The sequence below is a fragment of the Trichosurus vulpecula genome, chromosome 4 (genome assembly GCF_011100635.1).
Source record: "Trichosurus vulpecula isolate mTriVul1 chromosome 4, mTriVul1.pri, whole genome shotgun sequence".
Lineage (NCBI taxonomy): Eukaryota > Metazoa > Chordata > Mammalia > Diprotodontia > Phalangeridae > Trichosurus > Trichosurus vulpecula.
This window is the reverse complement of record NC_050576.1, coordinates 64,033,402-64,105,490: the sequence shown is the minus strand read 5'-3', so window position 1 is coordinate 64,105,490 and position 72,089 is coordinate 64,033,402. Positions and strand designations below refer to the sequence as shown.

The following is a 72,089-nucleotide window of genomic DNA, read 5'->3' as shown; positions in this document are numbered from 1 at the left end:
GGTGATGCCACAACATGCAAGTGAATTGGATTTAAGTGAGGCGGTGCTGTGCAAAGTCACCAGCCTTGCTTGCTTGCTCCTCCAGAGTCATCTGGGTCCAGTAGAGAGATATAGATCAGGACCATTGGAAATAACCCATATATGTAGATAAGTTATCATAATATCATAGATGTAGAGCTGACAGGGGCTTCAGGGTTCATCTCCTTCATTACTTAGATAAAGGAAACTGAAGCCTATTGAGGCTAAGTGACTTGCCCAAGGTCACAGAGGTAGCCAACCTGGGATTCGAATTTTGGTCCTCTGACTCCAAATATAGTATTATCTCCATTGCTCCATGCTCACCACTCTGAATCTTATCCAAGAGACCAAGAAATGATTTCTACTCCTTGGCTCAAGTCATCCTCCAGTGCCTCCCCATTGTATAAAGGGGGTACTACAAGGATGTACTAACAGGTCAAATCCTATGCCAGGTTCTCATTAAGGGGATGGGAGATGAGGTGCTTTGAGTGAAGATCCGGCAATGATCTGGTCTACCATCTAAGAACCACTCTAGTAAAGTCCTAAAACGTTCATCAAAAAAGGGTTGACCTTCAGGAGATAACATTTTTCTGCATGGAATTTCCCAAGGACCATCTACAAGGAATTGGGGAGCTGGGGATAGGAATGAAGGGTGTTGCTACCTGCTTAGAAAATGTACCCTTAGAAAAAATTAGAAAATGCAACCTTGATAAAAATCACTGCTTCCTGAAATATCCAAATTTTATTACTTAGCTTCTTCTAGAAGATGTTTAGAAGCTTTGCCTTTGTCATATGTAAAGTCCTGTTAAAATTTATTAAATCAAAATTTTATTTAAAGTAATTGGGATCATAGGATTTATAACTGGAAGGGATCAATGAGATTGGCAGACTTACCTCTTCCTTCTAAAGAGAGGGAAATAGCTATAAAAATGTGCATACCCTTTGATCCAGCAATACCACTTCTAGGGCTGTGTCCCAAAGAGATTATACAAGTGCGAAAGGGACCCATATGTACAAAAATATTTATGGCAGCTCTTTTTGTGGTGGCAAAATATTGGAAATCAAGGGGATGCCTATCAATTGGGGATGGCTAAACAAGTTGTGCTATGTGGTATGAATGCAATGGAATACTATTGTGCTATAAGAAATGAGGAGCGGACAGACTTGATAATAACCTAGAAAGACTTATATGAAAAGATGCTGAGAGAGGGGAGTAGAACCAGGAAAACATTATACATGATTACAGACACATTGTATCTGTGATGACTAACTTTGAGAGACTTGGCTCTTCTCAGCAATTCAAGGTTTTAAGACTCATGATGGAAAAAGCCATCCACATCCAGAGAAAGAATTACGGAGTGTGAATAGAGGTTGAAGCAAACTATTCGCTCTCTCTTTTTTTGTTTTGTTTCTTCTTTCTTGTGGTTCATTTCATTGGTTGTAATTCTTCTTTACAACTTGACTCTTATGAAAATATATTTAGTGTGAAGGTATATGTAGGACCTATATTGGATAGTATGCCATCTTGGGAGGGGAGGGGGAAGGAGAGGAAGGGAGAGAAAATTTGAAACTCAAAAAATTGTGGAACTGAATGTTGTAAACTAAAAACAAATCAATTTAAAAGAAAAAATAAAATAAATAAAGAGAGGGAAATAGACATTCAGAAAGGGGAAAAGTGCCTTCCAAAATCACAGTATATACTTTTTTTTTCCTTTCTGGGCCTCTCTCTCTCTGTCTCTCTCTCTCTGTCTCTCTCTCTCTGTCTCTGTCTCTCTCTCTCTCTCTCTCTCTCTCTCTCTCTCTCTCTCTCTCTCCCCCTCTCCCCCCACATGTGTGTAAAAGTAGGTCTTGGATTTGAAGCCAAGCACTCTGACCACAAATCTAGGATTTTGCCATTGTAATAAATGTGGGATAGATAACAGCTCTTGCCTCTAAGCCTATTTCCCTCCTCTAATCTCCCCACATTCCCTGTCCCTGTCTCGTGAGGAGCAACTTCCTCGCTTTCCTTTAGTCATCATAGAAAAGGACCTGCAAGGGATTCAGTCTTGAACCTGTTATTCATATATAGTGCATCTCTTTTTACAATATTAATTAAGTGGGAGAAAGGGGATAGGAAGGGAGAGGGGGAGGAATGATGCCATCATGGACTAAACTATACATACTAATTGGGTTTTATGAGATATGATTTGATTGGTTATATCCAAGACTATAATAATGGAACTCTATTGCAACTGGGTTTTTCCCACTAAATTTCCAGTCCCCCAAGGCCTCAGATATGTATTTCTAGAACAAGTGAGCAGATACTACCAAAAAAAAGATCTCAATGTCAACCAGGTTCCAAAATTCTTAGACAGTCTTACTTTCCCTTTCTTCTTTCCATTCCTCTCTTCCACTATAGTTTCCATCCTTTCCTCCCAAGTACTAACCCCAAATGAATCATGCCCATGTTCTAGATTGAGAACAGTAAAGAACTGATTAGTGGGTTTATTATCTTCTGTTCTAGACTAGTAAATTCTTCACCCAGTCACCTGAGGTCATCTGGCTAAGTAGAGAATATGTTAGCAGAGATCCACATAAAGCCCAACCGGTCTCTCTAAGGCTTAAGAATCTAGAGGTAAATAGGAAAAAATAGGAAAAAATGTGAAATATCTGATTGCAAAAAAAAACTGACCTGGAAAATAGATCGAGGAGAGAGAATTTAAGAATTATTGGTCTACAGGAAATCCACGATGAAAAAAAAGAGCCTTGACAGTATCTTCGAAGAAATTATCCAAGATAACTGCCTAGAGGTCCTAGAACCAGAGGGTAAAATAGTCATTGAAAAAATCCATCAATCACCCCCTGAAAGAGATCCCAAATTGAAAACACCAAGATATATTATAGCCAAATTTCAGAATTACCAAGTCAAGGAGAAAATACTTCAAGCAGCCAAAAAGAAACAATTCAAATATCGTGGAACTACAGTCAGGATCATGCAGGATCTCTCAGCTTCTACATTAAATAAAAGGAGAAATTGGAATATGATATGCTGAAGGGCAAAGGAGCTGCGACTACAACCAAGGATCAACTACCCAGCAAAATTAAGCATAATTTTTCAGGCAAGGAGATGGACATTCAACGAAATCAGGGAATTCCAGACCTTCCTGACGAAAAGGTCAGAACTCAATGGAAAATTTGATCTTCAAATTCAAAACTCAAGAGAGACATAAAAAGGTAAATGGGGGGAAAACCCCATGAACCTTATTAATCAATAAGAGCAAATGTATACATATATATGTCAATCTTGAGAATAGTGCAGCTATTATGACAATTGAAAGGGATACACATAGACTGTGAGTGTCTGTATAAAATAACTGATATAAGGATAAAAACATAATTAAGAGATGTAAAGGGAAGGTTATGGGAGAAGAGGTAAGGAGGTAGTAGAAAAGGGTTAATTACATCAGATGAAGAGGCACAAAAACATATTATCATACAGGGAAAGAAGGGAGGGAGAAGAGCAGTATTTGAGCTTTACTGTCATCGGATCTGGTTCAAAAAGGGAAGTATAAGTATAGAAATCTAACTTGTCCTACAGACAGTAGGAGGGGAAAGGGGGAAAAAAGGGAGGGGGTGGTCAGAAGGGAGGGAAGAAGTAGCAAATGGAAAATGATAAGAAAAGGGAGGGGAATCAAGAGGGAGGGTAAACTGAGGAAAGCAGTGGTCAAAACAAAACTTTGTTGAGGAGTGGAAGGGGAAAGGGAGAAATAAGAGCATAAACAGGGGGGAAATAGGATGCAGAAAAAGGCACAGATAGAAATCATAACTGTGAATGTGAATGGGATGAACTCTCCCATAAAACGGAAGCAGATAACAGAATGGATTAAAAACCACAATCCTACAGTATGCTGTTTACAAGAAACACATTTGAAACAAGGGGATAGACACAGGGTAAAGGTAAAAGGCTGGAGTAAAATATATTGCGCTTCAGCTAAAGTAAAAAAAAAACAGGGGTAGCATTCCTAATCTCAGACAAAGCAAAAGTAAAGATAGATTTAATTAAAAGAGATAAGGAAGGGACACTACATCCTGCTAAAAGGCACTATAAACAATGAAGCAATATCATTGTTTAACATATGCGCCAAGTGGTATGGCATACAAATTTTTAGAGGAGAGGTTGAGAGCAAAACTATAATAATGGTAGACCTCAACCTCCCCCTCTCTGAACTTCATAAGTCTAACCTCAAAATAAATAAGAAAGAAGTTAAGGAGGTGAACAGAATTTTAGAAAAGGCAGATATGATAGACCTCTGCAGAAAACTAAATGGGGATAAAAAGGAATGTACGTTTTTCTCAGTGGTACATGGCACATACTCAAAAATTGACCATGTACTAGGGCATAAAAACCTCACAATCCAGTGCAAAAAGGCAGAAGTAGTCAAAGCATACTTGTCAGATCACAATACAATAAAAATTATTTGTAATAAAGGACCATGGAAAAAATAATCTAAAAATTAATTGAAAACTAAATAATCTAATTCTAAAGAATGAGTGGGCCAAAGAACAAATCAGAGAAACAATTAATAACTTCATTCAAGAGAATGACAATAATGAGACAACATATCAAAACTTATGGGATGCAGCAAAAGCAGTTCTTAGGGGAAGATTTATATCTCTAAATGCTTACATGAATAAAATAGAGAAAAAGGAGATCAGTGAATTGGGCATGCAACTGAAAAAGCTAGAAAAAGAATAAATTGAAAATCCCCAATTAAATACCAAATTAGAAATTCTGAAAATCAAAGGAGAGATTAATAAAATTGAAATCAAGAAAACTATTGAATTAATAAATAAAACAAAGAGCTGGCTTTCTGAAAAAAACAATAAAATTGATAAACCTTTGGTCAATTTGATTTACAAAAAGAAAGAAGAAAATCAAATTACCAGTATCAAAAATGAAAAGGGTGAGGTCACCTCTAATGAAGAGGAAATCAAAACAATAATTAGGAATTATTTTGCCCAATTGTATGCCCATAAATTTGACAACCTTAGGGATATGGATGAATATCCACAAAAACATAAATTGCCCAGGTTAATGGAAGAGGAAGTAAAATTTCTAAATAACCCCATCTCAGAAAAAGAAATTGAGCAACCATCAAGGAACTCCATAGGAAAAAATGTCCAGGGCCAGATGGTTTTACATGTGAATTTTATCAAACATTTAAAGAACAATTAATTCCTATATTTGTAGACTATTTGGAAAAATAGGTGAAGAAGGAGTCCTACCAAATTCTTTGTATGACACAAATATGGTACTAATACCCAAACCAGGTAGAGTCAAAACAGAGAAAGAAAATTATAGACCAAATTCCATAATGAATATTGATGCAAAAATTTTAAGTAAAATATTAGCAAAAAGATTGCAGCAACTTATCACGAGAATAATACCCTATGACCAGGTAGGATTTATTCCAGGAATGCAAGGCTGGTTCAATATTAGAAAAACTACTAGCATAATTGACCATATCAACAACAAAACTAGCAGAAACCATATGATCATCTCAATAGATGCAGAAAAAGCCTTTGACAGAATACAACAGCCATTCCTATTAAAAACACTAGAAAGCATAGGAATAAAGGGAGTCTTCCTTAAAATTATAAATAGCATCTACCTAAAACCATCAACAAGCATTATTTGTAATGGGGATAACCTAGATGCATTCCCAATAAGATGAGGGGTGAAACAAGGATGTCCATTATCACCCCTACTATTCAATTTGGTACTAGAAACGTTAGTTATAGCAGTGAGAGGAGAAAAAGAAATTGAAGAAATTAGAATAGGCAAAGAAGAAACTAAATTATCACTTTTTGCAGATGATATGATGACTTACTTAGAGAATCCCAGAGGATCAAGTAAAAAACTACTTGAAATAATAAACAACTTTAGCAAAGTTGTAGGATATAAAATAAACCCACATAAGTCCTCGGCATTCTTATACATTACTAACAAAGCCAAACAGCAAGAGATAGAAAGAGAAATTCCATTCAAAGTCACAGTAGACACTATGAAATATTTGGGAGTCTATCTGCCAAGACTCCCAATGTAATACGAATGTAATTTTGAAACAGTTTCACGTGAATAAAGTCAGATCTAAATAAATAGAAAAATATCAGTTGCTCATGGTTAGGCCAAGCTAATATAATAAAAATGACAATTTTACTTAAATTAATCTATCTATTCAGTGCCATATCGATACCAAAAATTATTTTACAAGCTGGATAAAATAATAACAAAATTAATCTGGAAGAACAAGAGGTCTAGAATATCTAGGGTATTAATGAAAAGAAATGCTAGGGAAGGTAGCCTAGCCATACCAGGTATTAAAATGTACTATAAAGTAGCAGTCATCAAAACTACCTGGTACTGGTTAAGAAACAGAGTCGTGGATCAGTGGAATAGGATAGGTACACAAGATGGAGAAGTCAACAACTATAGCAATCTACTCTTTGATAAGCCCAAAGAGTCCAGCTTCTGGGCTAAGAATTCACTATTTCACAAAAACTGCTGGGAAAATTGGAAAATGGTAGGGCAGAAACTGGGCATAGACCAATATCTTACACCATATACCAAAATAAAGTCAAAATGGGTTCATGATTTAGGAATAAAGGCTGGTACTATAAGCAATTTTGGAAAGCAAGGAATAGTTTATCTATCAGATTTATTGAAAAGAAAAGAATTCATGATACAACAAGAGACAGAAAGCACTACAAAATGCAAAATGGATAATTTTGATTATGTTAAATTGAAATGTTTTGTATAAAAAAGCCAATGCAACAAAGATTAGGAGGGAAGCAGAAAATTGGGAGAAAATCTTTACAACCAGTGTCTCTGATAAAGGCCTCATCTGTAAAATATACAGGGAACTCAGCCAAATATATAGGAATACAAGTCATTCCCCAATTGAGAAATAGTCAAAGGATATGAACAGGCAGTTTTCAGAAGGAGAAATTAAAGATATCTATAGGCATATGAAAAAGTGCTCTAAATCACTACTGATTATAGAAATGCAAATCAAAACAACTCTTTGGTACCACATCTCTCCTGTCAGATTGGCTAAAATGATAAAACAGGAAAATTATAAATGCTGGAGAGGATGTGGGAAAATTGGAACATTGTTACATTGCTGGTGGAGTTGTGAACTGATCCAGCCATTCCGAAGAGCAATTTGGAACTATGCCCAAAGGGCTATAAAAATGTTCATACCCTTTGACCCAGCAATACCACTTCTAGGGTTGTATCCCAAAGAGATCACACAAGTGGGAAAAGGACCCATATGTACAAAACATTTACAACAGCTCTTTCTGTAGTAGCTAAGAATTGGAAATCAAGAGTATGCCCATCAATTGGGGAATGGCTGAACAAGTTGTGGTATATGAAGGTAATGGAATACCATTGTGCTATAAGAAATGGGGATAATACAGACTTCATAACAACCTGGTAAAACCTATACGATATAATGCTGAGTGAGCGGAGCAGAACCAGGAGAACATTATACACAACCACAGATATATGGATTCTGTGATAGACTTTGGTCTTCTCAGCCACACAAGGTGCAAAGACAACTCCAAAGGACGTAGGATGGAGAATGCTATCTACATCCAGAGAAAGAATTATGAAGTGTGAATGCAGACTGAGGCACACTTAATGCCCACCTTTTTTTCCCCTTTTTTTCTCTCTTTTGTTTTTGTTTTTGGAGTTTTTTTGGTTCTGTTTCTTCTTTCTCATGATTCATTCCATTGGTCATAATTCTTCTTCACAACTTGACTGCTGTGTAAATAAGTTCAATGCGAAGTTAGTTATACGTAGAAGATATATCGGATTCCTTGCCATCTTGGGGAGGGAAGGGGGGAGCGGGAGAAGAAAATCTGGAACTCAAAATTGTGTAGAACTGAGTGTTGTAAACTAAATATAAAAAAACATATTATTTCAAAATAAAAAGATTTTAAAAATTTAAAAAAATAAAACTAAAACATAAAAAAAGAATTTAGAGGACGAAGGGTCCTTAGTAAATCAATTGGGTAGGCATAATATACTCCTTTCTATACAGTGCCATAAGACTTGATCTTGAAGTTGCCCGTTCATTGAACAGTTATTCAGTTTTCAATAATTACTCATGGAGTGTGTGTGTGTGTGTGTGTGTGTGTGTGTGTGTGTGTTTATGAAAAAGAGAGAGAGAGAGAGAGAGAGAGAGAGAGAGAGATGTGAAAATGAAAAAAGGCGAAGGAGAAAGCAAGTAGAATCAAAGCAAAAAATTGTGTCTTTCATCCCTCTCTCCAGAAGTAGAAACATCACTGAAGTAAACAGCATTTTATATTAAGAGCTATGGGGAGAAGGGGGGAAAATGGAAGAGGTCTCTCTATTTTGTTCATTTTTCTTGTCCACAAAGGATGAATTGACCCTTTTTTTTATTTAGTTTTCAGCATTGATTTTCACAAGAGTTTGAATTACAAATTTTCTCCCCATTTCTACCCTCCCCCCCACTCCAAGATGGCGTATATTCTGGTTGCCCTGTTCCCCAGTCAGCCCTCCCTTCTGTCACCCCACTCCCCTCCCATCCCCTTTTCCCTTCCTTTCTTGTAGGGCAAAATAAATTTCTACACCCCATTGCCTGTGTATCTTATTTCCTAGTTGCATGCAAAAAAATTTTTTTTGTTTTTGAACATCTGTTTTTAAAACGTTGGGTTCCAAATTCTCTCCCCTCTTGCCTTCCCACCCACCCTCCCTAAGAAGTCAAGCAATTCAACATAGGCTACATGCATATCATCATACCAAAGTCTATACTCATGTTGTGAAAGACTGACTATATTTTGCTCCTTCCTAACCTATCCCCCTTTATTGAATTTTCTCCCTTGGCCCTGTCCCCTTTTGAAAGTGTTTGTTTTTGATTACCTCCACCCCCATCTGCCCTCCCTTCTATCATCCCCCCTTTTTTATCTTCTTCCTCCTTTTTTCCTGTGGGGTAAGATACCCAATTGAGTATGTATGGTATTCCCTCCTCAGGTCAAATTGGATGAGAGCAAGATTTACTCATTCCCCCTCACATGGCTTCTCTTCTCTTCCTACAGAACAGCTTTTTCTTGCCACTTTTATGCAAGATAATTTACCCCATTCTATCTCTCCCTATCTCTCTCTCTCAATATATTCCTCTCTCATCCCTTAATTTGATTTTATTTCTTTTAGATATCTTCCCTTCATCTTCAACTCACCCTGTGCCCCCTCTCTCTCTCTCTCTCTCTCTCTCTCTCTCTCTCTCTCTCTCTCTCTCTCTTTCTCTCCATATGTATATATATATATACACATATATATATATACACACACACATACATATATACATACATACACACACTCACATATACATATACACACATAAACATATATATATATATATATGCATATTCCCTTCAGCTACCCTAATACTGAGGTCTCATGAATCATACACATCATCTTTCCATGTAGGAATGTAAACAAAGCAGTTCAACTTTAGTAAGTCCCTTGCAATTTCTTTTTCTTGTTCTTTTTCTTGACCTTTTCATGCTTCTCTTGATTCTTGTGTTTGAAAGTCAAATTTTCTATTCAGTTCTGGTCTTTTCACTGAGAAAGCTTGAAAGTCCTCTATTTTATTAAAAATCCATATTTTGCCTTGGAGCATGATACTCAGTTTTGATGGGTAGGTGATTCTTGGTCTTACTCCCAGCTCCATTGATCTCCGGAATATCATATTCCAAGCCCTTCGATCTCTTAATGTAGAAGCTGCCAGATCTTGAGTTATTCTGATTGGGTTTCCATAATACTCAAATTGTTTCTTTCTGGCTGCTTGCAGTATTTTCTCCTTGATCTGGGAGCTCTGGAATTTGGTGACAATATTCCTAGGAGATTTCTTTTTGGGATCTATTTGAGGAGGCGATCGATGGATTCTTTCAGTTTCTATTTTGCCCTGTGGCTCTAGAATATCAGGACAATTCTCCTTGATAATTTCTTGAAAGATGATATCTAGGCTCTTTTGTAATCATGGCTTTCAGGTAGTCCAATAATTTTTAAATTATCTCTCCTGGAACTATTTTCCAGGTCAGTGGTTTTTCCAATGAGATATTTCACATTGTCTTCCATTTTTTCATTCCTTTGGTTCTGTTTTATAATATCCTGATTTCTCATAAAGTCACTAGCTTGCACTTGCTCCAGCCTAATTTGTAAGCTAGTATTTTCTTCAGTGGTCTTTTGGACCTCCTTTTCCATTTGGCTAATTCTGTGTTTCAAGGCATTCTTCTCCACATTGGCTTTTTGGAGCTCTTTTGCCATTTGAGTTAGTCTATTTTTTAAGGTGTTGTTTTCTTCAGTATATTTTTTAGTATTTTTTTGGGTCTCCTTTAGCAACTCATTGACTTGTTTTTCATGGTTTTCTTGCATCCTTCTCATTTCTCTTCCCAATTTTTCCTCTACTTCTCTAACTTGCTTTTTCCAAATCCTTTTTGAGCTCTTCCATGGCCTGAGACCAGTTCATGTTTTTCTTGGAGGCTTTTGTTGTAGGCTCTTTGACTGTTGGCTTCTTTAGGCTGTATGTTTTGGTCTTCTTTGTCACCAAAGAAAGATTCCAGAGTCTGAGACTGGATCTGGGTGCGTTTTCACTGCCTGGCCATATTCTCAGCCAACTAACTTGACCCTTGAGTTTTTCAGCAGGGTATGACTGCTTGTAGAGTTAAGAGAACTATGTTCCAAGCCTGGGGGGATGCGCCAGCTCTGCCACACCAGCACTACTCCTTCCCCAAGAACCCCCAACCCAGACTGGGCTTAGATCTTCAGCAGGCTGTGCACTCCTGCTCTGATCCGCCACTTAATTCCTCCCACCAGGTGGGCCTGGGGCCGGAAGTAACTGCAGCTGTAGTTCTATAGCTGCACCACCTCCTCTGCCCCCAGGGACAGTGGCCGAACCAAGAACTCCGTTTTAAACTCTGTCCCCAGCAGCTTTTCCCACTAACCTTCTCTGTTGTCTTTGGTGTTTGTGGGTTGAGAAGTCTGGTAACTGCTGCAGCTCACTGATTCAGGGCGCTAGGGCACGCTCCCACCGGCTCCTGGTCTGGTTGGTCCACACTGCCCATGCTGGGCTCTGCTCCACTCTGCTCCGCTCCCAGCCCTGTGTGGGATAGACCTCACCCAGAGACCATCCAGGCTGTCCTGGGCTGAAGCCCTGCTTCCCTCTGCTATTTTCTGGGTTCTGCAGTTCTAGAATTGGTTCAGAGCCATTTTTATAGGTTTTTGGAGAGGCTTGGCGGGGAGCTCACACTAGTCCCTGCTTTCCAGCCGCCTAAATTGACCCTTTCAAAGTTTGCATTTCCAGTGAAACTAAATTATCCTATAAGTTGGTCAGGCAAGGTCATTACTGTATAAAGCAAGATCTTTGTTTGTGGAGAGGAGAGATAAGTCCTAAGGTGTTGCTAGACCTTATGAGGATTCCCTACATCCAACTCGTTGCCCACTAGGGCAGCTCATCTTGGGATACTCTTGATTCACGCATCTTATAATAAAGCAGAAGGAGAAAGATAAAGAGGAGAAAGAAAGGGAGAAGAGGAAAAGGAGAATGAGATGGTATAGGCAAAAGAGAAATGATAAAATAGTTATTGAAATACTGAAAGCAGAACAGTGGACTTTTCTCTCCTTGATTGTCAAGATGGTAAAGTAATTATTTTCAATAAAACCCTTGAACCTCAAAATCTCAAAAGAAAGAAATTTGTGATAACTCTATGTGTCCCCCGCTCATAGCACAGTGCCTGGCACATAACAGGTGCTTAATAACCATTCATTGATTGATTCTTTAAAATGAATGCATAGAGGCAGCTAGGTGGTAGAATAGAGCACTAGCCCTGGAGTCAGGAGGACCTGAGTTCAAATCCAGTCTCAGACACTTAGTAGCTATGTAACTCTGGACAAATCACCTTGATTGCCCTAATTGTGTACACACAAACACACACACACACACACACACACACAAATACACAAGATAACAAGACAGAAATGCTAACCAAGATAAAAGCACATTAAATCACATCAGAGAACCTAAATTCTTAATGTTCTCATTCACCTTCTCTACTCAAAGACCATCCAACACATTGGGAACAGCCGACACAAGCCAACATAGGCTTATGGTTCAGTCTGGCTTGGGTGGCCTCTGTCTGGATCCCCTACCTCCGTAACTCAATCTGAATCCTATCTGCCACCCCAATCCCATAATAAAAAGAAAAATCTGACTCTATTCAGCCACGGGAAAGAAAAGAAATGTAACTATGCGGGTAAAAGTTTTGACAGTGCAGAGCTGGTTAGAAAATGCTTCTAAGCCCAAGAGAAAGGGGACTGCTACCAAGCTGAGGTCAGTTCTTTCATCACAGGTTTGGGTAAGGACTGAGGTCCTGAAAACTCTCAGCTTGAAACTGAGGACTCCCAACCTCATGCTATAGCAGTAGAACAAAGAGTAAAGTGGAAAGTCAAAGACAAGATACCAGAATTATGACAAAAAGGTTGAAAATCAAAAAAAAAGGCTCAGTATCAGCTTATCTCACCAGCAGATAAACTAACACTGAGACTCATACAGAGGGAAAATGAGAAAAAATTTTAAAAAATACAGTAGAATATTACACCATGAAGAAAAAATGAACCAAAACCAAGAATTCCATAAGGAAATTCCAGAATGATTCCAAAGAGAAATAAGCCTTTTAAAAGAAGATATCTGAATGGCAATTGTATCGGAATTCAGCATTCTCAAAGCAGAAATAATGAAGACCAAAAAAAAGAGCAAATGACTTGGGAACTACATTGAAGAATCTTTCTAATGTATTTGAGACTCATGTTTGAAACCAAACACTACAACAGTGGGTGAGGTGGGGGGAGAGTTAGCAGAAGATTAAGAGATAGAAGAGGAAGATGGTAGAGTACCGTCTGGGACTCAGCTGAACTCTCCCAAAACTTCTCTCCAAATAACTTAAAAATAATGACTCAAATGAAATTTTGAAGCATCAGAGCCAGCAAAAAGTCAGTGAGACATTTTTTTTTCAACTTGAAACAACTTAGGAGGTCAGCAGGAGAAGTTTGTGACACCAGGCTATATGCAGATCTGGAGTACATGCAAGAAAAAAAAGGAAAGAAAAGAAAGTGAGAAAATTGTATTATCACTCAGAGTTCATCAGTTCTTTCTTCAGAGGTAGGTAGCATTTTTTTCATCATGAGTCCTTTGGAATTGTCTTGAATCATGATATTTATCAGAGTATCCAAGTCGTTCACAGTTTATCATTCTAACAACATTGTTATTGCTGTGCACGATGATCTCCTGATTCCTCCAACTTCACTTTGCGTCAGTTCATATAGGTCTTGCCATGTTTTTTTTTTCTGAAACAATTCCTCTCATCATTTCTTATAGCATAATACTATTCCATCACAATTATATGCTACAATTTATTCAATCATTCCCCAATCGATGGACATCCCCTCAATTTGCAATTCTTTGCCACCACCAAAAGAGCTGCTATAAATATTTTTGTACAAATAGATCCTCTCCCCTTTTCTTCAGTCTCTTTGGTATAAAGACTTAATGGTGGTATTGCTGAGTCAAAGAGGATGCACAGTTTTAGAGCCCATTGGGTATAGTTGCCAATTGTTCTCCACAATGTTTGAACTAGTTCACAACTCCACCAACAGTGCATTAGTGTCCCAATTTTTCCACATTCCCTCCAGCATTTGTCATTTTCCTTCTCTGTCACATTAGCCCATCTGATAGATATGAGGTGGTACCTCAGAATTGTTTTAATTTGCATTTCTCTAAATGTATTTTTATGTGACTGTTGATAATTTTGATTTTTTTTTCTTCTGAACAGACTGTTCATATCATTTAGCAATTGGGGAATAGCTCTTATAAAATTGGCTCAGTTCACTATATATTGGAAAAATGAGACCTTCATCAAAGAAACTTGCTATAATTTCCCCCCAGTTTCCTGTTTTCCTTTTGATTATGCTGCATCAGTTTTGTTTGTGCAAAAGCTTTTTACTTTTATGTAATCAAAATTATTGATTTTACTTTCTGTGATATTCTCTATCTCCTGTTTCATCATAAACTTTTCCTTTATTTGGACAGGTAAAAATTTCTATGCTGCTCGAATTTTCTTATGATGTCACCCCTTTACGTCTAAATCATTTACCCATTTTGACCATATCTTGCTATATAGTGTCGTGGCCCAGTGGCCTTTGTTTTCTTTGAGTGACCATTGAGCCTTGCTGGGCCATGCCTGGGAGCAGAGAACTTCCTGTGTGACCTCTTCTTGGGCAGGAAGCCCAGAGACTCATGCCTGTCAGCAGAGAACTTCCTGTGTGATGCGTCATGGGGCTAGTTGAGGGGAGGTGTTGCCCTCCCAGAGCCATGCCCTATTGGGTGTTAACCTAGAGGAAGGGGCCAACTCAAGAACCAATCGGCCTGGCCATTCAGGCAGTGCTTGATGATGTCAAAAACTCTATAAGACGGGAGAAGACGGCTTGAAGACTCCCTTTTTCCTTTTCCAGTTGGAGCCAGAGATGCCTACAGCCGAAACTGACAGCAGGAGCTGACGCAGGAGCTGCCGGTAGCAGAGCTGACCCACGTGCAGAGTGGGGAGTGCTGAGCAAGGACTTGTGACCAGTGGGTAATCTTCTTACCGTAGAGGGGAAGCATGTACATGATTTTGCTTTATACCATCATGCTTCTCTGTGGCCTCCTGGTTACTCTTGTCAGGAGGACTTATTGGGCCTGGGAGCTTTTGATCAAAATATCAAAATGGTGATGCTGGTTTGTGGTTCTGTTACTGTGGAGTTTAAATACATGCTTTAGTTCTTCTGCCTTCTAGCTAGAGAATTCCTTATATCCTGTGATTCCGAACCTTTCAGACATATATGAGATTCTCTTTGAAATCATAAACTCTGCCTTCATAATACAAGTGTGAGATGTTGATCTATGCCTAGTTCTTGCCAAATTCCTTTCCAGTTTTTTCCAGAAATTTTTGTCAAATGTTGAGTTCTTACCCCAAAAGCTTGGATTTTTAGGTTTATCAAACAGTAGATTACTATGGTCACTGCTGCGTATTATGAACCTAACCTATTCCACTGATCTACCACTCTATTTCTTAGCCAATACCGGATTGTTTTCATGATTACTGCTTTGCTATATAGTTTGAAATCTGGAACTGTGGGACCACATTCATTCACTTTTTTTTCATTGATTCCCTTGATATTCTTGACCTTTTGTTCTTCCAGGTGAATTTTGTTACCATTTTTTCTCTAGTTCTATAAAATAATTCTTTGGTAGTTTGATAGGTATGGCACTGAATAAGGAAACCAATATAGATAGGATTATCATTTTTATTACATTGGCTCAGCCTATTCATGAGCAATGAATACTTCTCCCAATTGTTCAAATTTGTCTTTATTTGTGAATAAAATCCTTTATAACTGTATTCATATAATCTTGGGTTTGTCTTGGTAGATAGTCTCCTGAGTATTTTATATTGTTTGCAATTTTTTAAATGGTATTTATCTTTTTATCTCTTTCTGCTGGATTTCTTTGGTAATATATAGAAACACTGATGTGGGTTTGTTTATAAGCCTGCGATTTTGCGGAAGTTGATCATTGTTTCAAGTTTTTGATTATCTAGAGTTCTCTAAGTAGACCATCATATCATTTGCAGAGAGTGATAGTTTTGTTTCTTCATGCCTATTTTTATTCCTTCAATTTCTATTTCTTGTCTTCTTGCTATAGCTAGCATTTCTAGTACAATATTGAATAGTGGTGATAATGGACATCCTTGCTTCACTCCTGATCTTATTGGGAAGGCTTCAAGTTTATCCCCTTTAGAGACGATGCTTGCTCTTGGTTTTAGATAGGTACTACTTGTTATTTTAAGAAAGACTCCACTGATTTCTATGCTTTCTAGTAGGATGGGGTATTATATTTTGTCTTTTTAATAGGAATGGGTATCATATTTTATTAAAGGCTTTTTCTGCATCTATTAATATAATTGTATATTTTGTTGTTACTGTTATTGGTATGGTCAATTATGATGGTAGTTTTCCTAATATTGAACCAGCCTTACCTTCCTGGTATAAATCCCACCTGCTCATAGTATATCATTTTTGTGATATATTGCTGTAATGTCCTTGCTAGAATTTTATTTAAAAATTTTGCAGCGATATTCAATAAGGAAATTGGCCTATAGTCTTTTTTCTCTGTTTATGCTCTCCTTGGTTTAGGTATAAAACCATATTTGTGTCACAAAAGGAATTTGGTCAGACTCCTTTTTCACCTGCTTTTCCAAATAGTTTATATAATATTTGTGCTCATTCTTCCTAAAATGTTTGGTAGAATTCACTTGTAAATTCATCTGGTCATGGGGATTTTTTCTTAGGGATCTCATTGGTGCTTTGTTCAATTTCTTTTTCTAAGATTGGGGTGATTATGCTATTTTTATCTTCTGTCAATCTGGACAAAATTTATTTTTGTAAATAGTCATCCATTTCACTTAGATTGTAAGTTTTACTGGCATATAATTGGGCAAAATAGCTCCTGATGATCCTTTAATTTCCTCTTCATTGGTAGTTCATTCACTCTTTAAATCTTTGATACAGGTAATTTGGTTTTCTTTTCTTAAAATCAAATTAACCAATGGTTTAATCTATTTTATTGGGGTTTTTCCCCATAAAACCAACTCTTAGTTTTATTTATTAGTTCAATGGTGGATTTTTTTAACTTTCAATTTTATTAATCTCTCCTTTGATTTTTAGGATTTACATTTTGATGTTTAATTGAACCTTTCTGTGTAAAATCCTTCTAATTGCCCTAATAATGACAAAGTTCTTAGAAGATACCTGTATCATCTTTCCATGTAAAAAAAAAGCAAACAGATTTAATAACCTTACTGAGTCCTTTATGATTTCTCTTTCATGTTTAGCTTTTTATGCTTTTCTTGAGTCATATATTTGCAAGTCAAGTTTTCTATTCAACTTTAGTCTTTTCATCAGGAATGCTTATAAGACTTCTATTTCCTTAAATATCTATTTTTCCCCTTGAAGAATTATACTCAGTTTTGCCTTCTAGAATATCCTATTCTAAGCCCTCTATTCCTTTAATGTGGTAGCTGCTAAAACTTGTCTGATCTTAACTGTGGCTCCATAGTATTTTTTATCTTGGAGCTCTGGAACTTGGCTATAACATTCCTGGGGCTTTTCATTTTGGGATCTCTTTCAGGAGGTGATGGCTGGTTTCTTTCAATTTCTATTTTACTCTCTGGTTCTAGGGTATCTGGGCAGTTTTCCTTGACAATTACATGAAATATACTGTCTAGGCTCTTTATTTGAGCATGGCTTCCAGGTAATCTATTAATTCATAAATTATCTCTCCTTGATCTATTTTCCAGGTTGTTTTTCCTATGAGATATTTCACATTTTCTTTTTTTTCCATTTTTTTGATGTCTCATAGAGTCATTAGCTTCAATTTGCCTGATTCTACTTTCTGTGTAATTATTTTCTTCATTGAGCTTTTGTGTCTCTTTTCCATTTGGCCAATTCTGCTTTTTAAGGAGTTCTTTTCTTCAGTGAATTTTTGTACCTCATTTTCAATTTGGCCATTTCTGATTTTAATAGTGTTATTTTTCAATATTTCTGGTGCCTCTTTTACCAAGTTAAGTCTTTTCATAATTTTCCTGTTATCATTTATTTACCTACTTTTTCCTCTGTCACTCTTATTTGATTTTGTAAATAATTTTTTAGCTCTTTCAAGAATTCCTGTTGGCCTTGCATTCAATTCACATATTTTTATTTGAGGCTTTGCTTGTAGTAGTTTCCAATTCTTTTTTTTTCTGAGATTGTGTCTTGATCTTCCTTGTCGCCATAGTTGCTTTTTATGCTCAGATCCTTTTTGTTGTTATTGTTGCTGTTGTTTGCTCATTTTTCCATTTTATTTTTTGATTTGCAACTTCATGTTAATGTTGGGCTTTGTCCCGTGTGTGTGTGTGTGTGTGTGTGTGTGTATGTGTGTGTGTGTGTGTGTTTGTGAGTGAAGTGGGAGGGGACAGAGGGACTATGTCAAGCTTCAGGGGCCTTTTCACACTGCTGTTTTCAGAGTCAGTTGTAGAGATTTGGAAGTTTTCCAAGGTGCTGTGAGCTGGAAAGAGGTGTGGTCCCTGTTCTTTTGGTCTGCTCTTTGGTCCTTACCTGGGAAGAATCCCTGATTCTTTGAAGCAATACTGCTCCTCAGGGCCCTTCCTCCCTTGGGACCAGAAACAATACTGTCCTTCAGGGTACCTGATCCCTTGGGATAAGAAGTGATATTGCCCCTCAGGGCTTCCACTTCCTCGTGACCAAAAGTGCTCTCTCTGCCATCAAACTATGACCCCAAAAAAGGTATAGGCAATAGAATTGCCAAATACTATCTGGTTCTACTTCCAGTGCTGGCAGATGGGGTATCTTGTAATCTCTTCCTGACCAGTTGCCAGATCCCCTTACCATCTCTGGCTTGAGAGCTCCTGAAGCTTCTGCTTCTTCTGTCACCACCATCTCATCCCACCACTGATATTTCATGCAAATAGGCTCAGGGTCAGCCTCCTCCCCTGTGTCACAGATCTCTCTTTCCAACCTCCAATGTTTTCTTGGGCTGGAATATTGTCTGTCTCTTTCTTTTTGTTGGCTCTACCACCCCAGGATTCAATTTGAAGCATTATTTTAAAGTTGTTTAGAGGGGAATCTTGGGAGAACTCAGCTGATTGCTTTCTCTACACTCTACTATCTTGGCTCCATCCCTAGAAGTCCACTCGTTAAACTTGAATGTCTCCCTGTATACTGACTGCTTCCCAGGTGCCTACAAACATACCCATTTCTCTTCCATACTTAAAAAGACCCTCACTTGATCAAATCATCCCCATCAACTAGTATCTTTTATTTCTTTGCTCTGTCTTAGCTAAGTTCCTTAAGGAAGACATGTATACTTGGTACCTCTACCTTCTGCCACTTCTTCTAAACCCTTTACAATTTGGCTTCTGAACTCATCATTTACCCTAAACTGTCTGAAAAGCTACCAATGATCTCTTAACTGCCAAATCTAGTGACTTTTAAAAAATTTTCTGTCCTTCTTCACCCTCTGTATCATTTGATACTTTTGATCATCTTCTCTTGGATACTCTCTCCTCTGGGTTTTTGTAATACTATTTCTTCTTGTTCTCTTCCTAGATGTCTGATCCTTCTCAGCCTTCTCTGTTATTTTTTTCATCTGTGTCATGTTCACTAAACACTGGTGACTACCATGGTCCTGAGCATTCTTCTTTTTTCCCTAACCAATTATCATCTCAAGCAGATGATGATATATAGATCTCAATATCTAAAGGGTCAGTCCTCGTCTCATTCCTGAGCTATAGTCCCGTATTAGCAAGTCCCTTCTGGATTACTATATATTCTATAGGCTCCCAACCTTGGTGTCATATTCAGCTTCTCAGTCTCACTCACCTTACACATCCACTCTGTTGACAACTCTCATCTTTTTACATTCAGAACATCTTTCATATATGTCCCCTTCCTTCCACTCACATAACCACTATCTTAGTTCAGGTTCCTCATCACTTCTGTTATTACAATCGTCTTTGAATTGACCCTCAGGTTTCCCACCCCAAGGCTCTAAAAATTCAATCTATCCTCCACTCAGAACCAAAATAATTTCCCTAAATCGTAGGTGACTATGTCACCTTTCTAAGCAATCATCTCCAGTGTCTCCTATTACCTTCAGGATCAGACAGCTGTTTGGCATTTAAAGCTCTTCATGATCCAGCCTCTTCCTGCCTTTCCAGCCATCTTACACCTTATTCCCTTCCACTACATGACCTAGCCCATTTACTCTTCCTCACATATGATCCTCCATCTTCCATCTCTGTTTCTTTGCACTAGGTGTCCCACATACTTGGCATTCTCTCTCTCCTTACTTTTGTCTCTGACTTCCTCAGATCAGATCCTATCTTTTGAACTGCTAATGCCCTCCTCTCTGAGATAACCTCCCATCAACTCTGAATTTCCTTGTATGCCCATACATTTACTGGTGGTCCCCATTAAAATATGAGATCCTTGAGGGCAGGGACTGTTTTTTTGTCTCTTTGTATCCCCAACACTTAGCACAATGCCTGGCATATAGCAAGTACTTAAAAAATGCTTCTTGACTTGTTTTTTTTTTCCTTTATGGCATTCAACTTTTAGTAAGATCAGTTGGAATTTATTTAGCATTTCAAGTTTTACAAACCACTCTGCATACATGATCTCATTCAAGCCTGACAACAGCCCTATGGGATAGACATAGGTCCTTTGACTGAATCCAAAATCCTGCAGCCCTTTGACTGAATCCAAACTTCACAGAACAAATCCTCAGATTCAGTCAAAGAATTTGACTGAGGACCTAGAGGACCACATGTGGCCTCAAGATCACAGGTTCCCCACCCCGGCCATAGGTATTATCATGCCCATTTTAAAATGAGAAAACTGAAGCTCAGAGAAGTTAAATTGACTTTGCCATAGTCACATGGCTGGTGAGTGTCAGAGATAAGATTTGAACTCAGGCCTTTCTGTCTTCTGTTTCCATACTCTGCACTACTTGATGCCTCTCAATGAATATCACACAAATTAGTTTAGATTTGATGTAAACACTGGACATATATCCTTTGCCCACTGATTCCCCTCTTCCCCCAGCATCCAGTTGGAGATCTTAGAATTTTATGTACGCTGGGGAAAAAAAGAAAAGAAAAACACGGAAAAACTAAATAATTGATGCTTTCACATAGCAATAGGTGGGAATGGTTGTGTGTGTGTGTGTGTGTGTGTATGTATGTATGTGTGTGTTGGGCTGTACACTAAGGACTAATGGGAGTGGAATGAGGGTGGGAAGGTGATGAGGTACCCATTAAGCCTGCGTAGTGCTCACAGGTGCCTCATTACCACTGATTTATGTTTTGCTAACTTAGAAAATGTCTTTGCCTATGCAATCCAGTCCCTAATTCATAAAACTACAGAGCCTTTCACTCTCTATCTGATTTAAACTTGTAACATGATTTAAGCCCTGTTATGAATAGACTGCCCACGGCAAGGATTTGAAGCAACAGTCAAATTTGCTGACTTTTACAAAGTGTTTTTCCCCCTTCCCAAACTCCTTCACCCCTTGTCGCTTCTCTAGTTACTAAATCTTTTCCAACCTGTCTGGAGAAGGCCAGGGCCAAGGCACAAATCAGGATATGCCTCCCTCATCTTCAAAAGAACACATGCCCATATAATTGGGCATGTTGGAAACATAAAATGGGGTAGAGAGTGGGCAAATTGGGGAAGACATTCAACCAAGCATGTGTTTTCTATTATGCCAAAAGAAAGTCAACCTTGGGAGAAACGATTTTGTGGGCACATGATATTACAGCTTTGGAAAAGCTTCTCAAAGAATCCAGAGACACTCCAGGGTTTTGATCAGAAGGCATCAGTCAGGATCCCTCAGATCTGATTGCTGATTCTGGCAGTGAAAAGTTGCTGGTACAATGAGACATGAGTCCAAGCTTGGAAGATGTGCCAATGGAGACTTGGTTAGATTTCTGGTACTCTGAACATCTTCTACGATTTCTGAACTCTTTTGCCTCCTGTTGGTGTTGAAGAGAGAAAATGATCAGAGACAACATTGGAACAAATACAGCCTCAGTCTCAGAACAGAAGCAACAAAGCTGTTCTTATGTTTGTGGGTTTTGTTTTGTCTTAACTCCTGAGCTGATGTTAGTTTTAAAATTTGTGCACGTTTGGTCACAGGACTGAAGTAGGAAATAGCTTGTGAATGATCACCAAGAATAAAATGAGTACATGTACTTTCAGATTGATGTGATCATAAGGGAGATCAATTTAGAGCTGAAAAGAAAATCCAAGTTCATCTAGTCGACTTCCTTCATTTTTGCAAATGAGGAAAATGTGTCCCAGAGAAGTAAAATGACCTGCCCCAAGATCAGATCAGAGAGGTGATAGGAGGGAGAGAAGGGATTTGAATACAAGTACTCTTCCTCCAAATCTGGCATTCTTTTATGAACCACACTTCCTCCTAGCTGATATTCACTTGGCACTTTAAAGTTTTGCAAAGGGTTTTGTATATATTGTCTCCTATTCTATAAGGTGGGTGCTATAGGTAACATTATACATCTTTTCCCCTTTTGCAGACAAGGAAGCCAAGGCTTAGAGAGGGTACATGTCCCTGGCCATGCTAACAGTGTAGAAGATATGATTGGAACCCAGGTCAACTGTGTTCTTACATCCAGAGCTCTTTCCATAATGCCTTGGAGCCTCTAGAATAAAAATCTGGATTTGGAATCAGAAGCCTTGGGTTTGTACTGCCTCTGCTACCAGTAAGACAGAATCTAAGGTCTTTGTCTCACTTTTGTATTTTTAAGACCAACACTTAGCCCAGTACAAAGTACATGTTGCTGTTCAGTCATTCACTCATATCCATGGGGTTTTCTTGGCAAAAATACTGGAGTGGTTTGTCATCTCCTTCTCCAGTAGATTAAGGCAAACAGAGGTTAAGTGATTTGCCCAAGGTCACACAGTATCTGAAGTCACATTTGAACTCAGGTCCTCCTGACTTTAGGAGCCATCTAGTTCATAGTCCATAGTAGCCTCTTAACAAATGCTAGTTGATGGATGGATTAGTTGTGTGACTTTGAGCAAGCCACTTTCCTGCTCTGAACCTCAGTTATCTTCTCCATAAAAGATGCCACCTGGAGCAATGTGTTCACTTTTGGATGCCACATTTTCAGGAGGACACTGGTAAGCTGGACAGCACCCAGAAGAAGAAAACCAGGATGATAAAGGCTAGAGAATTAAGTGTTTGATCAATCAAGGAAGGACAAGAGCAGATCTCCATCCTTCTCTAATTTAACAGATAATCTTGGAGAGCCATCTTATGCTTAGATGAAAGAAATAACTTATACATGGCCCCAAAGTTTGTATCAAAGACCTGACTCCTCAGGGAGAAGGGATCATAGATTTAACACTGAAAGGGACCTTCATGGTCATCTAGTCTATCCCTCTCATTTGACAAAGAAGGAAACTAAGGCCTGAATAAGTACAGTGACTTATCCAAGGTTGCCCAGTGGCAGGTTCAGGACTCAAGATCTGGTTCTCTGACTCCAAATCCAGCATCATACCAAGTCCTATGGTGGAAGTCATATTTTGGGGGGCTTTGATTGCCAGAATCAGGTATGCAGAATTGTCAGTGGGCAATCACTTGAACAGGGTAGGGTAATATAGGCCAAGTAATGTAAAATGTAGTTCTGTTAACAAAAAACATTATCTTTTTCAGAACTCGATTTCTTTATCTGCAAAATTAAGGATGATGTCGGCCACATTTATAATTAATTTAGAACCAACTAGCAGGCAATGTGGTGTAGTGCACAAATAATTGGTTTTAGAGTCAGAGGACCTGGGTTCAAATCCCAGTCTCACCATCTATTACTGTGTGATCTTTCGCACTTTACTTCATTCTTGCGTACCTCCATTCTTTTTTGAAGTTGAGTACCTCCATTTTGAAAATCACTTTGAAAATGAGTGAGTTGTTCTAGATCAGAGGTTTCAAACACAAGGCCCACCTGCCCCTCAACAGTCCAGAGTCTGGCCAAACCAGCTGAAAATGTAGTTCCTTTCTGATTTTAATGTGTTGACGTATTAATAAGAAATGTATAAACATGTGGTTTTCTAAGTCAATATATGGCCCAGAGGGATTCTTATGTACAGTTTAGTGGACCCCATTTCTATCTGAGTTTGACACCACTGGACTAGATGGCATCTAAAATCACTTTCAGCCCTGCGACTAATTGGTCAAGTGCTAGGTTAAGAGGTTGTGTTAGTAATGGAATCCCAGGACCCTGTATCTGTCCTTCATGTACTGAGTGGAAGTCCACTCGTGGATATTGAATGCGAGGGAAGCTTTGTGCTCCTGCAATGGGAAACAGAACCATCAAGCCAATAAAACTTGTAGAAGAATTTCAGGAATTTATTGACTACATGACATCATTGTTTCATATTTTTCTGAAGTTCCCAGTGGACCCTGAAATAGCAGATTCCCCTCTTTCCCATGAGGAACTTCTTTTAATGTCAGCATAGACTATGTGGGATTCTTTGGGGGTGAAAGGTGCAAGTTCCGGCCTAACAACTTTTTATTTAACCAATTCACTTTCATGAACATCGTAAGCCTAGTGTCATGGAAAGAGTAAGGTTGGAGCTCCAGCTGTGTCCTTACTCCCAGTGTGGGCAAGTCACTTAACTCTTCTGGGCATCAGTTTCCTCATCTGTAAAACAGAGTGATGAATTTGGAGGGCTGAACTTGGAGGTGAGGGACCTGAGTTCAAGCCTTGGCTCTACTATATACTACCTGTGTGATGCTGGGAAAGTCTCACTTTCTGAATCTGTAAAATGAAAGAGCATCAGATCATGATCTTATAACCACCATCCTTCTTGTTTCCCTAAGAAGTGAGAAAAGGGAGCCTTCAGGATGGCTGGTGGCTTGTCTTGAGCTTCATTCTTCTCTCAAGTTTGCCGCTTACCTCACTCTCAGACTGAGGCCAAAGGAACTCCCCCAAACCTCCACCCAATCAAGTGTAGGACTTTTCATTCCTTCCCCCTCTGGCTTAACTTTCACTTAAAAAAAGAAAGATTGGTAATTATAATGTAAACAAGTTAATTTACTCTCTGTTCTAGCCCTTAGGCCAGGTCTACTGCCATACTTTTTGAGTTGGGGAAAACTACTTCCTTCTGCCTGAATTACTTAGGTAATTGGCCTTGGTTTGGCTGTGCAGACCTGACCCAAGGTGCATTCAAACCAGGGTTAGAAGGGAATTCATTATATACTCCCTGAAGAAATAGCAGTCAGCAAATAACAAGTGGGAAATCAGCCTTGATGGCTGCACTTTTCCTTGGGTTTAATTTCTTTGGAGACCTAGACTCCAACTTGTGCTTGTCTGGATAGCCCCAGGACATGCTGGAGCCTGACCAAGGGGGTACTGGGACCTGAATTTTCACACCATGAACCTGGTAACAGTTTTGACTTCAATGCTTTGAAAAGGAGGTGATTTCAATTGCCTCGTTTCCTTTCAGGGGAAAATGCTTTCTTTGCACCTAAACTCTCTTCCGGCGCTTTTGAGTGACAGGCATATTGTTATGATTATGACTGGACGTCTTGACTCCTGCAGGGCTATCATTTAAAACTGCCTGAGACTGGCACCAATCAAAATATTCATCAGCTGAAACTATGTCAGCTAAAATGGAAAAGCCACAATTGTAGTGTTTTATGTCATGTCAGGAATACAGGAACACGCAGTGCAAAACAAGTTAACCCTTTCTCTGACTACAGGAGATGCAAGAAACAGTGTATGTGTGAATGTGACTAGATTTCACCCAAAGAAAAATCTTATTTCAAACACACAGCATATATTGGCCTGGTTGTTATTATAAGTGGATCCTCATGAGGTAGAGAAACTATTTGGTTCTCATTTCAAGAGTAGACAAACTGAGGAGAGAAGGAAGAAAGGAAGGAAGGAAGGAAGGAAGGAAGGAAGGAAGGAAGGAAGGAAGGAAGGAAGGAAGGGAGGAAAGAAGGAAGGAAGGAAAGGAGGGAAGGAAGAAAGGAAATGAAGGAAGGAAGGAAGGAAGGAAAGAAGGAAAGGAAGGAAGGGGGAAGGCAAGGAAGGAAAGGCAAGGAAGGAAGGGGGAAGGCAAGGGAGTAAGGAAATGAAGGATGGAAGGAAATGAAGGAAGGGAGAAAATGAATGAAAGAAGGAAAAGAAGGAAGGAAGGGAGGAAGGAAGGAAGGGAGGAAGGAACAAAAGGAAGGAAGGAAAAAAGGAAGCATTTATGAGGTGCTTTTACAAATGTCATGTCATTTAATCCTCACAACTCTGGGAGGTAGTATAAAACAAGCTAACCCTGGGAGGTAGGTACTATCATAATCATGATCATTTTACAACTGAGAAAACTGAGGCAGACAGAAGCTAAGTGACTTGCCTAAGGTCACACAGCTAGTAAGTGTCTGAAGCTGGATTTGAACTCAGGTCTTCCCAACTCCAGCTTCAGCACTCTATGCACCTAGTTACACTAGAATGACACGCAAAGTGTTGTCCATGAGAGCCTACTCTGCACAGAGCATGGTGCTAGGTATTCTTTATTGTTTTTGGAGTGGATAGAAAAGTTATAGAAGAAATGGAAGAATTGGTCCCCATCCTCCAAAAGCTGCCAAGATAACTGAGGCAACAGGGCATTGTCCCTGCCACTACCAACCAAAAGAAAACTTTCCTAGAGTAGTCAAACGCATGCAAATGAATATAGTCTAAACTCGGTGCATTGAAGTTCTCCTGATGGGATGCTACCCAGAGAAATGAAGTCAAACAACAAGTGAGAGCAACCTTGGAAGCCTTCGACTGGGAGCCAGTACTAGAGACTAGGTCTAAGAAGCAAAGTGTCTAATGGGTAGAACCCCAAACCTGGAGTCTAGAAGACTTGGCTGAGTCCAAAGGTCAGCCTGTGACACTTAGCAGTTCTAGGCTGAGTTGGATTCAGGCCAGTCGTTTGGTCATTTAAACATGATACTGAAGCAAAATGAGATGCTCGTGAGACAGTTAGCAAAGCAGGAGAAGCATATTCACCTAGCAAAGCCACTGAACAAAGCTCCTTCCCTTGAGTTGTCCATTGTGGTCTCCCAGCCAAGCATCAAAAACCTGGAGTTCCTTGTGACTGTTTTTGTACTCAGGCTATGAGAAAGTGATGACAGTCACCTGAGTCTTTAGTCTCCTGAGCCAACCAAGTGTCAAGGATGGTCTCACTATCTTCTCAGTAAAATCTAGTCTAACTTGCGTGGGGTCACTACCACACTAGTTATATGAACATGGGCAAATCACTTGACTTTTTCTCAGCCTTAGCTTCTTCATCTGTTAAATGGGAATAAAAATACCTTTAGTACCCCCCTCATAGTGGTGGTGTTTTGCTAACCTTAAAGCACTATTTAAATGTCAAGTATTATCACTGTGGCGGTGTATATTACAACTATAAAATGAGATAATCATAGAACCTACCTTGCAGAGTTGAAGAGTTAATAAATGAGATAATATTTGTGGAAAAGTGCTTGGCACAATGCCTGGCACATAGTAGGTGTTAAAAATGTACCCATTTGGGTACCTACTATGTACAAGATGGGGCTGAGCTCACAGAAAGGTCAACAAGTGACAATGGGGAACATTTGGGTTGGGGAAAGCATTCTTGATCAGCTTTCTTCACCATCTCCCTCATAAGTTTCCTGCTATTCATTGCTGCTCAAAATTTCTTTAACAAGAGGCAAAGACTTCCATTTCATAAATCATGAATACTCTTGGCAAAGGTAACAGCAAATTTCAATGGAGAAGAAGACACCAAACCCCATAACTGGGGAGAGGGAAGGCAAAGACAGGGGAGGTTGAGGATGAAAAAGACAAACCTACTCCATAATTTTGCTTAGGATCTGTCTTGTACTGAGCTCCGCTTAATAAGTGAGGGAGAAAATTTAAGGCTGGAAGTACAACAGCCACTCAAAGGCCTGACCCCAATACCGATCAGCATGGAAGCTTTGACCTGTTCCGTTTTCAACCTAAGCTGCTTCACTGGACGTCAGGCAGCCTGGTGGCCCTCTCCTCCCCCAAGGAATCACCATTTTGGTGAGGGATTTAGTACAGACCCCCAGTGGATGTCAGCCCTTCTGCAGCTCACAGCCTCAGCCTTCCCAGTGATGAGGACTACAGATGTGTGCCACCACCATGCACAACTTAAAAAAAAATAAGATAAAAGGGAGAGAAGGAGTATGAAAAACATAGCTCCTGTCCTCAAGGGAACGAATGCTTTTAAACTATAATAATAGCTCATACTTTTATAACATCTTGCAGTTTACAAAAACACTTCACAACAACCTTGTGAAGCCAGGTAGTAAAATATAATTATTCTCATCTTACAGATAAGGAAACTGAGTGTTACTGGGTTTTCCTCTCCCTTCCTCTGAGTAGATCTCTCCCACCCTGAACCTCTCAGGCCACCCTGGTTGACCTCTCCTATACATCCTCCCATCATTTCCTAACCCTCAAAAGAATAAGCCCTTTGAGGGAAGAGGCTATATCTTTGCCTGTCTTCAACCTAGAGCAATGCCTAATGGATGCTTACTGAATTGAAATTATTTTTATTTACATGCATTTCTCATGACCCTAGCAGAATGTAAACTCTTGGAGGGTAGATACTGTTGTCATTTAAAAAAAAATTATGTATCCCCAGCAACTAGCATGATATCTTAATAAATGCTGAAAGAAACAAATTAAATGACCTCCCCAGGATCCCACACCAAGTGTCTGGGACATGAGTTACAACCTGGGACTTGTTGGTTCTAAGGCCAGTGTGCTCTATCTACTGCACTATACTGCCTTCAAAGATAGCAAAAAGAAGAAAACAAAAAGGATAGTACCAGTGTTCAATAGGGATGCTGGGATGGTGCTCAAACTTCCTGTTAGAATTCCTGGGGCCTTGTCCTACAATTTGAAGGCAGCACCAGTTCACAAGATGTCTTTAAGATGGTGTGGGTAGTGGTGGGCAGCTAGGTGATTCAATGGATGGAGCCCTGGAGTCAGGAGAACCTGAGTTTAAATTCGGCCTCAGACATTTATTAGCTGTGTGACCTTGGGCAAGTCATTTGACCCTGACTGTCTCTAGTATGATGGTTGGAGAAGGGTCTACACTGAGCACCAAAGTTAGAGGACCTGGGTTCAAATCCCTCCTTTGCCACAGGATACTTACAAGACCTTGGACAAGTTACCTAAACTCTCTGGGGCCTCAGTTTCCTCCTCTGAAAAATGAAAGCGTTGGACAAGATGTAAGGTCCCTTCAAATTCAAAACTTGGTGATGCTGGAGCAACTACAATGCCAGGAGCATCAGTATGAACACCAAAGCCTCTCATCGTTTCATTCTTAAAAATAAAGTAGAAGTTGTGGCATCTTATCACCCAATTTTTTGAATTGTCTTTGGTTTTGAGCAACTTTCTGATTCTACCAGACTGTAGGTGGCTGTGGATTTGTTATGAGTGTCAAGTCTTTCTGTTGTTGGGTTATTATCTGGTTAAAAAAAATGAAGAAAAAAATCCCCTGACACAAGGTTCAAATTTAACTAAAGACTCTGGTGTTAATATTGATGGATTGAGAAGACCGGTCACAGCTGATAGTTACTTTTGCCTCAGCCCTGGCGACGCTGCCCTTTACTGTTTTGTTTGTTCATGGGATGGTGGAGTACTTCCCCTTTGTTGATCATTCTCTCTTCCAACAATGGTGAGATTATATATTGCAGGGTCGTTATTTCATTTTTCTTCTGAATTTTTGGCCTAGTGCATTCCCTTGAGGCATGCTATAATCATGGAAAAATGCACTCCCTGTCACGAATTAGTGTTTAATTATGGCTCTCTTTTACTTGAAGCTTTGGCTCCAACAATGAGATGGGGCTCAGAAAGCTCTCTCTCTCATGGGAGCCTTGCCCATGCCTCCATGTTGAATCCATTCTTGGTTCGCTGGCATGTTTTATAGTATTCTTATTATCCTATAGGTGGGAAGTGTTTGTCAGGCAGTTAGGTGGCAAAGGGCATAGAAGGCTGGACTTGGAAAAGGAAAGATAATTTTGGACTTGGTCACTTAACTTCTGTGAGTCTGCTTCCTCAGTTTCCCCATTTGTAAGATAGGGATAATATTAGCATCTACCTCATAAGGTGCTTGTGATGATCAAATAACATATGTAAATGCTTTCTAACCTTAAAGTGCTATATAGTTGCTAGCTATTTTTAATTACTATTCGCCATCCCTTAATTGATACTGCTGCAGTAAGGCATGCCCTGTGACATGATTTTTTTTTAATAGTGGTGAGATGTTTAACAGAATCTCAGAGTTGGATAAGATCTCACTGTCCATGTAGTTCAACCTACATCTGAAAGAATTTCTTTAATAACATATTGGACAACCAGCCATCCAGCCTTTGTTAGATATATTAATGTAACAACTGAAATCTATATAATGATTTACATACAACACTTGCTAACAATATGGCCCTAGGCAAGACACTTAACTGTTTGCCTCAGTTTCTTCATCTGTAAAATGAGCTCGAGAAGGAAATGGCCAACCATTCCAGTATCTTTGCCAAGAAAACCCCAAATGGGGTCACAAAGACATGACTGAAAAATGCCTCCACAACAACAACTTGCCTTATGGACTCTTGGGTTGCTGAGACCTAGGATCACAGACACTTTAGCTGACCTCCTTAGGACCACAAAGATAGGATGACCATCTCAGGATCACAAGCACTTTGGAGGACTTTTTTTCAAGGAGAATACCGAGAATCCTGGGCTGTTGGCAGACTGCGTTTATATTTTAGTTCTGGTGTTCTCTGAGGAAGAGACTTTCACTCAAGTTTTGGAGTGACAGAGGAGGAGGCGGCAAAGTGAAAGACACAAGCAGATAAACACTTGGACGAAAGAGTGAGGGGAGAGAATACAAGCTCATGGTGGTAGTGGACTTGAGCTGAGATCAGGCTTGAGAACAGTTCATTGTGGTGCCTGCCAAGAGGAATTCAAATTAACGTTTCTTTCCTTCCATTTAGCTGTGAGTCCCTGGGCAGCCTTCTCTATCTCATTTAAATGTCTGTCACCATATATTATTAATATTAATAAATTACATGGTCATTAAGAGTAATTATCTAAGACTATAAATTCTGGTTTTGAGATTGAGTGAGAGGGTGCTAGCCTAAGGGAGAAGTGATTTCCTAGGTTTACTCAGAAACAGGGCCTCAGGCAATTAAAGAAAGTGTTTTGATAATTTTAGTAATTTTGAGTTTATTCCAGGGCATACCCACTAGACTACTTTTGAACCCTGAGTGACAAGGAATTAATGAGTAGAGCTGAGTACAGTTGGTGTTATTGTAGTTATCCCTCCAGACACTCCGTACCTTCACCCTCACATCTACCCCCCTGCCCCCAGCCTCCTCACCCACATACACACCCGCCCACATAGAGGCTTAAAACATACATAATCTCCCCAGTACAATCCTGTAAGGAAGGTATTAGAGAACCAGCTTCAATTTTCCAGATAAAATTGATCTTACATTTTGACCAATGGTGACCCTGACCTTTCCCCCTTTCTCATCTCCCATAATCCATAAAAACTATGTAACATGTTATTATCCCACCTTGTATTTTCCAGCAATTGCTTCATGTGTCTATTTTTTTTTGCCCAGCTAGACTTTTTAACGTTTATTTTATTTTGAATTTAATAAAAAAGCATTTCTCTAACATAAAAAGAGTAGAAAAAATTGCAAATCTATTATGTACAACTTGCTATTTTTTTAAATATTTAGCAAAGTTATTATGTAACTAGACTTTTTTTTCTTTTTAAAAGACAGGGACTATATCATATACTTCATAATGGATAGTGTTGGATGGGGACTTTGCAAGACCTAAGTCTGAATCCTGCCCCCCTGAAACTTACTAAACGACCTTGAATGAGTCAATTTATTTCGAGCCTCAGTTTTTGCATGTATAAAGAAGGAACACTAACTGTGGAACCTACTTCACAGGCTTGTGGAAAATCAAATGAGAAGGCTTGTAAAGTGCACTGAAAACCAGAAAGTACTGTGTTAGTTATTATCACTAAGAGTATCTAGCACAGTTCTGGGCACACAGCAGATGTTCAATAAATTCCCGTTGAACTCACAAGATTGCTGGCTGGCGTTATAAGCTGGTTTCCCAACATAGAGGTTAAGGCAGACTTGATCTGCAATACCCTGACTGAACAAAGGCTTGGGTACAGCCCAGGGGCATAACTGACTCTGGTCCAAACTCACTACCCAATCCATCTACTCCGGTGTGGGATACCAGGTCATATCTAGCAGAGACTTTTTTTTTTTTCCTTTTTAACACATCAATCGATTTGCCCAGAAATACCAACTGCCAGCTCTATTCATGCAGGTCACAAGGAATCAGTTTGGGTTGTTACTCTTGAGTCTGACTTGTGCCAATGAAATGGAAGAGGAAATCCCTGAACCTGAGAATACTATATTGCAAAATTTAAAAAGAATGAGGTAGGTTATTACAGCTATCATGAAATGTGTTTGTCCTATATTCCAGATGCAACCTAGCAGTGAAATATGTGCCCTAAAGGGATTTGTTCTTTAACATATGAACCTAGAAACCAAAGCATTTAAGCAACAGTGCCTTTATCAGTGAGTTCTGCGGCAATTTACTAGCTTTTAAATCCTATAATTAAGACACATAAAAAGTACCTTAAGAAACATACATCTCACTTGTTCTTTATAAATGGTACAGTCTTGCTTTAAAATGTTCAGATTGTTCTCTAAAACTCAGGTATGAAAATGTGTCCAAGGACAATATAGATAGACTGTAATAGAAATTGAGAGCTCCTGAGGATCTGACCTTAATAACAAATCTATGAGAGAAGTGGGTACAGGTGCCACGTCCAAAAAACTTCTAAGGAACAACGCCGATTTAACTTTCAACACCTACCTTCGGAATTACCTTTTAAAAAATGGACAAACTGGGGGCAGGCACAGAATGGATAAATGCGAAGTCAAATCGCATCACTGGCAGAACTGGAAATCAAATTTGAGCACCATGATGGCATTAAGTTTTAGCTATTAAATTAGTATGAATAAACAGGTAGGAATCTTAGCTCTGAAAATTCCTCTTTATTCTTGTTTCTCCAAGGGATTAGATCCATAACAACTGACTTTGCAGAAATCTGATGCAGGTGTACCAGGTATCCATGTGGTACCAGCAATACACTAAGGCAGAAAGGTAGCTGAGTTTAAGCCCTAAGTCTTAGGTTCAAATCCTGTTTCTGCTTCTATGTGACTGGGTCAGTTATTCCACTCTTCTCTGTTTCCTCTTCTTAAAGATCAAAGGACTGAACTACATGACCTCTCATGTCCTTTCTAGCTCCAATAATCATCAGATCTTAGACCTAAGCTAGAATATCCCTTTTTGGGGAAAATCAGGAAGGGGCCATTTCAAGAAATATAAGCTCCAGTGCAATATAATTTGTCCTTTACAGTTGTATTTGAAAGCAGTTCACAAGAAACTGCCGACTTAGTCACCACACGCTGTAAAACTCAGCTTTAAGGAAGGTAGTGAATTTTACTGCCTCAACTTTTGGTCATATCACGTCAAGAACAGTGTTCAGCACCTCAGATTTAAAGCCAGGCAGCCTGTTAAAGTTATCAACAACTGCAGTAGGTAGTGTTAGCATCATTATCCCCATCCAACAGGTGAGGAAAGAGAAGCAGTGTAGTAAAAATGGCTTGCCCTATGGTTGCAGAGACAGCACCAAGGCTCTTTTCGCTATACAGCACTGGCTAGGGGTATCCATTCCCCCATTTTTTTTCCACCTGTGTTTCTTATTGGCTAAGGACTTAAATTAAGATTTAGCTAGCACACAACTGTTGAAGCCAACATTCTCATCTCAGTAAAACTAGGTCTCTTTCCCAGCAGTAAGTAAAGCAAGAGTCAAGTAATTACACATGCCCCACATCAAGGGAGGAGAATATAGCAGCATACTCCTTATGAGTCACTTACACAACACATATTTTAAACAAGCTTTCCAATGTAGACAAGAAATAATGGAATTCATTTGATTTATTTTTTAGAAAAATAAGATGAACTTGGACATCAAAGTTTCAATTTTATGTATACAATTCGTAAATTTTAAATGCAATTATTTACCTATGTTTGTGATTTTGAAGATGACAACAGCAACAGTCAGTAATATTTCAATCATACTGGATAATATACAAATATAGAGCTACAAACACAGGAATAGGAAATGACAGCGAAGCTACAGTCCAATCCCTAAGTCCATACATTAAATAAGATGGTCCTAAGTTTTTCTGAGAAGTTATTAGTATTGCACATTTCCTTTCCCTATCTGAAATGACTAGTTTAGAAATCTTTACACTTCCTAGGGTATGTGTCATACAGATCATATCATAACTTAATACAAAACCCCCCACAGGTTTTCGGATGAGATTATAGCACTTAATTTACACAAAAGTTTATAGAGTAAAACATATTGGCCAAGCAAATGGCAGTAAGAAATGGAAAAGCTATTAGAATAATGGCAAGTCAATATTAGCTATAGAATTTTAAAATTTGTTTTATTATGTAGGTTCATTTACTCCCAACACACAAAACAAATTGAGGGAAAAAAATAACAAAACTTTTTTGATCATTAACAGTAATAATTTACTGAATTATTCCCTGATACATCTTCTTATATGTATTTTCTTATTATATGACATTTTCACTCTTACATTAAGACAGCTAAGTATTCTTCTGAATTTAGACAGCCAGCAGCACTGAAGCAACGATAACATTGATGGCAGAAACCCACGACTTTGTATACAGTACTTGTCCCAAGAGTCTTCAAATAGCTTGATGGGGCAACGGCCCAATGCCCTAAACTCATGTGATCTATCCATTGTGATTTATAAAATGAAAGCAAGTCAACAGTATAATAGCTCAAATATGTACCTCTTGAGGAGTGTTTAACAAATCTGCTATAGTCCAGATGAAGTGCTCAACAATGAGCCTATTTAGAAGAGGGAAGCAGGCCATCTTACACAATAATAAAAAAGAGAAACAGATGCTTTCCTAACATATCACTCCCTCCCAAACAAATAAAAACCCTACGTCAATGAAGAAAAACTACCGAATTTTCCCAGCAAAATTTAATATAGTTCAGGTAAGGTACTACACTGAAAGTTATTTCTAGTTTTGTTGTTTTTGCTTTTAATGGGCATCAGAAAAATGATTTTAAAAACAAGAAAGTTAAAATTCTAGCAATCTGGTTTGTTTTCTTGCTTTCTTCAAATCAGCCTCCTGAAATGAGATAGTTAAGGAAGTGAATGGTGAATGAATGAAAATCACTTCTAATATTGCCAAGCACTCTGGTGAAAGGTGCACAGAGTTTATATTTTAACGTGAGAAATAACATCTATTGGGGAGTAGCTGCTTGGGAAGTCACAAATAGAGTCAGTGGAACAAGAGAGCAGCTCAATAATACACCTCAGGTATACTAATGGTAGTGATTCGATTGCAGGTCTCTGACAAAGAGGTGAAAATCAGAGGTGGGGTGGGGGAGGGTGAGCACCTGCAGAAAATGGCCCGGATGAAGATGGGGAAAACATGGTCCCTGGGAGAGCTGAGCCCAGCAGCTAAGCTGCTCCACGGCACGGCCTCTGGTGCTCAGGTGTGGAGGGCAGAAGAGCAGCAGACGCATAAAGTGGACTGAAGTTGACTAAACTCATGGCCAAGCATACACCCCACACAAAGGGCATGACTAAGTACATTCATGCTTAACAATAAAAATGCAATTACTTGGCACTTCACAAATGGGGATTCAAATTTAATTTAAAGATGGCTTTCAATGGGGTTTTACTACAAATTTCACTGAGTTGGGGCACAGCCCGATGGCAGAAAGCCTGGTAGCCTACCACAGACTCCACACTGGGCAGCACAAATGCTGGCCCTTCACGTGGCCTGATGGGCGGGCAGTGTGTCTGCAGCAGTTTCCCCATCCTGCTCAGGCCTGCCTGGATCTGGACAGGCCCTGGTCTCTGCCTTGGTATCCTGGCCCTCTACCTGCGGCACAACAGCTGCGTCTGGCCCCTTGCTTCCCTCGGCTGCTGTATCTAGAGTGACACCACTCCCAGATGGCTTCGGGGCCTCCTCCGAAAGGGCTGTCTGCCTTCTTCCCTCTTCTTCTTGCTGCTGCAGCAGCTTCTCCACCTCGATCTCCAGCTCCAGACTCTCCTCGTCAGCCTCCACTTCCAGCTGCTGCATGAGCGCCTCCAACTTTCGGGCCTTGCGGAGCTCGTTCTGCTGGATGATGGTGCAGAGGTGCTCCGTGAGGTGCTCTTTGATCTCCGTCTTCCGCTGCAGGTCCAGCTTTGCAGCCACATACTCAGCTTCCGCCTTGTCGAACCGTTTCCTGCAAGCACAAGGACAAAGATGAGCTTATGGGTTCCCTGGTGGACTGGAGGAAGATCCTGAAATGATCCCACAATCAGCTCAAAATGGGATGAGAATGAACAGCCACAGATTAGTGCTACTTGGAGTGAGTGGGGAAAAAACCGAATGGCAGATAAATGAGTTGCTAAAAGCACCAGGATTAATATGTTAATATTGGAATCTTTCTGTACCTCCACCTCCCTTCCACCTTTTGTTGGTGTTGTTACAATCCAAAAAATTAACATGCAGGGCTAGTACACTACCATACTATTTATTACCTTGTCTTTCACCTCAAAAGAGATAAAACATAAAAAACCTTATCTCACTTCTCCTAATAACTTTCCCAAGACTTAAGTATAAGATGCACTATTGTATCCATTTTTTTAATAGTTGAGAAAATTAAGACCCAGGCAAGTTATGCCCAGAAGTATAGGCCATGTTAGTGGTAGAACTGGAACTAAAACCTAAGTAGATTTTCTGACTTCAATGTCATTTCCAGTAGATGATGATACATGGGAGCCATCATCCAAAATTTGTGGATGATGCATGTAAAACGTATTAAATGATTACTAAAAATAAAAACCACAAAACCCTCTCAGCTCTATGGACAACGAAATTATGCTGCAAGTCCTAGAACTAATTCTCAAAAGTAATTAATGCTCTTCAATGGTTTCACAGCCCATCTGTGAAAATAATAAACTAATTCAATTATTCTATCTTTAGTTAAATTTTATTCACTACGTTTTGTATACTGCTTGTACTCCTCTTCTCCGAAGTAAACCATTACCTGACTCTGGTATTGTTTAACTGACCCCAAGATTAGCAAAAATAATATTTTGATGTTAATTGAGATTTTGATATAGATATTAACGATATTAAGTGATACACTAATACACAGATAACTCTCTGTATAAGAACATAATGTGTCTGGCTTTAAAATAAACTAAATGCAAACACCTCAGTGATTTGCCTAAAGAATAAGAGCTCTTTGGGAACATTTATATACATACAGTATTCACAAACACAGAGAGTAAATCTCTACATATTACCGTTGGCTGAGGGATGCCACAGACTGACAAGGAAGCAGGGGCAGAAGATGCTTGGGGGCTACACAGTCCTACAGAGAATGCCCCCAAAGTTCTTGTACTTGGTGAAGAGAACATTGATAATTAGGGTATACACATAATGACGTATCCAAACAGAGAGCTCCTTTAGAAAAATTACTAATGTGCGAGAATGAAAAACAGCTAGTTCTCCTGATCTTCTCCTTTACCAAGTAATGACCCAAGTTGAAATAAATGAACACAATGTAAGTCATTTTAGGTAAAAAAAAAAATGACTTTGAAAATGAGTAGGGATTGTTTCCTTATTTGTACTTATATTACCAGTACTTGGCTTAATAAATACTCATGAAGTGACTGATTTATATTAAAATCTTAATTTTTAGGTATGTATTTATTTTTACATGTGGATCCTGGTCCATACTTGACATTATATGTCTGTATTACAAAGACTAAGCCAAAAGCCTCCTCTGTGAAAGAAAAGAACAGCAAAATGACATAGATAAGAGGAAGAAATAGACAATCATCACTAAAAGTCACTTCTCTTTTTTAATATCTGCCTGATGAACCAAAGAATAACCATGCAACCAACTGAGGACGTACTGAGGGTACTGTCCTACAGAGGTCATCAACAAGTGGTAGGTACTGCCCTTTTCAGGAGCTTTTCATTGATTTGGGAAGATCAGACGCAGACAAAGCCATAAGAGAAGCTGGTCATGGTATCATACTAGTGGCATGCACAGCCCAGAAGGGAGAGATTACTTCTAGCTGTGGTGATGAGATGAAGTTTCACATAGAAGGGGAGAAAGACCTAAGCTGGTCCTTGAAGAAATGGTAGGATTCTGAAGAATAAAGTATGTGATATTAATCGAATAATATGATAAAAGAAAAAAAAAGAATATTGAGAACTGAATAATTGAATAATAAAAGAAAAAAAAGAATACTGAGAAATAACCACAGATCCAGATTTCAAGAATATGGTCTTAAGCCTATTCTTTAACAAGATTTCTAGGTTATATTTTTTAATTTTTTAATTCTTTAACAAGAATTCTAGGTTATATTCGTAATTTTGTCACTGTCTGTCTGGGTACTCAACTTCATATGTAGTTAAAGCCAATTAATAATTGCTAATAAAAGTTTGTTGTTGTCCAGTCATGTATGACTCTGTGACTCCACAGACCATAGCATACCAATGGAGTTTTCTTGACAAAGATACTGGAGTGGTTTGCCATTCCTTCTCCAGTGGATTAAGGCAAACAGAGGTTAAGTGATTTGCCCAGGGTCACACAGCCAGTAAGTGTCTGAAGCCAAATTTTAACTCGGGTGTTCTTGACTCCATGCCTAGCACTCCATCCACTGAGTCATCTAGCTGCCTCATATAAAAGTTTACTATCAGTAAATTCAGTCACCCAGGCTTAAGATCTCCTTGTCTTGGAATTCTTCCCTTTTACTTGGTCTCTCCAAATCTTAGCAGTCACCAAGTAATACTGATTCTACTGTTAATATCTCTTACATCTGGGGGCAGCTAGGTAGCGCAGAGAGTAGAGCAACGGCCCTGGAGTCAGGAGGACCTGAGTTCAAATCCGGCCTCAGATAATTGACACATACTAGCTATGTGATCTTGGGCAAGACACTTAACCCCAACTGCCCTACCAAAAAAAAAAAAAAACATCTCTTACATCTATCCCCACCTTTTCATTCCATGCCAATATCCTATTTCAAACTCTTGCCACCTTTCTTGCCTAGTCTACTGTAAACCTTTGTAGGCTCACTACCCAATATTCAAACTTCATCTTCCCTGAAGCATAAGCAGAAGAAATGAAGGACAATTCTGAAAGTCCTTATTAACACGGGGAAGAGAGACTCCATCTAGGTCAAGGACACACACACTAATACCCAGGGGTTAAATTCAGCCCAACTTCTGTCTTATAAGGCCCAAAAGCTAAGAACGTTTTTTACATTTTAACATAAAACTGCATTTAAAATTTAAAAAACATTCTTGGCCGGTAACACAAAAAATAGGCTACTGGCTCCCTGTCTTAGGCAAAGCACCTACTTCAGCCAAAACACTGCAGTGTATCATATTACCAGTTCCCCCTGATTTCCCTGCCCATATCTGCCCTCTCTCCCTTTTCCCTCAGCTCCTGCTCCTGCCCCCCTTACTTGGCAGGTGTTTTAGGGGTCACAGAAACTTAGCCCTCTGACAGCAATCAGCCCCAAACACTCTTTCTCTCTCTCTGTCTCATTCCCTTACTCTCTTCCCAGTGTCCAGACTCTCTCCCCTTTTCTCTGTTTCTTTACTTATGCAGCAAAACTGAGCATAATCCTACAGAGGAAAATGAATGAACAAGTTATGGTATATGAATATGATGAGCTTTAAGAAATGATGATGGGGATAGTTTCAAAGAAACCTGAGAAGACTTTCATGAACTGAGGAAAAGTGAAGTGAGCAGAACCAGGTGAATAATTTACACAAAGACAACATTGTAAAGCAAAACAACTTCGAAAATCTTAAGCATAAGGACCAACTATGATTCTAGAGGATTAATGCTACAACACACCATCCATAACATGAGGGAGAGGTGATTCAGTGTAAAATGAAACATAGTGGGGGTAAGGGAGGCAGAGGGGGAGTGGCCCATATGGACATTTGTTTTGCTTGACTATAGATGCTTATAACAGGGATTTCCCCCCACCCCCTCAACTGGGGGTGAGGTGAAGAGAAGGGGTAGAAGGAAGGTAGATTTTTCCTGAATGAAAAAGAAAAACATTTTCTAGCTGTGTGACCATTGTCAAGCCATTTAATCTCTTTAAGCCTTAGTTTTCTTATCTGTAAAATGGAGATGACAACACCTCACAGGAAAGTTGTGAAGCTCAAAAGACATAATCTATGCAAAGTGCTCTACAAACTTTAATGTCTACATGTTTATTGGATGGCCCCCTAAGCCTGGAATTCTGTCCCTTCTCTCTGCCCTATATAATCTATACCTACTACAATCTAATGTTATAATCTAAAGCCTTCAAAGACATGTTAAAATATTGCCTCCTGAAATAAGAGATCTCTCCCTAGTGAATTTTCAGAGTATTTATGTTTCTCTTGTATACTTATCACAAATATGAATAAAATAGTACAAAGTAAAATGAGACTCCCATACACTCACACATCTTCCCTACCTCCGCCTCTTAACTAGATAGCACAGTGGAGAGAGCACTAGTCCTGGAGTCAGAAAGACCCGAGTTTATACACCTTACTGGACAAGTCACTTAACTTAAACTGTAAAATGGGGATAATAACAATAACTACCTCCGAGGGTTATTGTGAGGATCAAACGAGATATTTGTAAAAAGCACTTAGCCCAGTGCCTGGCGCACAGTAGGCACTGCATAAATGTTTCCCACCCCCACCACCCTCACTGTCTTGCAAGTAGCAGGCACTTAAACAGGAAGTCCTCTTTTGTATCTTCGGCACTTTATTCCACGACAAAATTAACTACATCTTTAACTCATTAAGTAAAACTAGCAATACAGAAATTAGTAATATTTTTCAAAGAATATTTATTGACATACCGTCCTCTCTCTCTACTAGCCCCAGCTTCACTGCGGCTTGTCCAAAGGCTAGAACTATGCTATTTCTTATATTGTTAATGTTAAACATTCATGATACTCTTTTCATATGTAGCTTTCACAACAAAGGCTTAAAGCACAATTCAGAATGTTTTTCTAGTAATACAGTAACTAATTACATCTAAAAATCTATCAATATTTTAAAAGGCAGCATAGTATAGAGTATAAAGTGCTGGTCCCAGAGTTAAGAAGCTCTGGATTCAATTCCCACTCCTGAGACATATGGACTGTGTGACCTTGGGCAAGTCACTTAACCTTTTAGTGACCCCAGACAACTGTCCAGGACTGTAAGTTGCACTGGGAATTTCCTCTGTCAGTGAAATCATAGGTCCAGATCAAATAAAGAAATCAACTGAAATACCCATATAAAGGCTATAATTCATACAAAAAAATGGCAAACTTATTGGCTTCAAAGTACAAAATGACAAGGTTTACTCTATGAACAAATATTGGCCTCCTTCTCAGTGATCTTTTAATAGAGATTTGTCACAGCCAAAACTTCTTATGACCTGAACGCAGCACCTCCCTCTCCTCTGTAGGAGCTTGCCCTGACAAACATCCACTTTCTCTAATTTTCAATCTCTTCCAATCTACTGGCTCCTTCCCTTCTGCCTAGCAACCTGCAAAAAACCAAAAGCAGCCTTCACTGACTACCCCTTCAAGCGGTCACTTTGTCTTTCTCTTCTTTTCACAGCCAAACTCCTATAAAAAAAAGCTACGAGCGCACAATGAGTCCACTTCTGCTGCCTCCTCACTTCTCTCCTCCTTGAAATGTGGGTTCTGTCTCCTCGCTCTGCTGAAGTCCCTTCTTCTGAGACTACCAATGACCTCTTCGCTGCCCAATATGATGGTCCTCAGTTAAAGCACCTGCCCTTTCCCCCTCATCGATAATGGCACTCATAATTCATGTTTATAAGGCATGGGAAGGTTTGCAAAGTGCTTTGCACACACATAACGCTCTTATTTCCCTGGGTTTTTGTTAAATGATTCGTGTCCTCCCTCCTAGGTATGGATTCACCCCAGGGCTCTCTTCTCTCTCCACACGCTCTCTTGGTGATTTCTTTTGGGTTCAACTATCACCTTCAAGTAGATGATACATAAAACTATAGCCCATCCTTTATCATCAAATGCCTACTAGATATTTCTAACTAGATGGCTTGTAGGCGTCTAAAACTCAACGTATCTAAAGCAGAACTCACCTTTCCTCCCTAAATCCTTTCCTCTTCTTTGCTGAAGACATGACCACCTTTCCAGTGACGCACTTCACAAGCACAGAGACATCTGGCCTCACCTCTCCATCTCTTATGCCCCTCCACATCTGCTCAGTTCTACCACTGCCACATCTCTTGTAGCTGTGCTGTTTCCTCCACTCACAGAGCCCTAGTTCAGGCCCCATCGCCTCATCCGGACAGCTGGAATCAGCTAGTTGGTCTTCCTGCCTTTAGTATCTCCTCTCTTCAGTCCATTCCCTACACAGCTGCTAAATGAATATTCCTAAAGCACAGGTCTGACCATATCACTCCTGCGCCTACAAAGTTTTAATGGCTTCCTCTTGCCTCTAGGATAAAATATAAACTTCTGTCTGGTGCTTAAAGTTCTTCGCAAATTGGTTCCAACTTATCTTTCAAGCTTATTGAATATTCTTCTTCACACGCTCTACATTCTAGCCATGCTGGCCTCTTCGTAGCTCCTCACACATAATATTCCATCTCCCACCTCCAAGCCTTTGAATAGGCTATCTCCCATACTCCTGTACGTACTACTCCATGTGCTCCCTCTTCACCTTCTCCTGGCAGAACACATACATACATCCTTTAAGAGTTAGCTCAAGAACCAACTTGTACATGAGGCCTAATCTGATCCTCTCCACCTGCAGAAATTTCTTTATAATTTACTTATCTGTGTTCCTGTTGTTTTCCTGTTATATAACTGTAAGTTCCTTGAAGGGAGGGATGCTTATTTTTGTCTCTGTACTCTCACGGCCTAGCACATGGTAGGTGCTTGATAAATGATTGATGAATTGAAGCTTAAACCTCCAGTCATTATCTTATTGATAATCACTTAGTAAGTTAATTAACAAAGTCAACTATGACATCTAATGGCATGTAGTAAGCAAACCAAACAGTCACAGGGAGAGCCACAAGCCTCGTTCTTAAACACTGAACAGTGAATTGAAAACCACAACCAAGTATTTCCGCTTTATTAAATTGTTATATAAACATTCTGATGCTGTGGTTTACCCTGGACTAATGAGGCATTCTGATTGATTTCTAGTGTTACAAAGAATGATGCACAACTGAATCATTTACACAGAACTCCCTTGTGCAAAGAGACAAACCGGCATGATTAAAGCAATGCTGAAAGGAATGGAAGACCCTCAAAATTGGATTTAATTTTATACTCTTTTATCTGTTTGCAAAGTCCATGTAATTCTTTACATGTGTTATGTTCATTTTATAATTATGGCACAATATTTTCTTTCTTTAAAAGACAAAACAAAAAAAAAAACCAATGGCTGAAACCAAGGAACATTATGATATCAAAACAATTTATGCAATATAGATTGGGAAGAAAAAAATAAAACTGTTCTGAGAGGAAATGTTTCTGTTTCAAGTTCCAAGATAGGAATACAAATGTTTTAAGGAAAAATGCATATAAAAAATGAGAGTACCCTTCTTTTCTTCACCACCATCCCCAAAAAAGGTGGGGAGGGGGTGGCAACTAGGAGGCGCAATGCATACAGCACCAGCCCTGAAGTCAGGAGGACTTGAGTTCAAATCCTGCCTCAAATATTTACTAGCTGTGTGCACCTGGGCAAGTCACTTAACCCTGACTGCCTCAAAAAAAAAAATCACAGGGACCAGTTCCATTAATAAAAATATCTGTTTTGAATGCTTCTTTTTCTTTCCCAGAATACAATTTTCCCCATAGTTAGTGCTTACCGAGCATAGGAATAGTCCAAGCTTGCCTGATCAATTCGATTCCGTAAGATTCCAATGTCAGCTGATACCATGTCATCTAAAGCCTGTAACTCCTTCTGGATCCGCTGTAGTTTCATGGTTTCTGCCTGAGTCCTTTTAGATCTAGGAAGTGGGAAACAGAAAGCTAATTTTGGATAATGTACTCACAAAAACACAGCAAAGCACATTTGTACTATGCTCTCAGATTGATGAAGTGGGAGAACAAGCCCTAGGACCTCTGATTCACTAAAAAGAAAGCGAAGGTTCATATTGGAGAAGAGATGTGAGTTAGGTCGGACAGTTAGTAAGTACAGTAAGTGGAATGAGAGCCAGCATTTGGACACAGCTCTCCAGGCTACAAATGCACCAGGGGCTTCTCCATTATACTGCAGGTTCTCTTTTTTCCTGTCATTATCACATTTTCACAGGCTCAGAGCAAACTGTATGGCATACCCACACAAGTGCATTCCTTTTTCATGAAGCCTTCATGAGGAAACTCCTAATTTCCTCAAGGTAATTATAACAGATCAATTCTGCATTTCCAATCTTAGTCAAGATTATCTTAATTTCCAACTTAAATTCTCCTTCCTGTTTATGTCAATTATCTCTTGGCCTAATTTAGTAATTACTGAAACTCATATTCTCTATTTACATAACTCAATATTAGTTTAAAATACTCACACACAAAGATTTCCATCTCATTTCACTTTTTATAGACATTATTCTTGAAAGAGAACTATCTATACATAAGCTATCACATGCTGCTTTAAAGACCCACAAGCTGTCATCTTTGGTGTCTAAGAATTAGAAAGCAGCTCCAAATGATGATGTTTCTTAGCTCTGCCTCCAAGTACTCTCCCTGACTTTCACCTCAATCATATATTCTCTAATTAGCAATAATAACTGATTATTAAAGTGTTTTTAAGTTTGCAAAGTATTTTATCATGTGAGTCACACAAGAAGTATTTTATCTCCTTTTGGCAGATGAAGAAACAATCTCAGTGACTGGTGCACAATCACATGTCCACATGTCAGAGGCAAAATTTGAACCCAGTTATTCCTTCCTCTAAATCTATTACTCTCATCAAACACATATATAGCCTAAACAATGTCTATGCCTGTAAGACATGAAATACTGATGACTCCACAGAATTAAAAATGAGTATCTAAACTTAAGAGGGAAATGGAGAAGCACATGGTGGTGTGAACAGATTACAACACATAATAAATAATGAACTACAAAAAGAATCATTGCAAAAGATATCATCAAAAAAGAGACCAGGATGGTCTCAGGGCAAGAGTGAAGTTAACTGGCAGACAACTCACTGTGTTCTACTGGTATCCTGGCAAGGTGCAGATACTCCTCTGGGATAAACTTACAGGCAGACAGGAATTAAGAATTAACAGGCATGGCTGCATTGCAATTTGCATCACTGGAGGGAACAGCCACATTAAGGAGCTCACAGATCCATTTAAGTATGTGGAATCAACTTTTATAGGCTATACTCTGCTGCATACATGTTTCATCTTTTTTCTATCTATATTTGTCTCCCTTTCAATGATGTTTAGCTTTAGTCATTAGATCCTTGAGAACAAAGATTACGTTTCTAATTTGTAGATGAAATCTACCACAATGTCCCACATATCTGTGTACCTGTGTAAATATTTTTTTATGATGATCGTTTGGAGTAAAGAGGGAAATGCACAGACAAAAAGGTCTATTTCTTTTCCTGGGATATAATAAAGAAGTATATACCTTTATAAAGCTTTTCCACTGGCAGAACAGAAATCAGTTTTGAGCTTTCATGGGGAAGATCAAGCTTCCTCTAACCTCAACCTCACACAGACAGAATTCTAAAGCAAAAAAGATTCTGAATTCTGTAACAAAGACCTCATACCTTACCCTGATTTCTCTCACTCACGTCTTAATTCAAATACAGATTTTAACAAGCTTAGTTAGCTGGTTGCCTAGCTCACAGATTAGAAGCAGAAAAAATAGAAAGAGTGGTGAGGGTAGAAGATGCATGTGTATCAGCTGAGCAAAGCACATAGACACTGATGGAAGACACAGAAAAACTAAAAAGCAGACCGCGTTTTGAACATTCTCTAATAATGGGCATCATCAGGATGATCCTAAGTCATCACGAAAAATTTAAATTTAATTAATATCCTTGGAATTGTATAATACTTTTTATAGTTAAATGATTTATCATGAACTATAATAATGAACAAAGCAATGCATTAAACTTGCTTTTAATATTTATATTTAAGTTAAATTAATTTCCATACAAAATACACTTTTTGTTCCTTCTAGGTCTTCTTCATCAAGACTCTGCTTGTCCACTTTCATGCATGTTCCTTCTGTGCTGTAAGAGTTAAAGGACACTCTTTCCTTCTGGTTCTATTTTTTTCACTTGCATTACTAAACAAAAGTCTCTCCAGGTTTCTTTCTAATCCTCATTCTTGGTCTTCATTGCATTACAGTATGTCAGTACATTGATGAATCATAATTAATTTAACCATTCCCCTTTTAGAGGACATGTATGGTGTTTCCACTTTTTTAGAATTACAAAAGTGCCACCATGTACATCTTTGAGCAACTACCTCTTTTTTGGCTGTTTTTCCATGTTTCTTTTAGGGTATGTTTCCCCTCCCCCAAAGATACGACTGTGTCAAAGTTCATTAACTGTTACTGCATCCTGCCAGATTATTCTCCAAAGATACCATAAATGTGCAATTCCACTGAAATAAATGATGTTTCTCTACAACCAACCAGCTGTGTTTTATTGCTTCTTCATTATTTTCTCCAGTTTTATGGATGTGTTACCTAAGAGCTGTTTTAATTTGCATCTCTCTGATCACACAATACATTTTAGAAATATTTCTAACAACTGATAAAATAAAGTTTTGATCCTGGGAAACTCTGGCGATAACCGTATCAGGTCTGTCTGTAATGTGCATCTGACAAAGCTGTTCACTTTAGAGTTTCACAACAGGTGACATTTCATGCAAATGAATATGAAGGTGAACAAACCCATTACTCTTAGTCCTAATCGTCCTTGGTTCTAGTCATCACAGGTCTAGCTTCATCTATACCTGGCAAGCTTTCAAGCCAAGAATCTGCTACTAGTGGTGGTTTTGGCTCAGACCTGACATGTCATTAGTGTAGGGAACTCCTCGTGTAGAAACTTCTCTACTAATGCAAACTGGCTTCTTAATCAAAGTAATTTGTCATTGTCCAGTCATTCAGTCATATCCAGCTCTTCAGAACCCCCAAGGACCACAGCATCCCAGGCCCTTCTATTCTCCATTCTATCCAAAGTCCGTCCAAGCTCATATTCGTTGTTTCCATGACACTATGAATCCATCTCATCCTCTGCTGTCCCCTTCTCCTTTTGTCTTCAATCTTTCCCAACATCAGAGTCTTTTCTAATGAGTTCCATCTTCTCATCATGCGACCAAAGCATTTAAGCTTCAGCTTCACTATCTGTCCTTCCAATGAACAGTTTGAATTAATTCCTTTAAAATATTGACTGAAATGAAAGTATCAGCCAGCTTTTATATAGCTCTTTAAGGTTTGCAAAGTATGTTACAATGTGATCTCACTGAAGCCTCATAACTAAATCCTAGAAGTTGCCTGGAGAATAGAGGGTAAATGATTGTTATAGTTAGCAAGGATGCAAAATCTCCTCTGGAGATTGGTTATCATCAAAAAATAGAAATGCTAGTAACACTGCAGGCCCCTAAAGTGACAGTTGTTAAGAACATACAGTAAGTAAAACAGGCAGGAGAACCACTGGAAGGGTCTATATGGTTACAAATATCACTCCTTAGTACATTTCTTACCTTTCCGCAATAGCTTTGGCCAACAATGCTTTTTTCCGTTTATTTTTCTCTTCCATTAGTCGTTGCTCTTCCTGGAGGACTTCCCAATGAGATTTTTCCTGCCTGGTCAGTAACCAAGAATAAAATCGAGTTTACATAAAAAAGTCCCATCTCCCCAGGTCCTTTTCCTTCCTCCAAAAGCAATGATTTGGCCACGTAAATGTTCCTTTAAGAATCCCCATTAAGAGTTTTCAAAAATGCATCTGTAGCTAGTTATCTTATTCTGACAGTAATAAAAAGGCTGATCAGAAGTAAAAGTTTAAATAAATTGGGCCATTAAAGCCCTTATATGTGTGTAATCTAGGAACAAGCAACTGATGCCAGGGTGTGGTGGCTCACTTGTAGGGGCACTAATATATGGCATTAGATTATTGGCGCAAAAGGAATCCAATAAAACCACTTGAAGATGATGCTTCTCACTATGCTTTTTCAACTATTATATATGGCCCTGATCATGGAGGGTTCTGGCCATCGTAATATTCATTAAGCAATGATTGGTTGGTTAACATTCCAACCAACAAATGTGATCTTAAAGAATCGGCACCACTACATCTAGACTCGATCCTGCCCGACCAGCCTCTTCTCCTTCCTGACAGGTCTGCAACAGGTTATCTCTATCTTAGCAAAGCTTCTGACAGAGTAGACTGTTATTCTTCTGGAGAAGATAGAGAGGTGTGGACCAGACAATAACACAACTAGATGAGATAACTGACTGAATGGTCAGACTGTTAGTGAGTTAGCATAAAGCTCGCAGGGGGTCTCTAAAGGAATACCTCATCCATTATGGGTCCTTCCCAGCTTAACATTTTTATCAATCACGTGGATAGAGACATAGGTGGTACAGTCATCAAATCTGCAGATAACACAAAACTAGAAGGGCTAGTAAATACACTAAATCCAAAAAGATCCTGACAGTTTAGAGCACTGACTGAATCTACTAAGATGAAGTTCAAGAGATTAACATAAAGTCTTTCACTTGGACACAAAAATTAACCTCTTGAATACAAGACTAGGGAGGCACGGTTAGACAGCAATCTGAAAAAGACCCAGGAATCATAGTGGACTAGAAACTCACTGAGCCAGCAATGAGATATGGCAACCCAACAAGCTAGTCATCTTGGGCTGCAGTGAAAGGCACAACTTCCAAGAACAAAGAGGTTCCACTTCTACCACTGTTACCTTCAAGTCTGAGCATTACCACTGAAGGTTGCTGATGAGCTAGAGAGTGTGCAGAGCTGGAGTTCATGCCACGTGAAGCCTGACTGAAGCAGGTGGCTAGCCTGTAGAACAGTGCACTTAGGTAGGACACGGTTATCTCTTCAAGTATATAAAGGTCCACCATGTTGTGGAGGGAGTACGCATGTCCTGTTTAGTCTTCAAGCCTAGAAGCAGGAGCCACAGGGAGAGGCTGCAAAAAAGGCAAATCTAGGCTCCAGGTGCAGCAAAAGCTTCTTAAAAATTACAGGTATCCAAAAGCAGAATGGCTTGCCTCAAGGAGAGAAGTTCCCCCTCTTTAGACATCTTTAAAACAGAGTCTGGATGACCATGTCAGACATGATATAGGGTGATACCCTAACAAATATGGGGTAAACTAGATAGCTGTGGAAATCCCTTCCAACTCCTAAATTCTGTGATTCTTTAAATTATCCCACTTTCAAATATATTTCTACAGAACAAAATTCATCGAGCTAAGTACCAAAGGCTGAATGAAAAACAAAGGAAAGAACTGATAGCAAAGACAAGGTTTTTAAAAAAAAATTCCACCCCAAACCTCTCTTGAGCTCAGTTTCATCATTAAAATGTACACCATCACATAAACTCTCTAAGCAAGAAACCCAGAAATGGTTTTCACCTCCCCAGTATTTAGTTTCCCAGACCTAGTACATCCGAACAACTTTCAAAGTTATGCTTTCCTCTCCAAACCTACAACCACAATGTGGTTAGGTCTAGATTAAGATAATTCCTCACTCAGAGCCAGATTCCCTGCTTCCACCCTAATTCCCAGCTTTCCACGAGTGGACTTCAACACTGATACCATGGCTTCCTCCTCTACTTCTTATTATTCTGACCATGCCATATCTATCCACAGAGCACTTGCTGGAGGGTAATTAAATTTACATTCATGAAGCATTTAATACACACAAAATGTTGGGGACATAAAGATAAAAAATGAAATACGCTCTCAATGAACTTATCCTCTATTAAAGGGATAGAACACGTAAACAGGTTAAGTTAAGGCAAGGTAAATGGAGGAAGAGGAGATCATTACAAAAAGATAAGGGTGGAGGGAGAGTGGTATCAGGAAAGCTTCACAGACAGGTGGTACCTGAGCTAATCCTTGAAGGAACAACAAGATTCTTAGTGAAGATGAAGAAGTCATGCATTCAGGAAAGGACAACTACTAAAACAAATCTGCAGGGGCAGGAGATGAAATTTCAAACCCAGGGAACAACCAGAAGTCTAGCTTGACTGGGAAAAAGTTACTGTGTAAAGGTGGGTAGTAAGAGAGAAGGCCAGAAAGGCCTGGATCCAGGTGCAGACAACCTTAAAGCCTGGGCCAGGCTTTTACATGAGCCTGGAGATGAGGCAAAGATCCTAAAAGTTTTCAAGCAGGACAGTGACCTACATGGTCAGACCCGTACCTTAGGAAGGTTGTTTTGGCACCTACAGGGAAATCCAACTGGAGATAAGACAGACTAAAAAAACAACAGACCAATCAGGAGACAATTCCAATAGTCCAGGGGAACGGGGACGAAGCCCTGATTTGGGGTGGTGGTCATGTTACATACATTGGCAGGCATAATCACCATTTGGTTAATTTTATTTAGCTACATTTATGACAAAGAATGGTCCTATTCTGGGGTGGATAATTATGCCCACAAATGACTGATACAAAACAAAAGGGCATCGATATAATTTATTTTTAAAATAACTATTCAAGCTATTCAAAAATGGATTGAGCTGCCTTGGAATGTAGCAAATTCCCTGTGCCTGGCCATCTTATGGTGAGGCTCTTAGATGACCACTTGTTGAGGATGTTACAGGGCAGAGTCATGCCTTACCTCGCAATTAGATCAGATGAGCTCTAAGGTTCCCTCAAATTCTTAAGTGTATCATAATCAGCTCTTAGAAGACAAGAAACATTTAACTCACTTGGTTTCCTATTCAGTACAACCTGCAGGGAGGCACTTAGTAAAGGATTTTTACATCATAGGAACAAGCCTCAGGAAGAGATCTGATGAACACAATAATCTGGAAAGAGATCCAGAGGGAATGAGACACAAAAATGAGTGGCATCCCATCTCCCCAGGGGGTCATAAAATAAAGAGATAAGAAACAAAAGTAGAGAATGTAGAGTAAAGTCCCAGAGTCCAGATGATCAGAAGAAGTCAAAGAATAGCATATTCTACAGGTCTTGGGCATTTGTACTAAATTAGCTACTTTAGTTTCAGAGACTGTATTATGAGAGATATTGAACACAGTACACTTGAGACGTACCACCACTGTTTGTCCACCTCTTTCCTCTGTCTTCCCCTTTCTTATGCCTTTTCTACAGCCCATAGCATCCTTGCCCATACACGCAGGCCCATTCTGAAAGCTGAAGAGTGAGTGGTTTTACATAGGTCAAAAAGCTGACATCCAAACTTCTTAGTGGCAGGGCTCTATATGTTCTAACAATAACTTCTCCTTTCTACGATATTTCTAGGTCAGAACACATTATAACATAGAAGACATTAAGCTTCAATTTCCCTAAAAACCAATGATAAAGAAAGAACAATGAAAACAAATGGAATCATTTTCATGGTTATATAGACTTACTAACAATTCCACTTTCTTTTTTTCCAATTTACAGTTTGGTTTTGCAGTAACCATCTCATCTTTTTTAACATCATTATTACAGGAATTCTCAAGTCCTGCTTTTTTCTGCTGATTTCCCATGTTTTGATGCCTTTCGTTATCGCCAGGGGATATAAGAAGAGTAGGAGATGTGTGATGCTGCTGAGAGTCAGCTCTCCGTTTTGGCGCAGAAAGCAACTGCTCTGGAGGCACTGCTGCTGTACCATCCTGAAGTCCAAGCTTTTGGCTTTGTTGCTGAAGGGCCTTTTCACGTTGCAGCTGCTGTCGACTTTTGTTCACAGGGTGACGCCTTTGTCGATCAACAGGCTCAAACGGATCTATGTATAATACAAGGAAAAAATTATATTTGAGAGTAGCAGATTATAAATCACTTTCTACAAAAAAAAATCGACAGATTAACAGTTCAGTAGAAACCAATTTTAGATCTCCATTTTTTAATCTTTTATATGGCACACATAATAGTAAAAAATAATTTTCTGTTCTGTCTTAAACAATACTCATGCCCCACTATTGGTGCACAATAAAAATTCCCCATATAGCCAATTCTGAAATTTAACCACATGCAGATTAGCTTTCTGTAAACCACACTTCAAAAAGATCTGTTATTTCATCTCTGGGAGTAATCACACCACTAAAGCCAACTACAAACACCCTGGGCTTTAGTAAATGGTTTCAAGGGTCCCTATGATCAAAAGCCAACATAACTTAATAACCAAGCAAGGCTTAATAATACCATCCTAGCTTTATCTGATTGAAATGTCATGATCTTTGCATTGACTGAAAAAGAGAAATTCTATAGAGCTTGTTGACAAGATTATCAAACAAAATCAACATACAAGTTGATATTTGATATTAAGTGTGAGGGTAGAAATGGGGAAAGCAGTAAATTCAATATTTAGAAAAGTATGCTAGTAAATATGGTTTGGAATCAAGAGCTGAAAGAGCAAATGGCTTGTAGGCTTCCCAGAAGAAGCATGCCAGTATATGTTTTTTTTCTTTCTTTAAAGAGAGTTAGAGGGTACTAGTACGAAAATACAAGTACAAAAATAGTATCATTAAAAAATGAATCTACATACATTTACACAGAACACATATAATACTTTAAAGCCTACACACACACACACACACACACACACACACGTTCCCTGAAACAGGCAAAATTTTAACTAGTCCATATATTCCACGTTCATTCTACCTCATCTAATTAACGTGCTTACCACAACCTTCTACTTTCCATCTCTCTAAACTAAAATCAGAAGCATTTACCTAAGGCTGATACAGTTCCCCCACAAACTCTACTAAAGGCAAAAATTAAAGATACGTCAAGTTCCTCCCTTTACTCCCCACTTCGGGACCTTTCACTTGTAGACATATAGACCTGTGACAGATATATGCTGTTACTGACAATCATCTCCAAACTTTCTCCACTCCCTAACTTCCCTATTTCCATTGAGGGTACCAGTATCCTTTTGGTCTATCAGTTGCCAGGTTTTGTTGACTTTACTGCTACAACTTATCTGTCACCTTTTTTTTTCCATTCACAAAGCTGTCATCCGAACTCCACACCACATCATTGCTCCTCTAGTGACTAACAGAAGAATGTCCCCATTGGTCTCCTTGCTTCTCATCCTCTCCCTCACCACCCTGTGTACAATGGACTGTGTGACACTACTAAAGCAGAGGTCTGACCATGTCACTCCTCTACTCAACAAGGCCTAATAACTTCCAATTTCTTCTAAGACAAAATACAAGTGCCTGCTTGGCAAGCATTTTTTATGATGTGATTTTGTACTTGGGTGCTGTGCGTGCCAATGCAGAAAGACAAGAAAACTCAGCAGCATGCTGCTGCTGAGTTACCTATGCTGTGGCCTCTTTCATTTCTTAATTCCAAACCATATTTGCCAGTGTACTTTTTTTTAAGTGAAATACTCTTTACAATCTGTATCCAGACTGCCTTTACCTGATCATTACACTATGTAACCATGTTACTCCCCTATTCGATACACTCCAGTGGCTCCCTACAACCCAAGGGATCAAATATAAAACCCTGTTTGACATTCAAAGCCCTTCATAACCTAGTCCCTTCACCTTTCTACTATTAAGGCTTACTCCTGGATCCAGCCATGCTGGCCTCCTTGTTATTCCACTAACAAGACACAGACTGTGCCTCTGCTCCAGGCATTTTCTTTGGCTGTCTCCCATGCCTGGAATGCTCTTCCTCCTCATCTGGTTTCTGGCTTCCCTAGTTCCCAACTAAAATCCCATCTTCTATGGAGGCCTTTCCCAAATGATCACAATTCTAGTGTCTTTCTTTTGTTAATTATTTCCTATTTATCCCACATATAACTTGCTTGTTATCTCTTCCATTAGATCAGGAACTCCTCAAGAACAAGGATTGTCTTCTACCTTTCACTGTATCTGCAGTAGACACTCAATGTTTAGTGACAGACTAACACCAATTTGCTTCACAAACTCTCTGGTTCCACTTAAACCAGCCTACTTGTTCCTCACCCATGACATTCGACCTTGATGCCTTCGAGCACTCACCTACACCCACACCCACATCCCCTTCTCTCTTTACCTCCAAATATCTCTCCATTCCAGTCTATACAAACTAATCTTAGGAGGATGTAGGTCTGACCATGACATCCTCTTATTCGATAAACTCCAGTGCCTCCCTAGGACCTCCATGATTAAATATAAAATCCTCTGGAATTAAAATCCCTTCATAATCTTGCCCCCACCCCCTTCTAATATTCTTTTCAATTAAAGTCCAGAAACATTTCTACCTTCCTTCCTTCCATATAGTTACTCTGGCTTCCAAACAGGTCACTCCCCCTCCCCACTTATGGCACAGCCACTGGCTAGCCCCTAGGGCTGGAATGCTCTCTCCTGGCTTCCTTTAAGTCCAAGTTAAACTCCCACTTTTTATAGCAGGCCTCTGCTGATGCCTTTAAGCCTAGCGGCTTTCCTCTAAAATTATCATCAATTTATGCCATATATATTTTATTTATACTTAGTTTGAGCATGCCCCATTGGGCTGTGAGCGCCTTGAGGGCAGCGACTATGTTTTTCCAGTCTTTCCCTGGCACCTAGCATAGCGCCTGGATGGTCGGAGCTTAATATAGTCTTACTGAACAACCAACCCTAATTAACGTCACTAGGAATTTCTGATTACGCCCACCTCTCCATTTGTATTTATTTCACACATACGTTTTATTTATACGTGCACATATTTTCATTTGACAGTAAGTTTCTTGGGGGCAGGGAATGGTTGGCTTTTGCTTTTGCATGCTCAGTGTTTCCAGCAAACACTTAATAAAAGCTCTACCTATCACACTTATCTCTGTGCCAGGCATACAGTAAGAGCTTCTAGACCCACCGACCCTAGCTTTCTTCAAAGCTCAGCCTAAATGTCACAAGGAATTTCTGCTAAGCATCCCTCCCCCATTATTTGTTTATTTCACAACTACTTTTTATTTACACTTACACATATTTTCATTTGATGGTAAGCTGCCTGAGGGCAGGAATACTTAGCACTTGCCTAGTACGCTCAGCGCCTCCAGCAAGTGCTTGATAGTTGCTCCATCTATCCACCTAGTGTGCCTCTCGCTATGCTTGGCACACAGCAGGAGCTTAATAAATGTTTGCAGGCAGGACTCGGCCGGAGCCAGGTTTCCACCGAAGGGTCGCTCACCCTCCTCCTAGTAACCCCTTCCCAGCCCCGCCCCCTCTTCCCCTCCAGGACCTAAAAGACTGAGACACCTCCTAGCTCATTACCTTTGTTCTGCCGCAACCTGCGCAGCTCCTCCTCGGAGAAGCCGGCCCATCCTTGCGCCATCCGCCCGCGCCTCTCCGGGGCCTCCCAGGGCTCCCGGAGCCTTCGAGGCTCCCCGGCTGCCAACAAGACCACCCCAGCACGTCCGGCCCTTCGCCGGCGGGGGCCATCCGCTTACCCAATCAACGGGCCGCATTCAGAAACAAGCCCCGCCCCACCCCCGGCTCCTTCCCCTTCATTCAGAGGCAGATAGCCTTTAGGTGGCCAAAGCGGTGCCGGATTGGAAACCTCGAGAGATCTGCGCAGCATACATTCCCCGCCACAACCTATACATCGTCACCTTCCTCCTGCGTCTCATCCTCGCTGTGGTTATCAGTCACAAAAGGAAAGCCTAGCGGAGCTTCGGAATAAAGTTAAGCTTCTCGTCAGGCTTTTTAATCGTGATCCGGAGGGGCGGGGCCAGAGAAGCCGGAAGGGGCAGGGCTATAAATTTGCCCCGTAGTATTTGTGGGGGCCTCGGGCCACCTCTTAATCCTAGCCTGGCGGACGGTCTCACCTAGGCCGTTGTCTGTGGTCCTACGAGCCGTGTTTCACGTCGGCCAGACTCTACCTTGGACGTCTTTGCCGACAGCCTCCAAAACCTCGTTTAGACTTAGGCCTTTAAACAAACAACTCAAACTCTGGGGCTTTCTTTCCGTCTCCCCACGGTTGTGTTTGTGCTCTTGCCCCCTTATGTTTCTCCCTCCTATTCTCGCTTACTTTCCTCTGCTTTCTTGCTTTTTTTTCTCTTTTCAAAATGTTGGGCTTTCAGTCATTTGTAGGGAAAGCATTTCAAAAAGTCATTTCTGCAAGTGTTATGTAAAAAAACCATTTAAAGTGCTTTGTGTGCCTTCAAGCGCTGTGTAAGTCTCAGTTATTATCAATAATTGGTACTTAGTGCAGTGAGTGAGTGCAGACTGTCCCCGCTCTGGGGACAAAAAGATGGAGAAAGGGCTTAGATCTTGCCCTTAAAGAGCTAATATCCTACTGGAGTTGGGATGTGCAACAAGGAGGAGACAGACAAGTGAGCTATACACCGGATGAATAGGAAATATCGAACACAGAGAGTTGCATTGAGTGGAACATAATAAGGGCAAATCCAGGGTAGCATCGTTTGTTGGAAAGATGGAGCACACTTGGGTTCAAATGCATACTATGCTAATTACCACCTGGGTGAGCCACTACCTCTTTGAACTATTTTCCCCTCCTGTGAAAAAAGGAGGCAGAAATAAATGATTCTTAAACTACCAGCTCCAGTCTGTGATGCTAAATTGTGATGGGACAAAGGAGGGGACCGGGGAAAAAATGCCATGAAAGCTTTGAGAAGGAAGAAAGAATGACTTGAGTGGGGTGAATGAGGGTGTGGCAGGAGTTGACTCTTGAAGAGAAGGACTTCGTAGGAGATGGAAGCTATCATAGAAGTTCAGGGTACTAATCAAGGCAAAAGAATGTGAGAAGAGGTTTTAGGGTCAACTGAGCTGCTTTTATTTGATTTTTTATTGATGGAGGGAAAATGAGATGTTAAAACTGTCAAATTTTATTGGCCTACCTTAATAGACTTTAATTTGGGCTAATAAGAAAATTATGCCATCTTAGATACCTATCTCTACAGTGATACATCCCCTATTTTTCAGGTCAATCTGGTTTTAAGGAAATGAATTCATTCAAAACCACTGATTAAAGACCCAATAAGTTCAAGACACAGCTAGGTGCTATAACTGCAAGATTCTTGTTCTCTAGTAGTTTTTAATCTATGGGTGGTGAGATGTGTGCATTAAATAACTTCTTCAAGAGAGTGGTGAGACTTGGAAGGGAGAAGACCCAAATAAGAAATTATAAAAGGAGGAGATCTGAGACTTTGCCAAATATGTGTTGTTTGTCAGAACACCTTGTCCCAATTTTTAGTTCAGAGAACTAAATGACGAGATGAATAAAACTATTAACTCTAAAAAATTACTTTTTCATTGCAGTCACTTTAGTTTTTTTCAAGTATTATTTACAGAGGATTTCCCTGAGAGCTGGAATGCAATAAACTAAAATGAAGGAACAACATATAAATAATCTTTTTCCCTAACCCCCAAGAGCTCAACAGAGTTGTTCTTCTAGGCCACATCTGATGAATAAGGGTAAAGCACTGGCTGAAAGTTTTTCTACATTTGTTCCACTTTTTTTAATTACTTTTTTTTTTTTCTGATGATGGGTAAGATCCTTGTCTACATAAAAGCTTTGAGTAGAAGTTGTATACTTCTAATTTTAAAATAAAACCTTAAGCACCTACCATATGTAAGGCACTGGACTTGGCATTTGAAGTTATAAAGTATTTACAGGAAGGAGAGTACCTTAATTGAAGAGATTTGGAAGGTCTTCAGGGAGGAAGTAGAACCTGAGGTAATCCTTGAAACTACTCTAAGGAGGAGATGTGAGGAGAGAGTGAATTCTGGGAGAGTCTGGACAGCTCCTTATTTTTTAAACATGACTTTATTTGAAAAATTATTTTTTGAGGCATGAAGCTATCAAGACACTACTTGATTTGTATTTACTAAAAACCTCCCATAACTTAAATATAGATCTTTTTGGAAACAAGTTATCTGAGAACTTGGATTATAATATCACACTAGGTCTAATGGGGAGGTATTGGGGGTAACTGTCAGGGAAAGATTTGGAGATCTATTTGCTTACTATGTGTGTAGCTTGTGTGGTACTCTGAAAGGGAATATCCTGTAGTAAAAAGTGTAGTGGACTTGGAGTCAGGAAGACCTAGTTTCACATCCTCAATGATTTCCTCATGTAACCTTTGTATCATTTAACTTCCCTTAGCTTTATTTTCCTTGGCTGTAAAATGCAATATCTACCTAACTGGGTGGTGACAAGGAAAGTTTTGCAAATTTAAAAAGCTATAGATATGTGTTATTTCTCCAAGCATATTATATCCTTGAGTTAAGTTTATTCCTCAGAAAGTAACATGCTTGGCTGTATCAACCCAATCCCATATAGCAATGGTTTTACTGAGTTAGGCCTTTTGAAAGAGTCAGCATAAAAATTCTGGGTGTTTTCTATTCATTGTCCTTGTAGGAACCATCATGATAAACTCCATTATTCAGCATTAACAAAAGTTTTTGATAAAACTACTGTATTGTCAGAAAAGGAAACTTCACTTTTTTGTGAGTTTCACTGAATTTTGTTTTTTGTCTTCTCTCCTGGAAAACTTAAGAGCCAAATCCAGTAATTAACTCAACCCAAGTAATTGATGACCTCTACAGCTGTTTCTTCTGGATGGTCTTCTGTTTCATTTCTGGATGGTATTTTTTATGCTGTGTTAATTTGGACACTATCTCAGGCCCTCTTGAAGTAAGTTGGAAATATATTTTAAATAGCAAACTATTAACAATTTAATTAAACAAGTGTTTATTAAGTACTTAGTATGAGTCAGGCACTTCTAGGCTCTCCACATAGAAACAGAAATGAAGTTCCCCTCAAAGAACTTAAATTCCATAGACTTGTCAAAAAGGACTTTTGTTAGCAGCTGTTTCACATCTGGGTAAAACTGGATACATGGAAAGCCAAACTTTAAAAAAGCAAATAGGGACATTATAGAAGGACTTCCCCCCCTTTTTAACAGACTGTTTAATGTCTATTTCCCTTAAATAGTGATTCAGTGCTTTTAGGATAGCATTAACATTATAACTTTTTTATCCAAACTAAAGTAGTAAAATGTTGTATGAAGTGAATGCACACATTTTTTTAAATGAAATGAATGATTCAGCTAACTTTCTCTTTTCCCTTTTACCTCAGATACTAAAAACCAAGGGCAGAGCTTTAGCCAAAAACTTACTCTTAGGGTTTTTTTTCTCCTAGTGTGAATACTGGGAATATATAAGCTTTCCAAAGTTGTTTTCTATAGCAACACCTTAATAGTCAGAAATGAGGGATGTAGAGAATACAAGATTCTACAACGTCTGCTGATTACCTGAAATTTAAAAAAAAAATGTAGTAGGAGCAAAATAGAGGAAAAAACCAAATGGCTGAGTAGTATTCTCCTCCAACAAGCCAGTTCCTGTGTATGTGTTAAAATTGATACATAATTTTTTTTGTATTTTAATTAGATTTATTCTTAGTTCACAGCACTCTTCCACAAGTTTGAGTTCCAAATTTTCTTCCCTTCTCCCCTTCCCCCCACACCCCCATGGTATGGAATCTGATTTATGGTCTACATATACCTTCACATTAAACTTATTTACATAATAGTCAAGTGGTAAAGAAGAATTATGACCAATGAAATGAATCATGAGAAAGAAGAAATAAAACCAAAAAAAAAAGAAATGGAAAAAAGAAGAGCAAATAGTTTGCTTCAATCTGCATTCAGACTCTGTAGTTCTTTCTCTGGATGTAGATAGCTCTTTCCATCATGAGGCCTTTGGAGCTGTCTTTGAAACTTGTATTGTTGAGAAGAGCGAAGTCTATCAAACTTAGTTATCACAGAAGCAATATGACTAGTTTTGTACAATGTTCTCCTGGTTCTGCTCCTCTCAGCATCAGATCATGTAGGTCTTTCCAGTTTATTATGAAGTCTGTATCTTCCCATTTCTTATAGCACAATAGTATTCCATTACATTTATATACCACAACTTGTTTAGCCATTCCCCAATTGATGGGCATCGCCTTGATTTCCAATTCTTTGCTACCAAAAAAATATTTTTGTACATACAGGTCCCTTTCCTACTTCTGTGATCTCTTTGGAATACAGCCCTAGAAGTGGTATTGCTAGGTCAAAGGGTAAGCACATTTTTATAGCCCTTTGGGCATAGTTCCAAATAATGCATAAATTTCTTATAAGATCATAAGACAAACATAAATTTCTTATCCTAAGTCTCTCGATAGCATTCAATCACTAAGAATTTTTGCCAATCACAAGTATCGGTATCAAGTGAATTATACAATAGATACCAAAGGTGCTTAAATAGTACATCTTTTATGATGCTATCACAAACCAAGTGGAAGGAAGGTTTACTGTAAGTGGCATGCCAGTTTCATCAAGCCCCAAAATATTAAAGGTCTTCTTTAGTGGTATGTGTGGTCACTCAAAAGAATTTGACATATTTTGCACAGGAAAAATAAGTGAATGAAATAAGCATACTATGTAGATTGACTAGATGGATAGTCCTTTAATAAGTGTATAGGTATTGGGAAAGTAATTGTAGAAAATCTTGTATCAAAGCCAAGCTCAAATGCTGCTTCTTTTGCAAAATCTCTTGTGATTTGGCCCCATCACCTTCCAAAAATATCTGTCATCCAGACTCCTTGATTGTACCGCTTCTATGGTGTATCATATTTCCTTGTATTTGTGTATACGTCCTTATTAAACTATAAGCAAGCATCCTTTGATTTCAGAAGCTTGGAGCTATGATTGGGAATTCATCCCATTTCTTCAGCTTTTTTCTAGAGGGGTATAAGCATAGAGATAGGATCTTAGGCTCTTTGGGTTGTGTAGAAGGGAATCCTAAAATGGCAGAGAGGTTGGTTGGCTAGAAGACCTCCTGTGGCTACCTTCCAGGAAAGATCATGTATATCTGTTAAGGGCCTTAGAAGTCCATAATATATCCATATTATGGGAAATGGATGTGTTCCATGGGGTGGGAATGGTGATATAAATTAAATCCAAACAGTATATAGCCTTAAGTGTAATTACTTTATCTGTAAAGATGATTCTGAAGGCCTCTTGAGAAAGAAGTGTTTTTGTCAAGTAAGTATATTATTAAAGCAGATAAATATCTTGAATGTTTTTAAATACTTAATAAAATACTTTCTCTTCAAATGCCTTTCACATGTGAAGGTGATCTGCTCATAAACTTGTCACTATAAATAAGCTGGTAACTTTAAGCAAAGTGTTGCCCTAGGCTGTCATACCTTATCAAAAGTTTAATCAGGCCTCTTGAATTTTTTTCAAATGAGGAATGTGATAACCTGCTTGCCCAAGGTCACACAGGTAGTGGGCTGTGAGCCAGGATCAGGTGTATGTGGATAAGATAAGATCTCCAAGGGGAAAGGATGGAGAAAGGCAGAGCCAAGGTGGAACATTAAGTGGAATGTTTAAGGAATAAGAAAAACCTTAGGGAATGAATGAAAAAGTATTAAGTACTTACCATGTGTCAGGAACCTATGCTAAGCACTGGAACCAGAAATACAAAAAATTAAAACATTCTGTCCCCCCAAAAGTTTATATTTTAGAAGAGAAAAGTAGTCCATATGAATAGAGATGGACATGGAAAGGTGATTTGGTCGGAAGTTTCAGGGTTGGTGAGTGAAGTGATAGGGCGTTTAACAGCCCTTTCCAGGAACAGAAGGGTTGATTCAATGGTTGTCTCCAGAGCTAGAGCTTATGGGGGATATTGGGTTGATGTGGTAGGCTAGAGTATAGTTTCCTTAGATTTTAGCAAAATATTTTATGTTTCCCATGCTATTGTGGAAAAGATGAAGAGATGTGGACTAAAAAGTAAAATTAAATGAACGTGGAATTAGTAGAATGATTGCACTGCGTGTGAAATTGGGAAAGAGAAGTCCAGTGGAGTGTCCCACTGGAATCTGTACTGTTTACTACAGTGACTTGGATAAAAGTATAGATAGCATCCTTATCAGAATTACAAATGATAGAGGTGAGAGGGAGGGATAGTTAACACCCTAGATGATCAGTATTCTGAGTAGAAGTCAAATATAATAAAACAAAAGCTAATAGGGATAAATGCAAAGTCTGTGTTAGGAATATCGACTCACAATTATAAGACCTAGAAGGCAAAATTCGTTGTTTGTCTGGGATAAAAATGCGGGAGTATTGGTAGACTGCAAGCTCTATAAAAATCAAGAGTCAGATGGCACCTAAGAGAGCCAGCAGAACTTTGGTCTGTGTTGAGGCATAGCTTCCAGGAATGAGGAGGTGTGGTAGACTTGTTCTAGTTTTTTGGTTTTTTTTTCTTGTTCAGACCACACCTAGAATACTGAATTCTGTCTTGGATATCACATTTTAAAGGCAAGGGATAATAAGCCTGAGAGCATACACATTAAAATGTTGAATTGAGTCCATACCATATGAGGATTGTGTGAAGTAACTGGGGATATTTAACCTGGAGAAAGAAGGCTAGTGGTGGTTGGGGTAGCAGGAAGAATAGCTGTCTTAAAGTACTTGGAAGACTTTAAGGTGGAACAGGGATTAGACATGTTCTTTTGACCCCACAAAGCGGAACTAGGAGCAAAAAGATAAAGTTGCCAAGAGGCAGATTTTCAGCTCAACGTAAGGAAAAACTTCTATGATTGAAGCTCTCCAAAAATTGGATGGGCTGCTTTGGGGGGAGAAGTGAGTCTTTAAGCAAAGGCTGGATGAACATATATGTCATCATGGTGGGGGATTTTTTGGGGGGTGGGGGGCAGTGTCATCTGGGTTGGATTAGATCTTCACCAAGGTCTCTTCCAATTATGGGACTGAAAGGAAAAAGAGCTAGAGGAGATAGAAAAGAGGACAGTCAAAGACCTCAGTAGGAAGTAAACAAAGATTGTTCTCTCATTGGAAACTTAAGGAAGTGACTTTCAAGGAACCTGAGAGTGGTCAATCATGTCAAAAGAAGACAGGGATGAGGACTGAGGAAAAGACATGGGTTCTGGTGATTAAGACATTAATGACCTTTGAGAAATTTGGATCCAGAGTGTAAGTAGAAGAAGCCAGACTGTAGAATTATGGAATAAATGGAGGCTGAGGAATCCAAGGCAGTGATGGGATGTATTTTTGCCAGTTAGAAAGATGAAGTTGATGGTTGTTCAAAGAGTGGAGAGGTTTATTTTATAGGAAGCCAGATTAAGTTTGTAAAAAGAGGAGATGCTAATGGAGACAAAGCAATTAAAGCTGCCTGAGAGACTACAGTCAGGGACCTGAAGGGAAACATAAAGAAGAACATGTTTTGGGGGAGTGGGTGAGAGCTGAACCTGGAAAGAAGGGACATCTCTCTGAGACAGGCGGGGAGATGGAATAGGTGAAATAGAGAAAAAACATGTAAGGGTTAACTGAAAGCTTATACCAGACGCCTAGAACTTGATTAAGTTAGGTAATGAGGTTATTTGAGAATGAGGGAGGTAGGATTAGGACCAGACTTCTGGACTGGGCATGAGTCTGAAAGCCAAATTCAGGCTTTTTTTTTTCTCTGACAGTGACTAGCAGTCTGCAAGATTATTGACCATATCTTTCCCTAAATCCTCCATAGAGACACTACCCCAGATAGTGGAAGCCTGCCTTCCGTGTAGGATTTTTTGTTTGTTTTGTTTTGTTTTTAATACTTCACTGAGGACCGAGTAATGCTTAGGTTATCCAGGAGTTTTTCCTTGCTTTTTTAATACATGATCCCCCCCTCTTTTTCTAGTCAACCCTTCTATACCACCTAATGCACTTAAGTAATGGTAGTAAGTAAGCTACAGCATATCTATATAAACTACAATACATCTTTCCATTGCCATTTGTGCCATTTCTACCATTTTAAGATAATAAAGGTCCTTGTTATATGTAAATGTAAAGAACTTTGTTCAGCAATCCTGAGTGTACTTATCAAATAAGGCATAAAAAAGAGACATACTCTGCAGAGACGAAATCCACATCAGATGCAGTGGGGATAAACATGATTCTCTAGATGTTCGTCTTGGGTAACATTGTGCTGACTCAATCAGTTCTTGAGCTCAGTAGTTTCCCAAATAAGATCTATGATGATAATAAAAATAAAAAGCTGACAATACTTTAAGATTCTCATCGTGCTTAAAATAGCTTCTCATTTGATCCTCAATCCTTTAAAAAGGTGCTATTATCTCATTTTGCAGATGAAGAAATTAAGGCTCAGTTCAGGGGTTAAGTGATTTGTCTAGGATCACACAGCTAAGTTCTTGAATCAGGATTTGACTCAGACCTTCCTGACGACAAATCCATCGCATATAGGCATGCTACCTTTCATAGCTCCTCCTAACCCCTAGAAAAACCCCAAGTGGATAAAAATGTGCATTGCCCTGAATATAACATACAGTTGGTTGGGCAGCACATTGAATTGATTCATAGTACATAGGCACTGCAGATGGACAATGACTTGGACCTAAAATTGAAGAGTTTTAGGTAAGTGGTAAAAGGTGGGGGAAAGGAAAAAGGGAGTTTTTTTTTTTTCCTTTTCCTCGGATTCAGAAACTTTGAAAATGGTAATAGTCTTTCTTCCTCCTTTAAAATTTAATTTTTTATCTTTTTTTATATCACCTTCATTTATCATTCATTGTGATAACTCTCTCTCTCCTATTCGGTGGTGAACTATCCCTTGTGACAAAGGAAAAGGCGGGGAAAAGCAGTTGAGCAAAACTGAACAGCGCATTAAGTCTGATAACAAGTTCAATGTGCCACATCCCTAGGTCCCCTACCTCAGCAAAGAAGGGACTGAAGTAAATCTCTTCTCTTTGGAGTCAATCTTTGTCATTATAACTAGATAGCATTCTTTTTCATTTCTCTTGTTATTCTATTTACCTATTTTTCTTCTAGCCATCATGTGTATATTTTCCTTCGTCTCCACACTACATTCCATCAATCAACATGCTTAGAATACAAATACAAGCATCAGTACATGTAAATCTTCCCTTGGTTTTCTGAATTCTTTCATATTCTTCTTATTTATGGATTTGTAATACTCCATTACACTCATATACTACTAATTTAGTTAGCCATTCCCCAATCAATGAGCATCAATTTTATTTCTAGTTTTGTGTTCCCACAAAAGGGCCACTATAAATATATTTGGTACATTTGGATCCTTTCCTGTCCTTGACCTCTTTGGTGAATATGCCTAGTAGCTAGATCTCTAGGTCAAAAGGTATGGACCTTTTCATAGCTTGCTTAATATAATCTCAAATTACTTTCCAGAATGGTTGGACCAATTTATAGCCCCACCAACAGTGTAAAAGTGTGCCTATCTTTCTTCAACTCTTTCAACAGTGACTATTTTTATCTTTTTTTTCATCTTGGCCAATTTGCTAGAAGGGAGCTGAAACTTCAGAGTTATTTTGATGCATACTTCTCTTGTCAGTTATTTTAAGCAGTCATTTTATGGTTTTTAATAGCTTGTATTTCTTCTTTTGAAATAGTTAGAGGGACCTCAGGTCATCTAGTCCAATAGATGTCTAAGCAGGAACATCCTCTACAATTCTAGCTTGTATTTGAAGATTTTTAGCGGTTTGGAATTCATTGCCTTCCTTTGTCATTCCACTCCTGGACAGCTCTAATTAGAAGCTTTTTCTTATTTGATGAGTTGAAATCTTAGCAATTTCTATTTATTGTTCCTAGTTCTGCCCACTGGGCAAGTCTCCTGCTTCTCTGAACCTTTGTGTGTGTGTTTTTTGGTTTAATGATGTTTTGCATCCATCCTATCTTGCATTTCCACAAACTTTTCTCTACCCATCCAGTGCTTACTTGTTGCCTAGATAGTCCTACTGCTGGCATTTAAGGACCATTCTGGCTTCTGTTTACCTCTGTGGCCTTATTTCACATTATCCCTCCTTCTAAAGTCTGTATTGCAGTCATGCCATCTCATGCTTCTGGGCATTTATGCAAACTAACATCCATGCCTGGAATATGTTCCCTCTTTATCTCAGCTCTGCTTTCCAGAATGCTTTCCTTCTTTCAGAGCTCTGTTCAGTTACTCTTCCCTGTGCGTGTATATAGTTTATTGTGTTCTCTTCCTGGGTGTTCCCCTTAGTATCTCAGAAATTATCTTCTTCAGGTCTTCCTAGGGTACTTTGGCCTTCTCCTCTGTTCCCATTGCTCCTTGCTTTGTATTATACTTGCCTTTGATTGTCTTATCCTCCACACCCTCCAGTAAAGTATAAGCTTCTTGAGGGCAGGGATTGTCATTTTTCTATTGCTATATTCAGTACCTAAGGCATAGTATCTTGGGCCCCATAGGGGCTTTTTTTTTGTTATTGAATCCAGGTGATTTCATATAAGGGGTTAGTAGGAAAATAATCAGATTTCTAAAGAGAATCTGAGGCATTTGGCAATGAAGGAAGAAAAGAAATGGTGCAGAATAACTTTCGTGAGCTGATCTGGGAGGCAAAAAAAAGCCCTGTCTAGGGTACCATCTAACTCAAAAAATGTGTTCCGGAAACTGTCAGAATTTTTTTGACATTACCTTGCTAATGCTGCCTGAAATTCCACCAATAATTGGTTCATTTGGATTAACAAGCATAGTCTTTTAAAATTTTTAAAACCTCTGGGAAACTTAAGAGGCTATTATACAGTAAGAATAAATTTAGAGTGGGGCCTTCTGGCAGCTATGGTAGGAGAGAGTAAGGGTTGTCAGTGGGTGCTTTTTATAAGGAGGTGTTTGCCTCTTGAAATGAATCATGATCTTTGGAGTAGTCTTTGCTGATGTGCTGTATTGGAACAAGTTTGTCCTTCTCCCTGGTGTGAACTGATCAAACTGTTTGGAGATCTTGCTGGGTGGCCAGTGGGGAAAGGCTGATGTGGGAATAAAAATGCCACAGATAATCTACATAGTGGTGAAATGTCACATAAATAGTAGAGTTGAATATACAATATTTTGGCTTTGGGAATGTTTTTCTACTTATATTTGAATATGGGTGTGCCTAATTTGGGAAATCATAAGAGCTTCAAATATTGAAGCCACCCTAGCTTAGGAGGGCTAGCAGAGAGTCTGTTCTGTTTAAATCCTTTTTTTGCTCAATTCTACTTCCTGAATTTCTAAATATGCCCTACCCTTCAAAAGTACATTTTTTATGATAATAGGCATGAAATTTATATTTTCATGAAAAAGCATGAAGATAAAATTAACTAGAACACACGGCTGGGCAAAATGGCCCTCCTTTTAAAAATGGTTTCCATTAGTTTGATGGAATTTACCATTGAGTAACTATTTAATTATGACTTTATTCTGCCAATGCACTCCAGAAATAATTGACTATATGAAGTCATTTCACGGGATCCTTACAAATACTAGATGTGTGAAAGGGAGGCTCTCAATTACCTTCTGGCTTATAAATGGTTGAGGCTAGCCTGGCAGGGTACCCCTGCCATTTGGGGCCTTGCATATTTGCTTACAGTCACTAGTTCAGGAAGATGTGAGAAGGAAGAGATGAAAAAATATGCACTTCAAGGTCTTTGAGCCCAGTTTTAGGTTTATTTATGGTTATTAAATAGGAAACTAGAGTAAAGAATCAATGTTGACCTGGAGCCCAAGTGTATGGGCAGTGAGTGGCCATATATAATGGAGAAGGACAATGGACTTTAAGTCAACAGATCTGGGGCTCTAGTAACATGCCTTGTGACTTTAGACAAGGCATTTGCCTTACTTGTACAGCCCAATCTTTTTGTTTGTAAAATGAAGAAGACCTCAGTAGAATTGTTAAAAAGGTCCCTCCTGGCTCTAGCATTCCCTCTCACATAGCAAATCATACTTCAGAAAGCACTATTATATACATATTTTATAATATATTACCAGCTTATGGCTTTATTGAGCCCAAAGGCTAAAGCATCATTTACAAAGGTATAGTAGAATGAGAGGGTGAGGTAAAGGATTGCATGGAACTAAATCAATGGTGTAATTTATTTCTTCCCTTGTCGGAATGAAAGAGAGGGGTAGGGTAGGCATGGACAGCTAGGGAGAGGGAAAACACTCCCTAAAAGCTACCTCTTTTTTGGAAGCTTGAAATATCCTTCAGTGGATGTAAGCTAATCAGTTATGTTTATCTTACTGGCAGAAGATAGGTTGGAAAACTAGCTAAGTTCAATTCGATTCAAGCATTTATTAAGTACTTGTTCTGGGCCAAGTTTTGTGCTAGCCACCAGGGAGGTAAACAAAGAAAAATGAAACAGTACCTGCCTCAAAAAGCTTCTAATCTACTGGATATAATAATTTTATTGGTGGGGGAAGAGTTCAGAAGGGATAACTTACAATGCATTTTGGGGTGAGAGCAGATTTTGGGGAGGGGAGTTTGAACTAAAGGCTGCCAGTGTCTGAGAGTGATACCTGGAGAGAGCAAGGGAGGAAGAAGAGGAGGTGATGAATTGGGTGGGAAAAGCCTGCCTATTCTCCAGTCTCACTTAGTAGGTCTCTAGTGCTGACTGAGAAATTCTCAGGGGGCACAGGAAAACTAGTCACTACATTAAGGAATAGCTTGGAAAGCTGTAGATGTCAATCCAATTTGTTTTGTCCCAATGCCTATGCCTTCCTGTTTTGAACACTGAGTGGGGTAAGAGGCAGGGGAAAAAATTGGTCAGTTTCCTATTCCTTCTTCCCTAATAAAGTCTCCCTTCTCTATCCATCTTTAATAATAATCATAATTATAACTAATATTTCTGTAACACTGTTTGCCAGGCATTGGGCTAAGCAGTTTTTAATTATTATCTTAGTCTTCACTCCTCTAAGTCACAGGGAAAAATGTTAAAGACATTTATGGTATGTTTATCAAGGTAATCAACCGAAAAGGATAGCTAAGATGTTCAATGGCAAGACCATAGAAAGATCTGAAGGGATTTCAATAGAAGACATCTTGGGGATCCTTGAAGGTTCTGTTTTGCTTTATTGGATCAAATGCTCTTTTGGAATCAAATGTAGAACCTTGTATTCTGTAGCTTTCAGTCACTTGGCGTGGCTGAATGACATCTGCTGCAGAAATTTCCATGAAAGTATTCCCATTCCCTTATTTTATGCAGAGATATTGAATGTGCATAGAGCATTTTCTGAGATGATTTTTAGAGTTGAAAAATTAGGCATGTAGTTTGGTAGTTGATGATGACTTCCCGGTAGCTTATTTATTGTGGAGTAATAGGACAGCTTCTTCTGACAATTTTCTGTCTTCCCTTTGGAGATTTTTAAACTTGTGACCCTTGTGACAGCTTATTAGCTTCACTGGTATGGCCTTTGAGAAATTCGCAATCACATCTATGTGATATAATGAGACCTGGAAGTAGGACTTTGGATCATCTTTGAAGGATAAAACTAACAAAGATGGCATTTTATAAAATATCTGATAAACACTGGTTAAAGACATTCATATAAATTGGTTTTTAAAATGGCTTCAATTATAGAATTAGGAAATCTCACTGCAACTCTATTAAACTAAAAACTGAATATTATAGATGATGGCAGCTGTCAGACTATCTGGAGTAAGATAATAAAAGGCCTGGTGCCAATATAGAAACATCTTTAATAGCCTGTCAGTTATTCATATAAAGGTAAAAATGAGCAATTATCTCATAAAGATGAGGTGTGAAAGGAAGAACTGATACAGAGGAAGCAGGTGGGTGTGGAGGGCTGATAATGTTGAAACCTTGCTCTCATCAGATCTGGATTGAAGAGGAAACGGCATGGCCCTGCTTCCAAGAAGGCTTGGCACTTTCCCATGGCACTAGGCTATAAGGCGAAGGTGAGGTTTTTTTGGGGGAGGGGATAATTATATCACCAACCATTCCCACCACACATGTCAATAGGCATTTGACCTTGATGACTTTCACTTCCAATGTTTCCCATAGAGAGTGAGTCATACAGAATAGTGCTATACCTTCAGATTCAGCAATTTCAAGGAGTCTCGCCTAGTCTATCATTGGTTCCATTCAATTAAACCCCCTTTTGTCAAGCTCCTTCAGTAGCGAGGTGCTAAGCACTGGAGAGAGAAACAAAAAAATAAAATAGTCTCTGTTCTGAAGGAGCTTCCAGTTTATGGAGGGTAGAGGTGCAATAGAAGACAAGAGAATTAAAACATGCACAGAGATGGATACACAATCATTTTGTTTACCCCTGGGTGGGGTGGAGGAAATGACTGGAGAAGGCTTCAAGAAGAAGGTAGCATTAATACCTTAAACAAATATATGCAAAGAAATAGGGCTTTATTTCTCTCCTCAACTAGTTTTCTCCTTCTGACTTCACTGATGATTGTACCACCATTCACCCAATCTCCCAAAGTTTACGACCTCAGTGTTCTTTTTTTAACTCTTTCCTCTCTCTCAACTTCCACCTCTAATAATTTCCTAGTTCAAGTCCAAATGTAGTATTTCCTGCATGCATGCTCACTTTTATTCCCACTTCCACTACCCTAGTAACAGACTCTCTTCTTGTCATTTACCTGGATTATTGCAACAACCTCCTAACCAATCTTCCAACCTCTTTTCTCCCCATCTCAGGTCCTCACTCTACTGCCTAATTAGCCCTCCCTCACTTAAATCCAGTTCATCTGCACCTCGTTGCGTCACCTCCTGGAAGTCATGGTCCTCTTTGAGAACAAAGGACAAATACCAACTGCCTAATTAATCTTCCTTATTCAGAGACCTGACCTCACTCTTACTCAAAACCTGTTAATAACTCAATTATCTGCTAAATAAAGTGAACCTTAGTTTTCATTTCCATCTTTCCTTTCCATTCATAGTAGTTAGGCATTTGGACTATTCATTGTGGCCCAAATTCAAATCCTACCTCAAAAGCTAAGTGACCCTGCGTGAGTCACCCTCTCTGAGCCTCATTTTTCTCTTAGATAAAGTGGACTGGTAGGCTGGTTCACAGGGTCCTTGTCAGGATCAAATCAAGCAATAAGTGAAGAGCACTGTGTAAACCTTCTCCTGTTCAAACAACTTGCAGTCAAAGCCCTTTGCAACCTGGCCCCAGCCTGTATTTCCATTATTATATATTATTGCCTTACATACACCCTCACACGCTCTATGGTCCAGCGGCCAGGGTGGGGAACCTACAGCCTCGAGGTGACATGTGGCCTTCTAGGTCCTCAAGTGTGGCCCTTTGACTGAATACAACCTTCACAGAACAAATCCCCTTAATACAAGGATTTGTTTTGTAAAACTTTGACTCAGTCAAAAGGCTACACCCAAGGACCCAGAAGGCCACATGTGGCCTTGAGCCTCCAGGTTCCCCACCCTTGGTCCAGCCAAACTGACTTCCTTGCTGTTTTCACATTCAAGATGCTCCTCTTCTTATCTCCATGCGTACATATGGAACTTCCCCTTATGCCTGGGATGCACTCCCTCTTCACCTCCGTCTCCTCTAAACCCTTTATGCCTCCAAAGCTCAGAAAAAGGGCCACTTCTTACATAATGCTTTTCCTGATTCCCTCAGCTGCTAGTGCCTTCCCCCATAATCCCATCCCCAAAATACCATAGTGTTTATTTGCATATATTGTGTGTATATCTACATATGTATATGTTGTCTCTCCTGTTGGAATGTAAACTCCTCCAGGGCAGAAAGTATTTCATTTTTGCATGGTGCCTGGAACAAAGTGCTTAATAAATATTTTTGGATTAAACTATTATTATTTTTATTAATAATAAAGCATATCTTTTTCCTTCTATGTATTGTAACCTTACCCATTCTTTTAAAATTTCAACGAAAATGCCATTTCCTCCAAGAAAAATTTCCTGAGGTTCCCTCCCTCTAATCAAATTCATCTTTTGCACCTTATCTATCTCATTTCTTCTTGATATTATGCATATTTTGTATTACAGTTATTTGTGGATGCAACATCCTCCTCCTAAGCCCCATGAGGATTGTCTTTGTCTCATCTAATCTCACATATCATGGATACTTGCCTCTATGTTTGGTACTTAAGGGTATCTATAGTATACATATATATGTATACATATATATGTGTGTGTGTATGTGTGTGTAGTATACATATATATATATATACATCTATATACAT

The 72,089-nt window shown here is 39.2% G+C and overlaps 1 protein-coding gene across 2 annotated transcripts; it reads right to left on the bottom strand.

The window, feature by feature from the left end:
* Positions 1-33,802: 33,802 nt before the first annotated feature.
* Positions 33,803-55,452, bottom strand: GORAB (golgin, RAB6 interacting). Of its 2 annotated transcripts, none has more exons than XM_036758234.1 (5): positions 55,334-55,452; positions 51,519-51,870; positions 47,657-47,758; positions 43,793-43,933; positions 33,803-36,145 (listed from the first exon to the last, which is right to left on the bottom strand). In XM_036758234.1, exons 1-5 carry the CDS (start codon positions 55,392-55,394, stop codon positions 35,686-35,688), a joined length of 1,116 nt encoding a protein of 371 aa, XP_036614129.1. In that variant the 5' UTR covers positions 55,395-55,452; the 3' UTR covers positions 33,803-35,685. The 2 variants fall into 2 exon arrangements, with proteins under 2 accessions (XP_036614129.1, XP_036614128.1); XM_036758233.1 differs by having other exon boundaries at positions 47,657-47,763; positions 51,515-51,870; positions 55,334-55,443.
* Between the last annotated feature and the right edge of the window lie 16,637 nt (positions 55,453-72,089).

Coding starts and splice junctions, on each gene's coding strand:
- GORAB (XM_036758233.1), bottom strand. CDS start 55,394: ATGGCGCAAGGATGGGCCGGCTTCTCCGAGGAGGAGCTGCGCAGGTTG. Junction 47,764..51,514: donor AAAAGAAAGTGGAATTGTTA/GTAAGTCTATAT, acceptor TCTTGGTTACTG/ACCAGGCAGGAAAAATCTCA. Junction 36,146..43,792: donor TTGGACTATTCCTATGCTCG/GTAAGCACTAAC, acceptor TTGTGCTTGCAG/GAAACGGTTCGACAAGGCGG.